The sequence below is a fragment of the Etheostoma cragini genome, chromosome 1 (assembly GCF_013103735.1).
Source record: "Etheostoma cragini isolate CJK2018 chromosome 1, CSU_Ecrag_1.0, whole genome shotgun sequence".
NCBI classification, from domain to species: domain Eukaryota; kingdom Metazoa; phylum Chordata; class Actinopteri; order Perciformes; family Percidae; genus Etheostoma; species Etheostoma cragini.
The window spans coordinates 11,882,065-11,943,837 of record NC_048407.1 but is presented as its reverse complement, the minus strand read 5'-3'; the positions used below and the strand labels follow the sequence as shown (position 1 = coordinate 11,943,837).

General features: G+C 39.9%; 3 protein-coding genes and 1 long non-coding RNA gene across 8 annotated transcripts; 1 reads left to right on the top strand and 3 right to left on the bottom strand.

Moving 5' to 3' along the window:
• Nucleotides 1-1,730: 1,730 nt before the first annotated feature.
• Nucleotides 1,731-13,177, bottom strand: LOC117944463 (SHC-transforming protein 3-like). Of its 2 annotated transcripts, none has more exons than XM_034871402.1 (14): nt 12,887-13,177; nt 12,572-12,650; nt 11,946-12,490; nt 9,469-9,539; nt 8,434-8,494; nt 8,232-8,351; nt 8,072-8,122; nt 5,508-5,559; nt 5,250-5,376; nt 3,376-3,568; nt 2,963-3,035; nt 2,315-2,408; nt 2,054-2,201; nt 1,731-1,956 (listed from the first exon to the last, which is right to left on the bottom strand). In XM_034871402.1, the coding sequence occupies exons 2-14, from the start codon at nt 12,621-12,623 to the stop codon at nt 1,828-1,830; spliced, it is 1,716 nt and encodes a 571-aa protein (XP_034727293.1). In that variant the 5' UTR covers nt 12,624-12,650; nt 12,887-13,177; the 3' UTR covers nt 1,731-1,827. The 2 variants fall into 2 exon arrangements, with proteins under 2 accessions (XP_034727293.1, XP_034727208.1); XM_034871317.1 differs by having other exon boundaries at nt 8,072-8,125; nt 12,887-13,176.
• LOC117944667 lies at nt 4,731-10,202 on the top strand. Its single transcript, XR_004656635.1, has 3 exons — nt 4,731-4,741; nt 6,909-6,915; nt 10,105-10,202. It is a non-coding gene; the product is annotated as an uncharacterized LOC117944667 (long non-coding RNA).
• Nucleotides 13,178-14,256: 1,079 nt separating the features above from the next.
• Nucleotides 14,257-33,009, bottom strand: secisbp2l (SECIS binding protein 2-like). 3 transcript variants are annotated; one of them, XM_034871027.1, is made up of 18 exons: nt 32,739-33,009; nt 29,174-29,382; nt 27,872-28,199; nt 27,607-27,745; nt 24,998-25,221; nt 24,530-24,554; nt 24,174-24,289; nt 22,875-22,982; nt 21,640-21,750; nt 21,078-21,245; nt 20,731-20,872; nt 20,319-20,494; nt 20,044-20,182; nt 19,780-19,942; nt 18,892-19,112; nt 18,238-18,392; nt 17,867-18,086; nt 14,257-17,741 (listed from the first exon to the last, which is right to left on the bottom strand). In XM_034871027.1, exons 1-18 carry the CDS (start codon nt 32,757-32,759, stop codon nt 17,110-17,112), a joined length of 3,297 nt encoding a protein of 1,098 aa, XP_034726918.1. In that variant the 5' UTR covers nt 32,760-33,009; the 3' UTR covers nt 14,257-17,109. The 3 variants fall into 3 exon arrangements, with proteins under 3 accessions (XP_034726918.1, XP_034727093.1, XP_034727006.1); XM_034871202.1 differs by having other exon boundaries at nt 20,050-20,182; XM_034871115.1 differs by having other exon boundaries at nt 24,174-24,286.
• A 293-nt stretch (nt 33,010-33,302) lies between these two features.
• Nucleotides 33,303-40,727, bottom strand: cops2 (COP9 signalosome subunit 2). 2 transcript variants are annotated; one of them, XM_034871620.1, is made up of 13 exons: nt 40,464-40,727; nt 39,831-39,944; nt 39,663-39,740; nt 39,443-39,568; nt 39,252-39,341; nt 39,085-39,162; nt 38,600-38,774; nt 38,292-38,470; nt 37,988-38,040; nt 36,036-36,133; nt 35,838-35,920; nt 34,963-35,021; nt 33,303-33,729 (listed from the first exon to the last, which is right to left on the bottom strand). In XM_034871620.1, the coding sequence occupies exons 1-13, from the start codon at nt 40,515-40,517 to the stop codon at nt 33,585-33,587; spliced, it is 1,332 nt and encodes a 443-aa protein (XP_034727511.1). In that variant the 5' UTR covers nt 40,518-40,727; the 3' UTR covers nt 33,303-33,584. The 2 variants fall into 2 exon arrangements, with proteins under 2 accessions (XP_034727511.1, XP_034727429.1); XM_034871538.1 differs by having other exon boundaries at nt 40,458-40,718.
• Between the last annotated feature and the right edge of the window lie 21,046 nt (nt 40,728-61,773).

The following is a 61,773-nucleotide window of genomic DNA, read 5'->3' as shown; positions in this document are numbered from 1 at the left end:
CTTGGTGCCGACCGAAAGTCCTTCTCCATATCTTCTCCGAACTTCTCCCACACCCGCTGCTTTGCCTCTGTCACGGCACACAAAACAGACTTAAAAAAATATATAGTTATGAATATTATACACACATAAAGTAAGTGCAATGTCAGTGTAATATTCAATTAACCTTTTGAAATCAAGTGGGTCTGTGGCCTATAGTAAGTAAAGCTTATTTTTGGTTAAGATTTTGTTATTCCATTATTTACATATTGGCTAATAGGATGAGCGAGTACAGCATTATCTGTATCTGTATCTATATCTGTTTACCACATGAATTATCTGTTTCTTTTTTTAACTTTTTTATGATCAGTGTGATTTTTTTTGTTTTTGGTTCTTTCTTATTTTTTTTATTTACACACCAGGTATATGTGTGTGTATGTGTGTGTGTTTGTGTGAGTAAGAGAGAGACACAGAGAGAGAGGGGGCGGGGGGCCGCTGACGGTAAAAAAATAAATAATCTCCGATGGCAGAGACGCAACGGGAGTTGCATTTAAACCAAGCAGCTTGTCTGAAACCCCCGTTCACCAGAAACCTACTGGTTACTATGTAAGTACTATAAACTGAAGTTAAAAACAAAGCTGAAACTGAAGAAACCCTAAACGTTAACGGAACAGATCCGCAGACCCGATTGACTGCCTGCCTGACGGAGCGGGAGCGAGAGAGAGAGAGAGAGAGAGAGAGAGAGTGAGAGTGAGAGAGAGAGAGAGAGAGAGAGAGTGAGAGAGAGAGAGAGAGCGGCCAGTTGAGGAGTTGTATTCAATCCGAGCACGGATATTGACTCATATTACTAGTATAATACTTGTACTCGGCAAAAGTGCTTTATCCGTACCGGATACTCGTTTCAGCTGGGTACTCGGATCACCCCTATTGGCTAATGTGGTTAGTCGTATCTGCATTACTACTCCAACTCCAACATTTATATACTGAACGAGGTACCATTGGCCTATTTAAGCATTTAAGCAGGGGTAGTTACCCTTTTTCTAAAGGGTAGTTACTCTTTTTCAGAACTACCCTTCTGATAAAAGGTAACTCCTCTTCTGAAAAAGAGTATCTAGACCCTTATGAAAAAGGGTAACTAACTACCCTTCTGAAAAAGGCTAACTACCAAAAGAGTAACTACCCTTCTGAAAAAGGGTAACTACCTTTTGAAAAAGGGTAACTCATCATTTGTTACTCTTTCAAAAACAAAAAACTACTCTTTTTTGTGTACCTTTTTGTAATGTGTTACCGTATTTGATTACACTTTATGTTGAGAAAAAACATTACTGTTTGCATATTTGCTAAACTACATTGCAAATCCGTTTCTGTAGCATTTCAATTATTTATTCAGAATGTAACAAATAAGTGGGTTTCAAAACTCAAGAATGGAAATTAGGACACGAGGCAACAACAAATCAAAACAAATGAACACAAGACAAATTAGATACCATGTCAAAAATGATTATGAAAGTCAGTGACATCAGTGATTGTGCTTTGACTTAAAACGCTAGCAAATTCAGTCTGGGTCTGGGAGAGAGAGAGCGCGAGAGAGCGAGAGAGTGAGAGAAAGAGAGAGGGTGTGTGAGAATTTACTCAAATGGTAAGAAAATCAAACAATTCATATATATATACAGTATAACATGAACTTTAATGACCAAACCATATAATATTCTAGGAAATGGTGTGTCACATCTTGACATATTGATTTAAAAGTGTTTTTGCTTTAGCACATTGTGCTTCAGCTCCAAAAGCATTGAGGAGAACCACAGATGAAGGCTGATATCTGGATGTGACGATCTATAAATGTGTGCTTTAGTGTCTTTGTAGGATTGGCTGTTTCAGACACAGCTCACTGCTTCCAGAGACGATGGGTATCTGGTTCTCCATGTGGAAACGCACCAGGTGACCCACACTAATAAACACCTGATCACGGGTCCGCACCTGGTTACACATAGACACAAGGATAAACATTAAGGCCAGCTGCCATTTACCTCTTCTCATGCTTTGTGTATTTAAAATCCCAAAACACAACCCTAACCTGCCCATGTGGATCCACCAGCAGTAAGTGCCGCACGGTGGCTCCCTCCATCCCGCTGAGTACATACTGACGAGAGGCAGAGCTGCTCTCTCTGACCAGGAAATCCCCACTACAGGTGAGAAGTGACTCTGCCTGCTCTCTTCCTAACCTGGGATGAAGGTCACAAAGTTAGTGACAAAGAAAGAGGGAGATGTACCTTAGCAGACAGATACATTAAAGTAATTCACTGGTAGTTAAGAAACAAGGATGTTGATTATCCACCTGCCATGGAACCAGCCTTCCTCCTGGATCAGGTGGATCCGTGTGTCAGAGAGGGGGGTGCACTGTTCAGCAAAGACCGCCGATACCATCGAGTCTGATGGAGATATAAATATAGAACAAACATAACAACAAGGATGGGTTGCTCCAACTGGGATAAACCAGGGTTATTGTAGTAATAGTAGTTTATTTAGTCATCATTAAAAAAATTATATACATATCACAGTGCAAAGTAAATAGTGACTGAAAGGATTAGGCTGAAGCAAAAAAGAAAGTTGCACATTTTTAAATTTATATTGGCATTGTTTTATTAATTATGGTTCACTTTACAACTCTCTCAAACCAAATCTTTAAACTTAAGGTTAAATAAATAGGTTTTATTGTAGACTTTTCTTAAAGTCTCATTTTACTCTAAAATTACTACTCTAAAACTCACATTTAAAGATTTGTGGTTAACTTTAAACTGACAGTTGAGGCGCCTCAACAGAAAAGCTGGAGCTAACCAAAGTTTACCTAAACTATAATCAAACCTATTAGTTTAAACTACACTTTCTCATGCACATAGTCACAGATAAGCACATGTTAATGCATCTGTCTACAGTTATGTAGAACCTTTTTAACTTGGACTGGCAATGTATTGATGAGTTTTACCTGCAGGTGGAGCTGGAGTTTCTTCTTTGGTGGAAGAGTTCTCACACATTGAAACAGGCTGAGATGAACAAACCTGCAACAGCACTAGATGAGTCATACGTGTGTGTGTGTGTGTGTGTGTGTGTGTGTGTGTGTGTGTGTGTGTGTGTGTGTGTGTGTGTGTGTGTGTGCGCGTGTGTAAGACATGACCAGAAGGCTGCTGACTTAATGCCCAGACTAGCACAATAATTCTGGGAAGTTATTACCAACAACTGAGGTGTCCTCCCAATTAAAGCTCAATATCTTCAGTGACCAACAGATCAAGAAAACATTTAACTTCAACTTCAGCAGTCCACTACTGACATAATGATATAATTTCACACATATTAAACCATTGTAACATTTACAAATGCACAAAATCAGTGGGCCCTTACCACTTGTATGTCAGCATCCTGGTTGTCTACTCCTGCAATCCGCAGGTCCTCTATTCCACCAGCGGGAGGCGTCTTTCCCGGGATCACATTGTAGTAGTCCCATTGCTTCCTGGCTTTGCCTTCCCGCTCTAACCTTTGGTCTGTTATTGACTCCTCTGGGCTCCATTTGTGACAGAGTCTCACTGCTGCTGACCTGCGCGCAGAAAGTTACATAATGTTCATCTCACTGCCTCCGCTGTGGAGAAGCTGTGACATGACTGTTACTGCTGCACTAATGCACATGCATATATGCAGTCAAAATGAGTACACTCACACTCACTCACACAAAAGAATATTTAAAAAGATAGAGACAAATACTCAAATCAAAAGCATACTTTCTTTGAGTTATATTTACTCAAATAAAACTGAGTCCTTATGTGCATTTGGATTTAACACCCAAAAACTGTGCACAAAAAGAAATGGCAGCAACTATGGCCTCACTTCTGCCTCCTTAAACAATTCAAAAGGGGAACCTCAAGGCTGATTCCTTGGGCCTCTTCTATTTATCATTTATACAAACAACCTCTGCAATAATATAAAAAAATGCAAACTATCATTACTATTCTGATGACACTCTTCTCTATTTTTCTGGGTCCACATTAGGTCAGGCAATCACAAATTTACAGTCCACTTTTAACATCTTGCAACATATTCGGGCTACTTTAAAATCGGTTCTAAACTCTAAAAAGAACTAAAGTCATGACTTTGACTCTGGGAAAATCAACTAAAAACAATGTCTCAACCATTTATACACTTTCTGGTACAGAAATTGAAGAAGTGTCACATTACAAATACTTGGGTATTACCACGGACCAACCACTGTCTTTTTCATTGCATGTCCAAGATTTGGTTAAAAAACTGAAAGTGAAGCAACAGTCTTTTCTGACTTGGACTATGGTGATATTTTATACATGCATTCAACCTCCCAGTGTCTTCATGCTTTGGACGCCGTGTTTCATGGAGGCTTGAGATTCATCAAAAACTAAAACCTCCCACTCATCACTGTTTGCTGTACTCTCGGGTCGGGTAGTTCTCCCTCTTCATTCGACGTTGGATGCACTGGCATCTTTTCATTTATGAGGCAGTATTATGACTTGTTCCTCCTTATCTGAACACTTACATCCTCCCAAGGTCTGCAGGGACATGTCACCGCTCACAGGTCTGTTTTATTGACAGTCCCTAATGCCTGCACTAACTTTGGCAAAAAGGCTTTAAATTTTGCAGCCCCGCCTGCATGAAATCTGGTTTAAAATGAACTACAGTTAAAGGAGTTGGTCTCATTTTATTCTTTTTAGGCTTTTTAAAGGACCGTGCCGAAAGGCAGTCTGTATGTCACTGTTTTGATTGATTGATCAATTGATTTAGGACAGAGGTTTTTTTATGATGATGTCGTTGTTTGAATATGAGTAAAAGTATGTTTATGTATTTACCAGTAAGTGTCTCTGAATATTTTAAACCGTGTTGCTGCCACTTGCCAGGACACTCTTGCAAAAGTGAGTTTTGATCTCAAGGCATTTTTTTATCCTGGTTAAATAAAGGTTTGAATGAATGAAATATTTCACTAAATAGTGAAAAATATTTATCACAAATTCCCAAAGCAACATTTTCACATTGCACATTTTGTTCAACAAAAGGGCAAAAGCCAAAGCTGCTACTACAAGTAACCGCCCCAGATCAAACTCAACCTCAAAAAGAACTATTCTATTATAAAACCCAGTGGAAGGAATTATAGGTTAGGCCAATGTAAAGAGTCTAAATTTCACTTTTGATCAGATGGGGGAAATATACAGTACATTAAACACCAATAAGACAGCTATAGTAGACAGAAGGACAACCTGGGGTTGTTGGAGAGGAGTGATGGTGTGTGTGTGAGAAGTTGGCGGAAACGAGTCTCAAAAGCATGACCGATGCTGTTGATAACCTCACCGGCACAACCCCGGGGACACTCCAGGATGTGACACGCTGACAGAGAGAGGGAAAGAGAGACAGGTGTCTTTCATAATAATGACAGTAAGAGGTTGTGCATTTACACAATGAAGGCAGAAAGTCCAATGGAAGCCACGCTTATTGTAATGTGAAATTAAACTGTCCACCTCTCTGATTGACGAGGTCCTTGGCAACATAAGCAATGTAATCTGCCATGTCCTGTTAAAAAATAAAGAGAAAAATAGCACGTGTTACTGTAAGCTAAAACAGTATATGGTCACAAAATGTCAATTACAAGATGCTAAATGCTAATTAAAACTCGTCCTACTCTGTCTAAATAGCTTACAGTTTAACAGTAGCACAAGTAGATAAGACAATAATGAAATCAGAAAGCCAACATAATAATGTCAGTTACACAGCAGTATCTTCTGTCTAAAGTTTGACATATCAGACCAAGTAAGTCTGTGGCAGCAAAATCTCTGATTGTATTGAATTAAGCAATTATGCATTTTGTTGCCCATGAATTCAACCTTTCATTTGTAAAAGAAGGAATGTGATAATTCTTCTTTCAAAAGTTACATAATCTTGCTCTAAAGTAATTCTAAGTTTTTCTCTGTATATGCACCATGTTACTGAAAAACCTCTTGTTGTTATTGTTGTTGTGTAGTTTACTTAATAACCTGTACATCTGGTGGGTTTAGGATCTGTAATCAGCCTTGCGATTTCTAATCTTTCCCTTATTTGATCACTGAAAAATCACGTTTCCAGTAAATGAACATCCACGTGGATTCTCTGTTTAATTAATTCACTTCCTATCAGTGGTTCTCTGATACTAATACTAGAGCAGAGTCAGCTGAATATGTTTCACCATAAAGCCTCTGTGGCAGATTGATTTAATCCCCCCCGCTATCTTCAGTGTGTCTGAGCCAACAGAGCCAAGATTATTTTAGCTAATTAATTAACAGTGAGCTATAATCCATGTCCTTAGCTTTGCTGTTGTTGTGTTTCCCAGAGAGAAACTGCCTCCCTGTTCTCTATAATCTTTGGCCAGTGTGATGTCGCAGTATCAAAATGGCAATGAAATATAAGAGTGTGTACCCAGCATTTGTTAACACTGTTTTAGCCAAAAAAGTGAGTTCACGGATCCAAACCATTAATGACAGATTTTGTTAGTCAAGCAGTTTATTGAGCAGGGTTTGACCTAGACAGCAGCTACAGTAACAACGGACATGTCCTGCTTGTGCGGCATTGATTTTTTTTATTTTTCACTCAGGATAAATAACCCATAATCTGTCACATGGAAATAATGTGGGCATAGAGGGGGAAAAAGAAAAAATAGATACGAGTAATTAGTTTGACACAGATTTTTCGAGGTGTAAAGATGATGAAAGCACAAACCAGCTTTGTTAGGATTACGTTTCACTGGAATTGTACCTTGTGTGATTTTATGTTTTGGTTCATTGATTGATGGATTTATTAAGTCACAAGAAGTAATTTTATAATCTGCTTATAGTAATATCCTGAGAAGCCAATCAGAGATTAGAATTTACCCATTTGAGTCCTAACAGTTGTCCAGTGATATTCTTCCAAACATGTAATTATCTTTTTCTTTTATTGTTTTATTTGTGTAAAATCCTTTCTAATCTATAATACACAAGAAAATGTCTGAAAACACAAGAAACCCAAAGTGAAATTGACGTCATTAAAAAAATCTTAATAATAGGGGAATTTAGTGCCACATTGAAACGTGCAGACAATGAAGATGTTTGAAAATTGATTGCTTAATAAAATCAACATAAGGCTAAATGTTGTTTATTTGCATCCCGCAAAGTTTTTGTACTGCAGTCATCTATAATCTACTCTTAAAACACCTTTTGTGTCTCTCTTGTCTTTAGGTTCAAGATTAAGTCTTAAGTTTGAGAGTAGTGAGAGTGAAGTATTTTATATGATTTGTTTTTAATTTATCTCATTTATATTTCATTTAAATTTCACTTTTGGTGGCTTGATAAATACTGACCCAGACCTCCCGCCACCAATTAAAAGTAAAGAGGGATCTAGGGTTGGGGTAAGGAAATAATTCAATCCTCCAAAAATGGCAGCAAACCCAGCTGTAATCAAATGACTCACTGTGTATGTGTGTGTTTGTCTCCATATCTGGCCATGAACATGTTGCTACATGTGAAACATTTATAGATTGTGAATGTGGCCAGCAAAATAGTGGGTGTGAGGATCAGCAGCCTTACGGACATTTTTAACAGATTTTTAAAAAGACATGTCTATTTGCAAGGAGAATGTACGGCGAATGTTCTGAGAATACTTGGTTTAGCTTCTGGCTAACGTTTTAGCACCCCTTGGCTCTCAAACAGAGATCCAAAAACTCTTTCATTCCTCGTTCTATTCAGGCGCTCAACTCAGCTAAGAGAAGGTAATAGACCCTTGCTTATATTACTGACCCTTGTATTTATTTATCTTTATTAACATTATCTATTGTTTGAGTTTTGTAGTTCATCTTCTTCCTTTCATTATGACTCCAACACAACTCTGCAAAAATTCAACTCTGAAGCTGATGTCTTTATTGATGTTTTTATTTTGTAAATTGCTGTGTGGTTTGTGTTGTATATTCTGATTTGATGTCTTTCTGCTGCATACAAATTGCCCTTCTGGGACAAAAAAATAAAATAAACTGAACTGAACTGAACTGAACTGAACTGAACTGAGAATATGAACATACTGGATCTCCTCCTGAGGCAAATGAAATGGCCTGCATGGGGTGGTGGGCAATCTTCTAAGGATGGGGAAAAATGAGAGAGAGAAAAACAGAAGCTATTCAATGCATCAATAATTCAGACGTGTTACAGTTATAATTTGGTTAAGCGTGCTGAAGCTGTCACCTGTAAGGAGGAGGCAGCGATTAGAGTCAAGCTGTCTGTTGAGACAGTGAGGATGCTCCTGCTCCCAGAAAACTGTAGGTTGATTTGACCCAGAAGAGCAGACAGTCCTTTGCATACGGGCTGATGATGACAAAAATCTGTTATTCTAGTTGTGTCTGTGTTGATTGGTGTGTGTGTGTGTGTGTGTGTGTGTGTGTCTTACCATTTTAGTTTTTACTGCTCTCTTGGCTGATACCCTCTCACATAGTCTGCTGATTGCCTCACTGTGCATGCACACACACACACACACACACACACACACACACACACACACACACAAAACACAGAGATACCTTTGTTAATACGTGATCCAGTGTGCCCTGCTAAAATGTGACTTGTAAGTGAGAACCTGAAGAAATAAACTACATTACAAGAAGCTCATCCACAGTATGTCAGTGAAGTAAAGTGTGATGCAACATGCAACAAGCAAAAATATTGTCGGCAACATGTACTTGACATATCAAGTGAGTATCAGTGAGCCCTGGCCTGTTTAGGTAAAGCTATACTTACAAAAATATATAAATGAAAAGGAGATGGATTAGACTAATAAAACACTGACTGATCGATGATATGAATGGCTACAAAAAATACTCCTGGTATGTGTGCTGATATAAAGGCTGTATTTCTTCAAAACTCTGCAGTTGCTTGTTTTCAGAGAGCTGACGCTTGGGTCAGAGAGGGCAAACCATTCAAAAATCCACAAACAAACACACACACACACACACACACACACGTGCAGGTAAGTAACATCCCACTATCTAGGAAACAAGACTTTTTTTCCAGGAAGTGCTTTTCTTCTTCTTGAAAACAAATGTAATGTAATTGATTGAGGTCTCGCTCCCTCTCTCTCCTCTTAATAAGACTATGAGAGATCATTAGGAGGAAGTTCATCTAATTAGATGTTCTGCCCCATCATTCAGCAGTGTTGTTGTGAACAAAAGCAGCTGTGTCCTTCGGCCTTAAGGCATCCAGCACAAGGATGTCAATATCAAATGAGGAGAAAGCCCCGGTTTATGAAACATTGTACATTTAATTTGATTTCCCCCTTTGACACGTTTTTCAAATAAACCACATGTGTTGTTTAGCAACTATATGTTATAAAACAGTTTCCCTTCCATACAGTAGAGAGAAAGAGAGAGAGAGAAAGAGAGAGAGAGTGTGTGTGTGTGTACACTGTGGTAGTGGGAAGACCTCCTACCGTGTGACTTTCATTCTCGAATCAAAGTCGAGGGCTCTCATGGACTGGGTCACCTCCACACTACCCATGTACTAGTGAAACACAATAAAACACCAGTTACTCATGGATTCCAATGTAAAATAATATATTAAGAAACAACCATAATCAAAAAGTCTTAAGTGATCTTAGACAGAGTGCTTATGTGGGCAATGTTTCCGGCCTGTTTCTCTTTAACGTAAAGAGTAACTTTGGTTGTTGTTTAACCTGGACCCTATTTCCCTATGTTTTTTTGTGTTTAAGTGAATGATGGGAACAAGAATGTTTGAAATGGGTCCAGAATAAACAAGGTTGCTGCAGCCGCCAGTCAGCAAAACAAGCTGAATTTAATGGGCAATTGCCCACCTTCAATTTATGTCAGAAAAGTGCTAGTTTTGCCATTGAGATGCAAAGATTATTGTTCCAAGTGTCTAAAACTTTATAAAAAAAGATCTCCGTAGAGATAGATATTTCTGTTAAAGAGTAAGATCCTCTTTTAAAAAATAAAAACATCCCCGAGATCACTATTGCTAAACCCACCAGACTCCATGTAAACATATAGTAATTTTATCATTGGAAAACACACCCTTCAAAATTGACAAACAAAGCCATTTTGGTTAGTCTTTCCATTGTTCCAACAATCACCACTCTGGTTTGGCTGAAATAAACCCTTAATGGACCCATTTAAATGTGGAAATATTCTGACTCCATACTCTATACACACTAGAAGTATTGATTATTTAAATATTATTTTCATTTTGTGCTCCAACTAAAACTCAAGCAATTCAGTTGTGCGTCTGGTTTGAAACCGCCGCTATGCAGATGACAGCGAACTATACATCTGTAGTTCCTATCGACCTCAAAAATCTAAAATGATTGACACCTGCTCAAGAAACATTGTACATACTGGAGCAGATTCAAAGAAAGACAAAGTTTTAAGTGGACTTGGCGACAGGTTCAATCTATGGCAGAAAGTTTAGTCAACATTTACTGTATACTGCATTTTCCTGAGAAAAAGAAAAAAATCAAACCATATTATTTTTGACACTGCATCAAGTAAAGAAGACAACATCAGCATGCTAATATGCTGGCAGGAACAATGCTACCATGCCAATGTTTAGCAGATTTAATGTTCACGATCTTAGTTTAACATGCTAACATATGCCTTTTAGAACAAAATACAACTGAGGCTGAAAGTCATTTGTTTTTGGTCATTTTGGTCATTGGTCATTAATCAAAGTATTTAGCCAATTGATGATGGCGAATAAAAAATGTAATTTAAAATTTACGCTGCCACACAAAACTGTTTTTACTTGTTCTAAAAAATATATATATATTAGGTCCATATGTGTTATGTTGTGAACATGAAAATACCAAATATGATGGTAATCGACACAATAGTTGACAAAATCTTTCAAACTGAATCTTATAATGGCAGAAGATAAAAAGTCGTTAGGATTTATTATCTGGTACTCATGAAGAATGTCTGTACAAAATTGATGTGCCAATCCATCCAGTAAATGTTGAGATATTTCACAGTACACGAAAACGATGACTTGCTAATGGTTCTAGAGGAGAAATTATCAAAGTCAATTATCAAGTGGAGCATTAAATCTACACATGCTTATGGACCAAAACTGTGGACTATCCTGTACATAGTTATCCAACATGAAACTTCTGCACTTAAGAAATAGTTTTGGACATCTGGACATGAAGTTGCCTGGATACACTTTGGCCAGTCCCACTTCTATTGGCCCTGCCCTTCAACAGAGCAGGCCAGAGACTATAGGCTGGAGGCAGGATGAGTAAGTCCACTGATGAAGACCAGCTTTGAATCAATATACATGTATGTGTGTGTAGGCGCGTGTCTGTGTGTGTGTGTGTGTGTTTATAAAGGACAATAAAACAGTCCGTTTTTATTTCCATCAGTGGTCAGCTCACAGGCCCTGCTCTTAATCACCCATGCGGACACACCTCCGGTTCTAGGACAGCATGGGCTCTGCTGATACCGGATACATTCTCTCACACTCTCTCACACACACACACACACACACACACACACACACACACACACAGAGAAAAGTAGAGCAGATCTAGAGCAAAGCAGAGAGCCAGGATGAGTCACTACTGCCTACACAGGAAGCTTAATCTGAGAGGGAGGGGATGAATGAAAGTGAGTGTGATGGTGTGGAAAGAGCACAGGAAGACAGTGTGTGTTTGTGCGTGCGTACGTGTGTCCCTTGGTAGGAATCATTAGGAAAGACTTTCTTGCAGTGTAAAGTGAAGAAGCTTTCACACTCACACACAATCAATATCTTAGTATTGAAACATTCCCAATTTTAGACGGATCGTCAAAGTGAAAAACATGAAGATTAGTCGGGCAGAGAACATCCAACACTTTTAGTCGCAGTCGGCTACACAACCAGATTACTGAGTGTTATTAGTTGACATGTGACAGGTACCTTGATGTGATGGTGAACCACTCTGTCTGATGTCCCCTCCACTGTACTGTCATCGATCGCGGAGGAGGTCTTCAAACAACAGAGACTGTCTCTGTGTTGTGAGCAAGGAGAGCTGGGGGTCCAGGGCAGGCTGGCCATCCAATGAAGGGTTATGGGTCTTTTTGTGCAGCACAGAGCCAAGTTATTAGTGGATAGGGGTACATTGAGGGAAGGTTGGCTACAAAATCTCTGGTTAGGCCCTGAGCCCCACTCTACTCTGGACAAGGGTCGATCAGTTTGTCCGTCAATGGCTCTGTCCACTGAGTTAGTCTGTCCCCTAATGCCCTGCAGGGAAATAGGACTTTCCAATCCGATGTTGGTCACACGTGGGATGAAGTCCCTCAGGGTGGACGGCCCGTGATGTGTAGGCGTCCCGGGATCCAGCTGGGCAAATTCAGAGTCTAAGCAAAGGTCCTCTCCAGGGGGCAGCATTCTCTGGGGCAGATCCTCCAGAGATGTCAGTGAATCGTTGCGCAGACGACTGTATTTGGTGCGCTTCAGCATGCCTGTAAAAGACAAAACAGAAAGTGATCACAGTGATTTTCATTTTACTGATTATGACCGTAACGACAAAAGTTATGAGCTACCTGGTAAGAGTCGTTTCTGTGATTTGAAGCAAGGTAAGTCTTTCTCTCTCATAATCAGGGAACTGGACAAGGGAGAGCTCTAGGACAAAGTAGAAAAGAGAGCAGGAATTAGACTAAACATTCACCGTTATTACACAGAGGATTGACTTGATAAAGTAGATTTGACTACAGAAAGCAGAACACAGGAGAGGCTTGAAATACATTCAGTTGATAATTTTTGTTGAATTGCTATCAGTTGATGTTTGGGAAAGGATTTAGCATCTGGCGTACTATGTCCTCAAATCATTACGGTCCGTTACAGTAGATTCAACTCACCAGCGCGGGACTAGGGATGTCCTGTGTAGTCTAGGGTCCAGTCTGCTTTGCTCTAGTCATGCTGTGTTCACCCCCATCATAACTCTCACACAACCCCTTCACTTTCTCAGGCAGTTACCAGGCTCCCGGCTTGGTATCCACATCAACTTTCCTCCCCTCGGTCTTTTCTTTCTGAAGCGCAGCAGAACTGTGCAGCTTTTTATGAATGAACTTTTCCCTTTTTTTATGAATGGGAGACTCTCGCTCAATTCCTCTATCTCTCTATGGCGGTGCATGCAGATAAATGTGTGAATGGAGCGTAGGAGCGATTGACAGACGGCCCCTAAGGCTCTCTCCCCCTCCCTTATCCATAAGCTACCATCCAATCACAGGACAGTAGGGTGACTCATTCTGTACTCTCTCTCTCTCTCTCTCTCTCACACACACACACACACACACACTACAGTACATGAGTGCTCTATTCCTCTCTTCTAACATCATATGAGTAATTAAAACATCGGCTTTCCCCCTATAAATCTTTTCACTTAATCTTAGAAACATCTTTTGTAAAAAAAAAAGAATTTATCAAATCGACTTCATTTACACAATAAAAGAGATTACATAGTGTACCTATTGCATGTTGTGTTCAATTGAACTGCGAAGAGGAAGATTGATTTAACTGAAATTTGCATTTCCGTTTGATTCCAATCTGAGCAATATGCCAGGCACCAACTAAAGAGTGTTTTACATCCTGTACTTAATCCTGAATAAAAGATTAATATCTAACAGCAAAAGGCAGGCAGAGTTTAGAAGTAATTGGGCCTGGAATTACAGATTAAATTAAAGAAATGTAAGAGTAAAGAACTATTTCTGACTTCAAACACATAGCTAAATTGCAAATAAACTAGACAACTGTGTATCTAAATAAGCTGGATGTGACAATAGAAAAAAAGGCTTCAAGTCTGAGTGTATAACAGCATACAGCAGAGTTTTGTCCCTTCCTAGTGGACGTTTAGTAAAACTGTAATCTAGGCCTGCAACTAACAACTACTTTACTATTATATTGAATATCTGAAGGGGTATTGATTATTAGTTCAAAAAATTAATAGAAAGCCTGTTATTCTCAGAGTCCAACATGACATGATTCAAGATCATTGTATTATCATATACAACAGAGAACAGCGTTGAATCCTCACATTTCAGACATGGAAACAGATTATTTGGCATTTTGGCTCGGAAAGTGACTGAAATGAATAATCATCTTATCATCACCAATCATTTATCAAGCTAGTTGCAGATTCCTATTCGGTTTCAGCTCTGCTGCAATCTCGTTGTGTACATGCAGATGAAACAATCAACGGTAGATAGAAGACAAGGCATCAGTCAAAGGATTTACTTAAACATTTTAATGATGTTAATCATCAGTCCATATAGGTTAAGAGTGATAACAGGATTATGACAAGAGACGGTCTTAAATATCCATATAAAGACGAGGAACACGCTGAAAAAAAGTACTTCATTGAACCGTTTTTTTTGTTCACATTAGTTACAAGACCTTAACCAGTACTGTATTTACATAGTGCAAAGAAACACACTTGTTGTCAATTAACACACTTCAAACACTTTGATGGAAGTCATAGCAACAAAAAGCCTACACACAGCGTACCTTTTAATCAATCTAGAAATGCTTTCATAATAGTATGATAAGTATGGTTTTTAGTACATGTCATCTCCCATCTCACGGCTTTACATTGCATACAGCCCGGCATACTGCATTTACACACACCGACTCATCATCGACTGGTCGCTACGATTCACTATTAAATACCATTATCAAATTGGATTCCAACTGTTAAAATGTTAAAACTATCAAATGGCTTTAATAACAGGATGATTGTATTTTTTTAATACAATTTAACATTTCTTTTGTACACTTGTATTTACAAGGGTTTATTATTAGTATGTGCATGACTTTGCGCCTACTTGTTTGACACCCAGTGATGAGGGCCCTTCTCAGCTGTGGTGAATTGACTTGTGGCTGGCGGTTGCAGCTAGGTGCTCCATTTCATTTGTAAACAACTATACTTGCTTTTTTGTCAACTACGGCAGTTTAGTGTAGAGCATACACTTGGGGGGGGGGGGGGGGGAACAATGACTTAGTGTAACTTTCCAGTGCCCTAATTCTTTCATAATGTCAAACTACCTAGACAGGCCTAAAGCTTTACAACTAACTTCTCTCAAACTGCTTATTTAACAAAACCCTTAAAAGTATATTTCTGGATGGAAAGACTTACAAAAAAAATCTCAATCCCCTCTTGTCATTTCTCAATTTGTACATCTTCGATTCCTCCCCCTGCGTCTTAGTCCCTTCCACCTTCGATACGAGCGGAGGAGGCCAGGAAGAGCCGAAAGGAGAGAGGCGTCAAGGCAACAGGCATTAAACAAAATGAGATTATACTGCTTCGGAGTCGTTATTATAAACCAGCGTCAATTAAATTTGATGTGTGGCACACTGCCACGCTTTGTATTTTTCAGCTGTGTGTCACACCTCTTTGTAAGTCAAATGTGCTGAAAAGACTTCTGCAGACGAGACACCGGTGCGTCCCCGCTCACAGCCCCTCTGGCAAGCCTCCTCTATCCTCAAGATGCATTTTAGGAATCAAGATCATTTAGGATGGCGTGCTAAGATTGACTTTGGGGTCACAGGCAGGGTGAGAGGAGAGATGAAGAGGCACAAAACAGAGAAATGAGAAGAACCCATTGTTGGCGTTAGGTCATTACCAAGCCTTGGAAGGCCCCCCATCAGAGAACAAACACTGCCAGAGAAAACAAAACAGGAGCACTTCTTTTTTTTAATGAAGTACAGACAGCATTTGGGGAACTCCATTCAGAGGAAAACATCGCAAATAGTTTCACACTAGGCAAGACCCATATGACAAACCATGATATACTGTAGTAGAGCAACATAGACAAGGTTATATACACAAAGCTTGTTTTGCTTCTTAGAAGTTAAAGTCGTCTGAATCATCTGAATACAGAATGGGACACTTATTATTTTAACATTAAAAAACACTCTCTGAAGGCCGATAGGTGGGAGTGGTTTGGTAGAAAGACAGAACACCCCTGACACTAATATTCTGCGAGGAAAGCTAAATAACTAAGATGTATTTAAGAAATACATGTCTCCTTCCCTCGTGGAGCAGGTGAAGAAAAAAAAACATTATTTACAAAGATAAAGCTCAAGAACACAGCAATAATGTATGCAAACAATATGAACACTCACACATACACACACACACACACAAACACACACACAAATACTTGCAGAGCTGTACACCTTCTGAGCTCTGTATAAAGTAAGATGGGAGCTGAAAGATTCCAACTTTCCTCCTCTGGTGAGCTCCAGAAAGCAGTTCAACATTTCTGTTTTCACTCATCACTCATTTAACACTCGTAGAAATGTCCCTGACTCTAAAAGAGTTCGGTTTTGGAGGAGGAAAGTCAAAAACTTCCCTCTGATTCAAGTGTAGCAGGTTATGGCCCCAAGAAGTGAGGGCATCCATTTAAATTACAAGATGAGTGTTGGGCCCTGTTCAGACCTGGCATTAACAAGCGCCTCGGGTGATCCGATCACAAGTGGACAGCTTGCTCTCAGAATGGTGTGTTCACATACCAGGCATTAGACTGCTTCTCCACATGAGTCTTTAGTGACCCCTTGTGATTAATGAATTGCCCGGCAAAGGTGGCATTGAGGCACCAAGCTTCAGAAAGCCAGAAAGAGCTCTTTGATCTATGCAGAGCAAAACAACCCCCACATCAGAGACAGTTAACGTGATAATCTAACCCTAACAGCCGAGACCCAAGATTTACCTTGACTTCTCAATGGTTCGTTCTTTGACATGAGAAATACTCTTACCTCAATGCGTCGTCAATGCATCTTGGATGCATTCACACCGGTACTTAAAGCTGTCCACCTGTGATTGGCAAGACGTCTGCTAATGTCAGGTCTGAACAGGGGTTGACTGGGTTAGTTGTTTGGTCTGCGACGCTGTGTGTTGGCAAGTTGGTCAGTTTCTCTGTAATGCTTGTGAGTGTTGGTCAGTTGGTGGGATACCTGAGATTATGTCTGGTGTCAGGGGTTAGAGACACAGAAGAAAAGCTGCTGGTTGCTGTGAAGAGGGACGTGAGAGCAACAGAGGAAATAAGTGTATGAAAGAACCGAGGGATGAGGAGGAGAGGTGACATCAACCAGTGACCTTCTTTGCCTCCTCTTGCTCATTACCCTCCGTCCTCGTCTCTGCGATGTCCGCGGAATCGAGGTCCTCATCCTCTTCACTCTGCCCTCTCTCCTCTTCATCGTCATCGTCTTCCTCCTCCTCTTCCTCCTCCTCCGTACTTTCCTGGCTCTTTCCCAGCTGCAGGTTTTCCAGGGTCTTTGACACCCAGGATTCGATGCGGCTGCTGAGCGTGGGGACCTCCACAGAAATGGGTTCAGGGGTGTAGTCCTCCTCTTCCTCCTCCTCCTCTTCTGCCTCTTCCAACATCCCAGGGACCAGGGTGGAAGTGGTGGAGGTGATGGAGGAGTTCAGCGGGCCCCTGCAGCTCCCATCCAATGAGCCCGTCTCTGTGCTCTGCTGGGAGGCCAGCTCCAGCCTGTCGTCAACCCGGACCTCGTCTCTCTCACTGTTACCCTGTGTCAGTGTCGGAGGCACTGCCCTGGGCTGGGGAGCAGTGGAGCCAGGTGGGGCGGCGCTGGTGGTGGCTGCCAGGGTCTCACCGTCTTTCTGGGTGGCTGTGGCAGGTGCAGGGCGACTCGGCTCGACCTCCACAGGCTCCAAGGCATCTGAAGTCTCCACCATACTCCTCCAGTTGGTCTCTGAGGGAATTAATAGATTTGGTATGCTTCATAACTGGGACCTTTACTTAAGTAATCAGAATACATCTTTCGACATCCATTACGGATAACCCTACAAAGCTACGACAGAAAAAGAAGGAGCTTACCGTATTCCTTTTCATTGACCTCTGAGATAGGCTCAGAGAAGATAGAGCAAAAGGAAATAGCAGAAGCAGCTGAGTGGTTGCGGGAATGCCCCATGTGGTGTGGGACTTTCTTGTCATTTTTCAGAGCCTCCTCGGCCTGCTCCTGCTCCAGAGCTGACACCATGTCCTTGTAGGCCTTCCTAGCCTCTTCTGTCAGAGACACCAAACGGTTGAAGAGACCCTAAAGGAGGTTTTACAAAGTCAGTAAGAGGCAAAAAATGATGAGATATTCAGAAATGTTCATGTGTTTCTACTGCTCTATACTGACAACTACTGACCCATTGCATTTATTTTATTTGTATGATCATTCACGTGATGACGGATAGATTTACCTCAGCTCCAGAATAGTTGAAAATGCCAACCACACTAACAGGCACTAGTTTGTTGACGCAGCGCCCAAGAGCTTTTCTGCCCAAGGCGAACACAAATGGGATCTCCTGATCCCTAGCCATAGCAATTACGTTGTATAGAGCTTCATCCAATCCACCTGCAACAGAAAACAATCAGTGACTCAAATGTATTTAAAATTTCAGAAAATAAATAAACAGCAACAGAAGATATCAGCTAATGACTTGAACAGTGCAAGAACCTGCCGTTTTGAGATCATCAAAGTTGGTTCTACCCTTTGGTGAGTGTTTATCATGACTTTCTTTATTGGAAATTTAAACCTGCAATATGTTTTTGCCTGCTTTGGGGCAGTGGACACATAATTATATTTTTAATCAACTAATTATTAACATTTAACTTTTAAGTTTATGTGGCAAAATCATTAGCACACAGTTGCTTATTTACACATCCAACAGTGACGGAGCAACATTATCATTCATCTGGACTGGTATTTCTAGATAACTCGCAAATTCAAGTCCAATATTCACTCTCTTATAACTCCTAAGAGGAAAAATCACAAGTGTACAAGCTATTCAGTCGGCCATTTTGTGCTAACTGGTAGTGTAAATTATTACACATTATATTAGTACATTATATACCTTTAGCCTGGATCTTTTCACAGTTGGGAGAGATGATGACACACTTAATCTTATGCAACTTCATGTGCTTGGTGACCTCTCTGAGACCCATGACCAGGCGGCGTTTGGATTTGGCCTTGGTGGGATCCTTCTGGTAGACTCGTTCCTGGAAGCGAACCAGTTCCTGTAACAGCATCGTGACGCCCTCATCTATCTCCTTACTTAACACTTGGTTACAGTACCTGCAGATAAAAACCATGAGAGGGCAGAAAAAAAATGTTCAAAGCATTGTTTTCATCTTTTGGGTGGCTACAACAATGACGAATGATATAAGTTTTAACTAGCAGAGATAATGCTACAAAATGTTGTAAGATGGGCCTTGTAGCCTTTTTAAGAAAGGCAGAGCACTCAGCAAGCATGCACACTCCCAGTAGCTTTGTGGTTTGATAAAATCGGAAGATCGACGTAGTGTGGCCTGAGGAACAAGCGTCCTGGCGTTTAGAGCTGAGGAGGAGGAGCTTAGCTACAGTGGCCTTTTGGAGGCTTTAAATGCTAAATCTGTTAGAGAAGAGTGGGCTTGGACAATAGGCCTAAAGCTGAAGACACAAAGCAGTGTTTGTGACCACTGGCACACATTTTTGCTGAGATGGAACAATGTGCTTGCCGTCTGTGCCCCACTCTACAATTCTTTGTTGTACAGTTCCAACCTTAAAAACACCCGTTAACTTTTAGAGTACGTTTCAGCGAAGGCTCTGGTTTTGGAGAGGGAGAAGTATTTGCTTTGCTAACCATTTCTTGTCACCACATGGTGCACTTTTAAGACATTTTAATGCCAGGGATGCCTACAAAAGGTCTGCTCTGTTCAAAATTATTTTTCTCACTCCATGTGGGGTGCAAGTGTGTACTTACTCTCTGAAACGTCGGCTGTGGATCTTAGTGATGGCATTTGAGGCCATAGGACTCCCGATGCCAGAGCTTGCAGGAGAACCCTGGGACACTGGGGTGATGCTGTATGGAGAGTTCTGACTGGCCGGGGAAAGTGATGCATCACTGGGCATACTCAGACCATTGTCTGTGGTACAAACAGCAGACCAGAAATAGTTAGAAAATATATCATGGGTAAAGAACATGGCTACACAACTGAATTGTTTTCACTTCTTACAAATAAATTACCCTCACTTTCTTGGGAGGCAGGCTCTCGTGCAAGATCATCAGTGAAATGTGGAGACTCATCCCCATGCTCCTCCTGCCCTGAAGACTCTTGTTCTACACTCGTCTTCCCTTTCTTCCCTTCACGTTCCTTCAAGATAATCTATCCAAAAAAAAAGAACAAAAATGTCAAAAAAGATTTGCAGTTTCAAATATCTTAATTTCTTTTTTCAATTTGTATGTAGACGGAATAACACCTTCCTCTCAAGTCTCCTAAATGATTAACTTAAATCATTAACCTTCTTAAGGGCTGTTGGCCGTTTCACTTTAGGGATCTCCCTCTCCTTCCCTCTCTTGATACGGGGTGCGGTGGAATCCAGGGAATTGTGTGGCGCCGAGTATGGCTGCTGATGACCCTTCAACATGGATGGCATGCTGGTCAAGCCTGAACCATGGAATGGAGTAGTTGTTCCAACTGAAGAGAAGGACAAAAAAAAAAGGATTTCCAGGCAGAAAGTCTAAGTACATGCAGGTTAAAAAAAATGTAGAAGTGTGTGTTTTGTGAGTTGGACAATCAAAAGAGTATTGAGTATAATCAACACTTTAAAAGTCTAAACTTAATATTGCCATTTACTGCAGGCCTGTTGTATTGTGAGATACTTGTTTATCTTTTTATCCCACTTGTTAATGTCTGATTGAGTTTATGAATACCTGTAAAAGACAGTGGCTTGGTATTTGTGAGTTGTCTGGCCTTCATAGCCTGCTGGTGTTTCTCCAAAGCTGCTAGCATGTCTCCCAGGTCCAGCTCGACAGAGGTTTTACTCTTCTTTCCTGCCGCTTTGGTGAATGCCTCCTGCCGCGCGAGGAAAGATAATGTAGAACAAGGTCACACCACCAATGAACCAGTCAAATACAACACAGGATCAGAAGGGTAATCATAGCCCAGGCAGTGGTGAGGACCAGAACTAATGAAATAAGGCATAGAAACGCATAGAAAAGCCATGTCAGTCAGTCTGAACCCATTCGACATGACTAGCTCACATAGTGGAAGTTCATACCTGTAATTTCTTCTGTTCCATGCTGATCTCAGAGTACTCTTGTGCAGTGGCCAAGGCAGCAGCCAAAGCCTTCTTCCTCTGGCTCTTGGCCCTCTTTGGAACAGAGGTGGTAATGGGGATGGGTGTCTGCACAATGTTGATAGGGGAGTTTTCTGGCAGGTTATCCAGCTGTGATGCGTGAAGAGACACAAGTTAGTATTAAGTAAGGGTGTAAAGATAAACCAATACTAGAGTCAGACATTCTACACAAATTCTGCAAAAATCAATACGTTTGTCAAAAATCAATCATTCCAAAGTGCTCTCTCTATCCCACTGCACTTCTGTGCATCTAGCAAAGAGCCTTCGTAAACAGTTGTCTTAAGAAAGTGATGTCCAGGGCGCCTGGGTAGCTCACGCCGCAGCAGTCGTTGGTTCAATTGTGACTTCCGACCTTTTCCTGCATGTCATTGCCCTTCTTTCTACCTTTTCAAGTCTAAGTTGTCTTGTCATTAAAGGCCTACAAATGCCCCAAAAATAACATAACAGAAAACTACATAAACGTACACACAGTGCTTTTCCTTACCAGGTTTTTGGGCAGTTTAGCATGCGCGTGTGTCTGGGCTGAAGCAGATTCTGGTTTGGTGCTGCGTTGGACAGCCCCTCCAGTAGTGAGATCAGGGAACTCATCTTCATCCTGACAAGAATGTAGAACATGTTTTAGCACAACAGACTCTGCCTAAAACAAATCTAAAATGAGCGTGATGTAGGCCTGCACGATTAATCCTTATAAAATCATGATCTCAATTCACCCTCTTCACGATTTAATTTGAAAAGCCAAATGCATCACAAAACGCTACAACTTTCTTCTGTGAGTTTTAAACAGACCCGTTTAAAATCGGTTTTAAAGCTCTGCATTTTTCTCCCTTTTCTTCATTGAGCCTGTGTTACAGGCTTGTGGGGATGCGCAATGTGCCATGAGTGCCAAAAAAAATATATATATATTTTCTGTATAAATTATTAAGTAAATGTCCTTAGTTTATCTTTGTCAATGTCTTTCATAGAGCAAATAACGTTACATCTTTCAGACCGTGAAATTTTCCGTAAACATGTATAGTTTCCGACTGGGAACCTGGAAATTTTGACATTCCATGTAAAATTGAACATTTGGTCATATTGGTTAATCCACATATTGACATGGGTCAATATGTGGATTAACACTGGGATGTCTACACAACTGTGTGTTGTCCCTTTACTCGAACCAAAGTTCCAAACACCTGTTGATATGTCTTCTTTAGTCGGTTTAGGTTTATCTCTTGGAACATGTCAAACACATTCTCCCCTTACTGCTGCTTCTTGTGTTGACTGTTTACACATCTATGCTCATCATCATATGTACATTGTTTTTATCTGTGATATTGTTGAATACATATTTCTAAAATTGTATGATGTTTTTGTTAAATCATTATTACACAATACTTTTTCTGACCTTTTCAAAATCCCCCGACAAATAACCCATATTACAAAAAAAGACTAAACTAGTAAACCCACCACACAAAAAGTAATTAAGACGAAACTTAATTTGAAAACAAAAAGTCAAAACTAAATAAAAGCTAATGAAAAATACAAAATTATAATAACCTTGGTTCAGTTCTGCCAATTTGTTTTGTTTTGTCATGGTCAAAAAAACTAATCGTGGCAGAGAATCGTGATATCAATTCTAAGCAAAAACATTGTGATTCGTATCCTACCCCCCCCCCCCCCCCCCAATCGTGCAGGCCTAGTGTGATGATGACAGTGCTGCAAGAAACCCTCTCTCACCTCAAAGTAGAGGGGCTCTGGGCTGAGATCAGTACCCGTGGCCACTGCTGGCTGCAGCCTCTGTTCCTGGTTCGGCGGCACACGCCCTGGATAGCCACCGTGGAAATCCTAAAAGGCAGAGACGGAGAGAGAACACAGTAGTCAAAGAGGGTACCACTGGTATTCTATAAGTTCACTATCTTATTTGTACTTGAGTTCATGCTGTCAAGTGATGAAAACATGGTAGGAAATGAAGAAAGATACTTATTGATATTGCTATGCTCATGAACGTTTCCCAATAGGTTGACTCATGTTTCAACCCCTGTAGGTAGGGCTGGGCAATATATTGATTTTTTATCGCTATTGCGACATGAGTATAGACATTGTCTTGCATGTTGGATATATCGTAATAAGTGTGGTCATTTCCTGGTTTTACAGTAAAGTGATGTCATTTTCTGAACTTACCAGCTGTTCTATTATTTAGCTTTACCCACTAAGTCATTAAAGCATTTCCTAAGAATATTTATCAAAAATGTCATTGTGTCAATAACATTTTGTTAAAGCACCAATAGTCAACCATGCAATATTATTGCAATATCAACGATATTCTATGGTTATACCGAGATATTTGGTCAAGAATATCTTGATATTTGATTTTCTCTATATTGCCCAGCTCTACCTGTAGGTGTTTTGATTAAATTGTTTTTTGACCGTGTGTGACAGACAGATGTAAATTATGTAAGAGGTGTGTGTTTGGAACTGGCGAAGTGTTGACAGCCCTCTGCTAAAGGACTTCCATCTCCAAATGTCACCAATGTTAAACCAACAACAGTATGCTAATGATTCATTGTAATAATATATATTTCTAAAAACTGACAGGGTGTTATCAGATAGCAATTAAATGAAATAGCATCCCTCATTACGGCCAATTAGGGAGGCTAATATTGTTTTTTTTTTTTTATGATGCCAAAAATCAGGGTAAGAAAATGTCAACACCAACTCATGTGCTTTCCTCCTCACCTGGCTATGCATTCCGTGGATACAACTGTATTCAGTTGGTGCTAAAATTCTCCATATTTTTTGTTACCACAACAACATGCATAGATGCAGGCTCTGTTCCCAAGAGAATGAAGAATTACTGTACACTGATCCATCCTAATCTGCTGCTCAGTAAGCTTTACTGCAACTTACAAAATGCAGCCTGTATGCCAAATGAATTTAATTTCACCTATTCTCATTACTTAATACCATAGTTGTTCCCCTGACATACGGCAACCTTTTCACTCAGTGTCTGCTTTAATAGGATCTACTGTACCGTACCTGTGAGAAGTTTCTCTGTTCAGGATTCTTCCTCTGGTCTCCTCTGTGGAACTGGCTGTTCCTGTCTCCCCATGACTTCTGGGTAGCCTGAGAGGCTACATTTACCCAGGTACCTGCTGGTAAATAACATATAAATCAATAACTATAGATATTTATGGATCCCCAAAAATGGGAAATTATGGTGTTACAGCAGCAAAATCACTCCCACAGCACAGAATATAAATGAAATACTAGGATGTATTATTTACAGTTTATATAAAATAATATACAAGATGCATAATAAATATGGCTATAAAAGCACTGTGTGAACATGTGAGGTGAAGGAAGGGTTCAAAAAGATGTTGCATTAAACTTACCTGTCATTACACCAGCCTCTACTCCCTATACATCATAGAAAATATGGAGAGGGTAAAGGAAAAAAAGACAAGTTAAAGTGTAAGTTAACTATGCCAACACCACTGTGAGAGCAAAGGAAATTTAAAAACTACATTACACCTCTCTCATTGGTATTTGCTCCATACAGTGCTGTTACAGGAATAGAGTCTTGTTTGTTGCGATACGTCCTAGTTGTTCACTGTGGTATGTCTATGACCTCTACCATTGCTACAACTGTACTAAAAACTGCCACAACCATAATATTTATTAGATTTAAAAGTGTATTATACTTATGCAATGAACATATTTCCAGCCAGAAATTCAGTTAATTTCAACTACAATCTGACAATTTGCAATCATCATGTCCTACCTGCAATTAAACAAATCAAAATAGACATTTATGTATTGTTCACTGTAAGTCTGGAGTTGATGGTAAGTAGCCAACTTACTGTGGGTGCTGCTGTATTCTCTGCTGTTCGTTGTGCTACCCCTACCGCCTGATTGTGTTTGGGGCTACAGTAGCCACTGTCGCTGTCTATATCTGCCTCACTGGCACCCTGCTCGTTGAAGCCTTCAGCTGGATGGGACGCCCGCCTTCTCTTTGTCCGGTTCTTCCACAGCAGGGGACTAGCCCGCTCAGCAGCACACCGACCTGACACCTCACCTGGGAAATCTGAGGACAAAGCAGGAAAAACTCAAGACACGACATTAACTTGTTAACATGTTACAAAGTGGAATAAAACTACTACAATCATTAACATATACATGTTCATAAAAAAACTAAATAAATATAGTAGCTCAAGCTTTTACATAGAACCAGTTAATGGCAATGAACATCTTAAATCTTAGGGCCAATTCAACATTGTTCATTAAATATCAAGACATAAATAGTGCAAACGTTAAAATACAGGGATAAAATATACGACATGAAATACTAATAAAATGAATAAAGAAAATAATTTTGAGTTATGAGTGTGTAACACATACAGTATATACACACACACAAGTTTAAGCACCCCAGATAAACCTTTTGTATCAATGTGCATAAAGAAGCCAGAAAAGATGGAAAAATCACCAAAAGGCATCAAATGACAGATTAGACATTCATATTATATGTCCCAAAAAGTTAGATTTTATTTCCATCATTTACACAAAAGAAAAGAAAACAAAAAAATGGCGTCTGCAAAAGTTTGGGCACCCCGCAGAGTTTCTAGCATGCACCGCCCCCTTTGGAAAGCTGAGATCTGACAGTGTCATGGATCGTTCTCAATCATCGTCTAGAAAGACCAGGTGATGTCAATCTTAAGGTTTTAAATGCCCAGACTCATCTGACCTGGCCCCAACAATCAGCACCATGGCTTCTTCTAAGCAGTTGTCTAGAAAACTGAAACTGAAGATAGTTGACGCTCACAAAGCGGAGAAGGCTTTAAGAAGATAGCAAAGGGTTTTCAGATGCCAATATTCTCTGTTCGGAATGTAATTAAGAAATGGCTGTCATCAGGAACAGTGGAAGTTAAAGTACGATCTGGAAGACCTAGAACAATATCAGACAGAACAGCTCGCAGGATAGTGAGAAAAGCAAGTCCAAACCACGTTTGACTGCACGATTCATCCAGAAAGACCTGGCCGACACTGGAGTTGAGCTACACCATTCCACTATAAAGAGATACTGGTAAAAATATGGTCTTCATGGAAGAGCTATCAGAATTTAGTGTTTGAAGTTTGCAAATGAACATATAGACAAGCCTGATGCAGGTTCTGTGGACCGATGAGGTTAAAATAAAACTTTTTGGCCGGAATTACCAAAGGTATGTTTGGAGAAGAAAGGGCACAGAATTTAATTAAAAGAACCTCTGTCCAACTGTTAAGCATGGGGGGGGGGATCAATCATGCATTGGGGTTGTATTGCAGCCAGTGGCACAGGGACCATTTTACGAGTAGGAGGAAAAATGGATTCAACAAAATTTGATGCCATCTGTGAAAAAGCTGAAGTTAAAGAGAGGATGGCTTCCACAACTGGATAATGATCCTAAACACACCTCAAAATCTACGGTGGATTACATCAAGAGGCGTAAACTGAAGGTTTTGCCATGGCCTATACAATCTCCTGACCTCAACATAATTACGTGACAAACAGCACAGAAATCTCAAAGAACTGGAAGACTTTTGTAACGAATATTGTGCGAAGATACCTCAAACAAGAATCAAAAGACTCTTGGCTGGCTACAAGAAGCGTTTCCAAGCTGTGATACTTGCCAAAAAGGGGCAGTACAACGTGTTAACTCTACAAGGTCCTCAAACTTTTGGGCGTTTGACGCCGTTTTTTGTTATTTTTAAAGTGTAAATGATGGAAATAAAATCTAACTTTTTGTGACATATTATAGGAATGACTAATCTGTCATTTGATGCCTTTTGGAGATTTTTCCATCTTTTCTTGGCTTCTTTATGCACATTAATATAAAATTGTACCTGGAGTGCCCAAACGTTTGAGCCCCACTGTGTGTGTGTGTGTGTGTGTGTGTGTGTGTGTGTGTGTGTGTGTGTGTGTGTGTGTGTGTGTGTGTGTGTGTGTGTGTTTGTGTGGAAACCACTTTCACAGGCTCATTAGGTTTCTCAGCAACAGAAATGTCAATGATGACATAGCTGCATACATGTTAACCTCTCCAACGGGAAACACTGCATTCCAGTTTTTTTTTTAAGTTAAGCACAAGCATTATCAACAACCTGTACGGCCAGACACCGCTCTTACCGGCACTGTGTACTGATTCCTCTCGGAAAGGAAAGAGTCTTGCTCACAGGCAAAGACAACAAAGTCTGGAATGTTTTAAGCGTCTGCTTCCTTTCAGACACATGACAGAAGAACATCACGGACGTTGGTCATGCACATCGCTTTATCAATTAAAGTTCAGAATGTTCCCCTGCTAACAGGCTTCTTACCTTCAGTTGGCTTTTAGTTCTTGTTTGATTTTTTTTGTTACAGTTGTAAAATTTGATAATTAAAAACCATTTGTATAAACCCTGCACGGTATGACTTCAATTTTCGCAGCAGTATGCTTACCAGTCTGCTGTGCTGCATCCACCAGCATGACTGTCTTGGTCCTGCCGTCAGGCCCCAACGTGCAAACCTCTTTCTGCACAGCTACACTTCTGGTTGGAGGCCGGCGACCCCTTGGAGGCTGGCACACACCTAACTGTTGCTGTAGGAGAAAGAGACAGAGGCATGGCACGCTCACTAAGATTGAGGATGAGGAGGGACACTGTATTTTAGTGATACAAATAACATCAATGGTGTCAATGTGACAGTATGACAATAAGCTGCTAACCTTTGGGAGAACATTAGGTCGGACCATGCCTCTCCCCCTTTGATTGGCTATTCCATATGCTGGCCCGAGAGGCAGTGATCTTTCACTCACATCTGCTGAGACAGGGTTGACCACTCCAGCTTGCACAGGACCTGCATAGGTGCCAGGGAAGGGCTGGTAGAAGCCCATCACAGGTGGGCAAGGAGCAGGCATAATCTGGTAGTAAGCGTAGTCATTGGAGACAGGTGGCTGGGGCGTAGACAAGATGGGGTAGGCCAGGTATGAACCACCAGGGCTGGGGTTAGGCTGCTGCCAGCGCAGCTCCCCTCCATTATACATAGGATGTTGCCTGTGAAGGAGTAGAGAGGTAATATAATAAATTACTTCTGATGTTCTACTCTTCCGACTAAGAAAAGCCACCAAACTCAAAGGATTTGTCTCTGCCAATGGAGTCTTTCAGCAATTCCGGATATTAATTTTTCGATTCACTTACTCATTCTAGAGAAACATAATGGCAACATCCTGATTTAATCCTAGCCTTGTGTGAAGTTTTTGGAACTTTGTTTCACTTATTTTAAACATTTGTCAGTGTGTATTTTTTCTAAACATCCGGCAATATTGGTGGAGCTGATTAAAATGTGTTCCAAAAATTAGAAGCCCCTTTAGTAAGGGAGGGGCTCAAATAAGGGTGTTTCAGTGATGTTGTGCATGATATGAGGGTTGGTTTGTTAGGGGGGGTGTACATGGTATACAGAAATGTTGATAAGGATCCAGATGACATTTTCACAGCCAGCCGACTATAGCGGGCATTTCCTTGAATTCAAATTGGGGGGAAGGAAGCAGAAGAACGGATGTGTGCGAGGATACTGCAGATCACAAAGGACAAAGAAGAAACCGTTTGTTCCATGTAAACTAACTCTGGGGATGTTTCCATTCTTAATAAGTGGTATTTAACTACTCAGCAAGCTAATGGCTCTCACTCACTACACTGTTTAAAGGATCTGATGGGGATCTCTTTTGAGAAACAACAGAGACACAGTGTTTCTTATTATTGTTATAGTAAACAGTGCAGTGAATGAGTCCATCTGAAAATAGAAAGGGTCCAGAAAAGAGCACTTTGTTCTTGTATGGTTCAAAATGGGGACACCAGACTTCTAATAATACCACAAGGAATAGCAATATTTGCCAAAGTGGACAGCATTGACAACATCCATAATTGTCATGAACAAGAACCACTGGTGCCATTAGCTCAGACTTAAAGGGGGTTGAAACGACTGGCTTCAGAGTTTCACCCATTCTCAAACCTCCCCCAAGAGACAATACCTGTTGGGTTGGTTCTCCTGGACGAAAGGGTAGCAGGTGATGAGGTAGCTGGGTATTGGAGTGGTTTCCACCCCGCCACCGCCCCCTCCTATACCTCCCCCCCCTCCTCCTCCGCCTGCTTCTCCAGAAAGACTCATGCTGACTAGGGATCCTTCAAGACCTTTCTTCTGTGGGATGAACGGTTCCACTTCAGCTGAAAGCTTCACATCCTTCACAAAAGACAAACAAACAGCCATTACTGTCACACTGTGCACAACAGCAGCCAAATTAATGACTACATGGTTCATTTGAGTGAGAAGTAGGTCTCTGTGAAAGAGCAGAGATCTATGTTTCAAATTGATCAAATAAAGTTGTCACCACATTCTCGGCTTGTATTTTATCATGCACGCTATTCTCCTTCTCTCTATCTACATCGTACAAAGGATCATATCCTTTCATTATTGTTATTGCCATCTCACACCTCTCAAATGGATAATTTCTAGGGTGGGAGCAACAATCCATATCAGCATAGTAATAAAAATCTACCTACGTTCTTCCATATTGAATTGACTTTACAGTTAGGGCAGGTTTGTGTAGTTATAAAACTAACTTTCTGTCATATTTACTGAAACTGACCCTATGTTTGAGTAGAAGTACATGAAGTAGGTAATATTTAAAAAAAAATGTATAATAATAATAAAAAGGCTCTTCTGACATCACCTACAACCTGTAGTGTGATTTGCAAAAAATCTTACTGCCAACATGTAAATAAAGGGTTAGAACTATTTGACCGTCAATTTCTCACGTAACTAAGACAGCTGCAGCTAGATAAAAAGAGTTGAACAATGTAAACAATGACCAACTTTGGGAATATGTTGAGGTGAGTCTCCGTACCTGAAAGCCTGAAAGGAATGATATGATAGATGGCCAGAAAGATATGACTTTTGCATTACAAGCAACATAGAAGCCTTTTTCCTGTGTACAACTTACCACAAGAGAAAAACATACAACCAGAAGCAGCAAATAAATGCTTTTTTTTTTTTTTAAATCAACATATATGCCCAATAATGTCTTCTCCAAGTCATTGTTCACTAACCCAGATTTATGGCCCGGACAGTCAGCCAACAGCCAAGCTGTCGGGCTGTATGAACTGGTACAGCATGCCACAGAAAGGCCAAAGATGAGAGGTCTTGGGCATTCAAAGGAAGACTTGGGACTGAAACATTAAAGTACTTCCAAGCTCAATCAGCCACTTCAGACAATTGTTTCACAGAAAAACTAAACACAGCCTCAAAAACATGTCATTGCTTAATGTACAGTACGGTATACTATATGTAAAAACCAACAGAATAATGCATTCCACCTTATATACACTTTTAAACCTAGTGGTCCTTATGTAAAAATTCATAATTGTAAATTATTATCCATTATGTTATTTGTTAATAACTTATTCATGACAAATAAATAACCATGAACCAATACCAAAGTAATATGTTTGTTAGTGCCAGTATAAATGCATCAACTTTTCCTAAATTTTCATACATGCTTTTCAGACAAAGTAAACTATCAAGAATTCTTCCCCAAATTGGGAAACAGGCAACCATTTTGTTCAACAAGTTAAAGAGTTATTGCTATGATGTCATACAACTTTAAATCAAGAAGTCAATGAAATTACCAATTTGTAGCAAAACTCCAAAACATGTTTCCTAATTAAAGCACATGACAAGAAGGGCAGGGTGCTCCTCATTTGATATCATGGTGGCATTGGTCTAACCTGAGAGGGCCACTCCGTCTAAGACGTCCCATTTAAATAATCAGCTATTTTGCAAAGTATAGGGAAGGTGACAGGGTTCAGAGTACAAAGGCAACCCCTCACTTCGGGATGCATGAATAGAGTGATCAGTGTGGCGAGTGGAAGTCACACAGACAGCTATTGTCTCCCACTGCAACTGTTGTGGGTGGCTCTCTGACCTTCCTTTGATAATCTATAGATCCCGTACAATGTAAATATTCCATCATGGAGCCTGTTCTACCAGTTCACTAAAGAAAACCAAACTACAGCTGTAAGGAAATATTTTTACAAACCATCAGGGAAGCAGCATCTATGACCAAACTGATGCAAGGGTTTAGGAATACAGTAGTTGGTCTGACCCTGTACATTGGTAAGGTATAGTTGATAGGGTGTTGTTAAAGGATTACGTGTGAAAGGTTAAAACAGGAACAGTGCTACAGGATAAGCTAATTATAAAGCAAGCCATAGCATAACAGACCTTGTGTGCACTGGTGGTGGATCTTGATTTCTAAACAGTGATGAAAAACCAAATCAAAAAAGAACAGTTGTGAAGAAAAAAAAAACAGAGCTTGTCAGATGATCCATCATTTGAAACAACCATGTGTGTCTTCGTAGTAGCTGTGTGTTAGTGAGAGGGTGAGTGAGAATAGCTGCGATTGTGGAAAGGCAATGAGGTCAGACCCAGATGTGCATTCGTAGGGGATGGAAAAATCTTGGAGTGATAACACTGGGGGCTCCTGATCACACAAGCCTTTATGTTTCTGTAAGCATTTATTGTCACCCCAATTGCTTTCAATCACTGACATCCCGTATCTGTTTTGCAACCCGGATGGGCCGTGTTAAAAGTATAAGCATGAATGCTTTTAATGAGGTTTGACGTTAATGAAGACATAACTGACATATATCAAGACACTAGGTTACACATTTAGAGATTCAGTAAATCTGACACAGCGTTTTGTGTTGTCAGTCAGAAAACACCATCGTTTGATGTGCCAGCTAACGGAATAATCTGAGGCATTGGCAATACACCTTGGGACAAAACCACACCGCAATTAACTAAACTTTCTGCATTGCTAACTGCGACAGAGGAATGCCATGCATGCAGAAGAACCAGATTTTCCTCTACTGAAGATCTACGAAACCTCTTATGACAACAACACAGCTCTCATGCACACATTCCTGTCCGACTGAAACCTTCGTAGGTCCTATTTACGTCAACGTTACCTCTCCAAACTGTGACCAATCGTTCCAGAATACTGCTAACGTTAGCTGTAACGTTATCTATCGCTCTGCTTGAAATTACAAGCACCGTCAAATGACAGCTGAGGTATTTAGCTAGCTTTAAGCTAGCTAGCCAGCTAGCCAAGCTAACACTTAACACAAGACTGTCTTTCTGGTCTTATCGCATAGAAATATTGTAAAGAAAATAAATATAAATCATTTTGTAAAACGACCGAAAATTTGTCAACTGTGACAAAAGACAGGAAATGCACTATAAGTTATTTTCCAATGCGCTGCAGTTAGCTTGCTAGCCAAATTGATTGACTAACTGTTTGGATTGCTGCTTCCCATGACACGCTAACATCTCATAATGTGCTGTTGGTATGAAATAGCAAATTTAAGTCAACACTAAACAAGGCTGTTAATTAACATAATTACAATAACGGAACAGAGGCTTTTCTCATTAACGTTAATAAGAGTACGATGTTGGGCCTCGGCTGCATAAACTAACGTCTCGTCGTCCACAGGCTAAAGCTTCAACCAGACCCCAAACAAAAAAACAGATATAGATACCTTATTGTCACTAGCGTCCATGTCAGGAACCGTCACCACGACACACAGTCCTTGACCAAAATGTGGACGTCAGGATATGGATCTTTTTAATTTCTTCATTATAAATGGTATTAATAATAATAATCACTGAGGGCTTAGCGACTCAAACCCAGGTCCTACTGACCGCCGACTGTTGCTGCGTCAGCTGGCTGCGCACTCCAGACTAGTTCGGAGCTTGTGCGCTGAGCTCCCTGCGAGTGAGCTAACTGCTGTCAGTATGGAATGGGAGTCACCTGGAACGGAAAGCGTCGAGGCTCAAAAAGCTTTTAATGGCTAGGAAATGCAGTATGTTATGAGAACACAGAAATATCTTCAAAGAGTGATTCAAATCCAAGTGAAAGATTTATTTTTGTCTCATTTATGACAGTTAAAAACATTTTATTAGACTCTTACTCGCCAGTCAGCTAAAACTTTGTAGCTAGTCAAAGGCAGCTGAATCCTTTTAGTGCTGAGAGAAATGTTTATTACCAACAGGCAACAGTGTACATTAAAATACTGTGTACACGTTTTCATACACATTTGGACTTTTTTTTTTAAACAACTGAAGCATTTGTGTGTTGCTCATGGAAGTATCTGCCTATCAGGAACATGAAAAACAAAAATACGTGTCAGTGTTTTCCTCTCATCACCACAAAACACACTTTGAACACGTTCTTTGAGTTCCTGGCGTCTTCCTGAATATGGTGGCTTTCTCAAAACCTGTGCTGTGCATCTTGTCTTGGAGGATTTACTTGAAGAAGCACAGTAGCATACTTTATGGATGTATTCAAACATGCCATTTTTCTTGTCTCTTGATTTTACATGCCATCATGTGAGCTTGCTAACAATGGCTTGGTTGAGAGAGTTCAGCTGATTTGTCCATTTGTCTAAAGCTGTGTAGCGAGCCCCTCCTCTCTTCTGGTAGTCCAGTTCTAGTAGCTGGTTGACTTGGTCAATTCGGCCGTGGATTGTGCTGAGAAAAATAAATAAAAAGAAGGCATCAGGAAAAACCACTCATGTTGCATTTAAAACTTTATTCCCTAAACATTTTAGTTGAGCTCTTATAGTTGAGCCTTGAAATGCCAATTCAACAGTTTCCTTCTTCTAATAGATGCAATTGTATATTTGAGCTGATTGTGGGATAACGCAGTAAAGACAATGAATGACAGCAATAAGATATGTGACTTGATTGATTAGGGATGCACAGTACTGAAAATCCCCAAAACAATCTTGAAGAGTCCACTGTTTCGTAAACATGAAAGATTGTATTTAAAGCAGAGTTCCGGTTGATTTCAACCTGTAGCTCTGTTGTTGTTTTTTAAATGTTTAGTGCTGTCAGTAGCAAGACAAATGAAAACAAACGGTGTTGTCTACACTGTGTTATCCTTCTGCTAGAGTTAGTTAAACAGGGTTAAGTTTTAAGCTTCTTTTTAGCCACTAAACATGCTCACAATGCCATTACCAGTGTCTAGCCATGTGCAGTTATTCCTTCCAAGTGAACACAGCCAATCTGACTGGAGTAGATGTGACAAAAAGGCGTAAAAGTTGTGATAATTCATCTACTGCACATACCTCTGTTTATTTCCTGTTTTCTGGTGAAGTCATCTGTTTCAACTTTTAAGCTTTTCTGTCAAATCTACTGCAGTCAAATTCACTGTGTTTACTTGGAAGGAATAACTGCACATGGCTAGGCACTAGTAATCACATTTTGAGCCTGTGTAGAGGCTAAAAACAAGTTTAAAACTTGCCTTGTGCAAGCCAGTTTAAGCCGGTTGGGTGCAAAATCTAGCAGGAGGATAACTCGGTGTAGACAGTACCGATTGTTTTCATTTGTCTCGCTACTAAAAGCATTGATTAAGAAAAATAACCTCTTTAACATGTCAGAGAATGATGCAACAATGTTACACAATGTTGTTTAGTTAATAGTTTAAAAATTGTACTTAACAGTGTTATATATATATATATATATATATATATATATATATATATATATATGAGATCAGCGGGGATGTGAGGCAATAAATAGCATTTCACTATTATACAATTATGTTAATTTAGTAAAACATGTAACTGAAACTGTCAATTCATCCCGCCTGGCTCTCTTAAGGGCCAAAAGATGGAAACTATGAGGAACTACAACCATTAACCGGAAGGGAGCTATTTTTTTTCTTTGACTTCTTAGAAGGCACTTGAGGAAGTAACTTACTTATCCAAGATGCACTGAACCAGCAAACTCTCCACATCACACACATCGATGTTCAGCTCCTGAAACAGAAGAGAAACAGCCAAAAATCATCCTCACATCTCTAAAGTGTGTTAACTAGATTAAACATCAGAAGGATGAACAGAATTTAACACACTAAAAATCCTATTGTAAATATTTTGTTAGATGTGTAGCAAACGACCTGTGGTGAAAATCTAGCATATAAGTATGTTCACTAACAAATAAAAAAAATACAGCGACTATGTTGAAAATGGCATTAACAAAAACAATTCATGTAAAGCACTAGTGATGTCTGTCATGGATACTTAGCCGAGAAATGAGGAAATATCATTGCATCAACATATTGATGCTGCATTTTTAGCTTCTCTATATTTGTTAGTTATTTTAAGTACAATACAACCTCCACTACACTTTGTGAACATGTACAGCTGAACAACTATAGTGATAAAGAACAGAACTAGTGTGGGAAAAGTGAAAAAGTATTTAGAAGAAAAATATATATACATGTATATACAGTATCTCAAGTGTTACTTTTTGTGTTAATTTAATTATAATGTATGATTTATGTTATTGCTGAAACTGTATTTAATTTACAGGTATTATATGCAACTAAGGCATGCCAATAAAGCTCTGTCCATACCACCAAATTGCTAGCAAAGCCCGACTAAATCTTGCAACATTAGTTTTTGCTTTGACAGTTATAAAATGTGATTATTTTTGTGCTCTCTCACAATTTTACCTTTTTCTTTTTTAATATGAGTGATTAGCTTTCTAATAATATTCCAAGAGACTGTGATCAATGAGGAAAGATCACATATAGTCACTGTACGGGATAGGTTTTGATCATGTTGACTTACCTTGGAAATGAAAGGGATGTGTATTCTCGTGTACGGTTTGATGAGTTTGATAAGTACTTGAGTTCTAATGTTCCGCAGGAGCTCTGCAACACAACATCAATGATCAGCTACACAAACAAGCTTAAAAGTCAACAGCTTAGAAACGTTTTTTCAACACATGTATCACGCATGTGGACTGAAGTCACGTTCACCACTCACCCTCTATGTGCTCTCTAATGAAGGGGTCGTCCATTATGTTACTGTGATTTGTTTTCAAGATTTTCTCAAATTCAGTGATGTCGTTGTTCTGGTAGGCGCTGGAAGGAAAAACAGTCCGTGTTGTTATATTACACATTGTGTCGCCATGACCCGCATGAGAAGTCTCATACTGATAGCTGCCAAACACATTGCAAAATTTCTGACTTTTTGTAAACACTATTCTTATCACAGTTTCGGGTGTGTCTTCTTAGTTTCTTGTTTATGCAGTAACAATTTTAAATATATGCATGGAACTTGAGTAATTTGAGACAGTGCCAGCTATTTATTTAAACATGAGAACAAAAAGGGAGCAAACAAGGAAGTAGAAGACAACTAAAGGCTTTGGGAAGACAATGGTCATGTTCCATACTTTCTGCAAATACTGTTACATGTACACCATGGTCACAGGGCTCGGTTTTGGCAGCTGGTATGAATTAGAATAAGATGATTAATGTTGGTAATGTGTCATTTTGTACAAAGAGGAAATGATGCAATATAACCACTAAAAATGTAAACATACTGCACACACCAAACTGTAATCACTAGTATGCACCTGTGAAATACTGACTGAAGGAAATAACGTAAGCATCCATTCAAAACATTAAAGAAAAACGTTTTCAATACTAGCACTCTGGGTACATTTTTATAGTTTTGGCTGCCAACAATAACATTTTGCTCACCAACATTTTGTGATATAAAGATACATGACACAAAGCACAGTCAAGTAAAGTGTGCTGAGGGCCTGCTAGCACACACCTTGGGTGCACCAGATTCTGGAGTCGTAATTAGAATATCTGACGTGTTAGGCGACAATCGAGGCCAATCACATCTCTCTTATCTTCTCCTTTTAAAAGTTGTTCTCTTCTCACAATGACATACGGATGTTTAGTGATGAAGTAGGTGGCTTTGCACCTTCACGAATTAAAAGCGTGACAAGAGGGGTTAGTCTACCAAACAAAACCTTACAACTGAGTTGTAGGTAGGGGAAATTTGGGACAGTCACAAAATCCAAGCAGTGGTCGACGATACTACCCTAATTGTCCCGAAAATTAGAGCAAATTCTCAAGAGCAGACTATTGAGTAGTTATAGTCTGATAACTACTACATGAACATTAAAAACTGTTCACGTTGAATGAGTGCTCCTGCAGCAAGCTACCGTCAGCTGCTACATAGGCATCCAGGCACGAATTTGGAAAAAGACGCATTGCTATTTTTCATTCATTATTAAAATGGAGGCTCAGGCTGGTGTCCCAGGACCCGATTAAAACCTAGCTAAAAGGCAAAAAATTCTCTACGGGTACTGGGAGGACTGGGTAGGGAATTACCCCCGGATTACTCCAGTTTTACATGATGCAAACAAAGCGTTTTGCAATAAAAGGAGTTTGGTATTTCACACGGGAGGAGTCAGACGTCAGGCTGCATGCTAGCAGCAAATTACATATAAGTTATTGATAGTTGTATATAACTAACAACACAACTGTACAGACCAACACTTTGGTGTCATCCTTCTTTAAGCGGGAGGATAACTCCAAGTATAACAAAATAGCTGCTGCTGATCAGATTTTTATGTGGTATTTTTCGGGTTTACATGACAGTTTTTTTGACAGAATTCCTGAATAAAAATAAGAAATCATTGTGGTGTGGAGTTTTTAATTTCATGTTACACCACCCCCGCCCCTTTCCAAAATGTTACCCTTTCTCATCTGGTCACCCAACTGTCAGTACTAAAGTAGTCTCACTATTCTTGTCGCTTGTCCATTTGTGCCGCTTTGTTAAACTGTGGCTTTCACGATGGTATAGATCTCAGGATAAAATTAGTGACTAAAGTGTTAGATAACAATAACAGCCAACACTATAATAGCAAGACTTTGGTTGTAAACAAAGGACCAACAAATATATTAATATATGCTTACCTTACTAAGTTTGTCATTGCTAGGATCTCTGGGTCATTTTTGTAGGGTTTGGCCTGTGGGAAAAATACAAATAGTTACGCATAGCACTAAAAGTTAAATAAAGTAAATGTCAACTGAATAATCACAAAACCCCCCAAGTACTTTCAGCAAATCTTTCTAAACAAAGACAATCTGGCTGTGCTTTATGTAAATTGCACAAACCTATGTGGCCACAACTAGTATAGCCACTTGTGCCTCTCATGTTTTAAATTCTTGCATAATTATTAAAAGCAAACATTCCAAACAGTAACAATTACTTTCATACCTCTTGTGAGTCAAAAGGGTTTATTCCTGACTTCATCAGCATGTTGGCTAGGACCAGGTACTTCAGGCATGTCGTCCGTCTTGGACTGCCAGACTCATCATAGTTTTTAAAGGCCTCAAAGAAGTCTGTGTGAGCTTTCTCAAACTCACCCTCTCTCAAATGCATCTTTCCACCACACTCTGGTCAGGAGCAGACAAGCACAGGCCATTCAGTGAACAGCTATGACAGTACACAGCTTTGGCAGTCACTTTTAAGACAAAGCTAAACAACTGAGCTATGGATGGAAGGAGATATGTGCACCATCGTACCTCTAATAACTCCCATTATGAGCGGGTGAGGAATGGCAGATTTAATGTGAAGGGACTGCTCATACAGGGCTTTCAATTTCTTGTTGTTTTTTTGTGCCGTGTACATCTGGATCTCCAGAGCATAGATCTCCAAAAGCTGTGTGCCTTTCTTCAGGTCATCCTCTCCATCATCTGTCTGTAGTTGATTTAAATATAGAACCACCTATTAGATCATTTTTGTCGTTAAATCTACATGTATACATGTACTACATACATACATATACACACAGACATGCTGAGAAAAAAACTTGGTCCCAATATACTGAGATAACAATACTCTTAACTGTTTAACAAGGTTTGAATGACAAGGCAAACAACAAGTTGAGGGACCACAAAATATTGTATGAGATCTCTAAGGTAAACCTCTTTTTTGTATCAAACCAAAGTTATTATTAACTTGATTAATGCATACATAGACAAACATGATTAAGAATTGATCTAATTACTTGACAGGACTGGTGAAGTTGCCTAAGGATCTTTTGCAGTTTCCCATACTCTTCTCTCTCCAAGTACAGCTTCCCCAACTGCAGGGGGGGAACAAAAAATGAGGTTTAGTTTCACTAGGAAATTATGGTACAAGACTAACTGGAGTCATAGAAGAACTGGTGTTTACCTTTGTGTTAGTTTTAAACCACAGTCTGTCGTTTTTGGCATCTTTCAAAGCCTCCAATGTGGTTTCGTAGAACTCTTGCAGCAAATCCATCTAGCAACACATAAAACACATTTCAGAAAACTGCAGGGTTTAAGGACACACCATTTGTAACTGCCAGCTGGATTTTCCCATCTCCTATTGTCGATCCCTACCTGTTTGGAGGTAGAGATATAGTCCAGAATGGAGTTGATGGACTTCTCTGAGTAGTTCCTGGTGACAGCACTTCTGATGTATGTAAGGAGCTGTTTATACCTGTTCATCATCTCAGGAAAATTTGTCTACAGGGTTGAGACACAAAGAAAAAGACTCCCTTAAAAAGTCGTGTCTGATGGAAAATTGTAAACAAATTATGGTGTGTTTTGATGAGCCTACCAGCTTGAAGTTGATTTTTATCATCTGTTTTAGCGCTTTGAATCCCCATTCTCCTTTCTCACCTTCTAGTTCCAATACCTTAACACACAAACCAACAGATGTCATCAAATGTTATGCTTTTAATTAACTGAGATTAGGACATAATATTGTTATGGAGTACCACCCCACCTTCTGGAAACTGCTGAGTGCTGCTTTGGGATCATCCTCCTTCAAGGCTTTGGAGTTGTAGTACTGGTTCTCCAGGTCCACATTTGGCTCCGAGTTACTGTCCTCTGAGTATTCCTGAATGTAAGCACATAATCATGTCAAAGTTCAAATCACAAGATCCAAGCCAAACATAGAAGTTATACGTTTGCTAACAAAACATATCAGAAACTCTTAGCTACCTAACACAAAGACAGGGGTAGCAAATTGCCCCTGAATAAATATCTGCAGGTATGAGCCTTAAGCTAACGTTCAGTTAGCCAATGCTATAGCTTGCTAACTAGCCGATTGGCTTGCTTTTCATGCCTGTAATTGAAATCCAAAGACAGCTGAACGCATGCACCCTAAATTAGCTAACTCATTTAGCATGGTTCAAGTTTATTAATATTAGCCAACTGCATGGTAGCTGAAGCTAACTGTAGTTAGCCAGCTAGGAAGCTAACGTTAGTCATATGCTGTCATTATTGGTATTAGCCGACAAGCTAACTAAACAGCTAACATTAGCTAGCCCGTACTGTCGGCCCTTCACTGTTAGCGCTCAACGGATAAACGGTTATAATGTATGAGCGAAAAGTAAATAATTTCAGTTACAGATACCAGGTCGTAATCTTCTTCATCGTCGCACATGAAATCGTCCTCCATGTCTGACATCCTGATGGTCTTCCTTGCTTGTATTCAGGGACAGTCAGTAGCCCGGCCTGTGCTGTGTTTTGCAGCGAAGGTGAGGTGGTGGTGGTGGTGTGTGTGTCAGGATGCCAAGAAGCAAAAGCCCGATTTCCGTCCATAGATGGTGCTATTGGATCGTCTCTGATACTTCACACTGTGAAAATGTTTCACCAGCCGCGGTCATCTGGGTATTTTAGAATGACATTGGTGTAGTTACATGATTTTTAAACAGCGTACTACTGTTACATTAAACTGAGTTTTAGTCTTACATCCAGTGGTAATGAGTAACTAAATACATTTACTCAAGTAGCCTAGGCCTACTGTATCTAAGGGAGGCTACTTACAACTTAACTTGGGTATTTCTATTTGATGCTGCTTACATTTATCTGACATCTTTAGGGAATTTTTCATTTCAACAGTCAGATTATAAATTTGAATTAATTTTTTCAATAAAATATGATGCATTATAGATAACACTGTGTTGTGCACATGCATCTACGCTCAATACCAATATTTTATGTAATGATATAACATTAAATTATGATTCTTATTCTGCTACTAATATTTACATTTTGTTGATTACATTGTTTTTGATAGATTTCAAATGCAAAGAGATTCTTGTAATGTATTGTAATTAACATTGTGGCATGGCAAATTTTTATTTAAAGGAATACGGTTATGCTATAGAAACAGAGTTATTTGTGTTAGTTGTATCATGGTTGAAACCATAGACATACAATCTATAAAATTTAACTCACATGTAGTTATGTATTGTGTACATAAAATTTAAAACATGAATGAATGTAAAGCCGTAGAAAATAAAGGTAAATATGTGACTTGACAAACTATGTATTCATCACTGACATTCAAGTCTTTAGCCACATGAATTCTGGGGAGATCACAAGCAAATTAGACACGCACACACACACAAACACACACACACATACAACCAACCACTGCTCCAACACACACACGTAGTGAATCCGAGTGCAACAGGTTCATTTGAACCATTTGGTGGTGTGATAGATTTTACTGGCAAGGCTACAAAACTAAGATATACATTTATTTTTCTCACAATTTGGAGTACATGTTAATACACATTCATCAAATATCCAGTGGTGAAGGACATACTCAGATGATCTGTTATATAAAAATACAAAACTGTTATCAGCTAAATGTTGTTCAAGTATTCATTATGGTGTATTAATTGAGTGGAGCTGATTTAAATTACTGTATTTACTGTTGTGCATTTTAATCAATAACTAAGCATATATTCTAAGATTGTGTTTTGCATGAAAAATCTATGTCTACAAAGTAACTATGCTTGTCAAATAAATAAAGTGAAATGTAAAGATAAAAAAAGGATAAATTGTAATATATACTTACATACAGTACTTGAGACAATGTATTTTGTTCATTCCCATCAACTTTAGCTGTGTGTGTGTCTGATTTCAGTTTGCCCTGTGAATAAGGTCATGTCAAAAAGATTCCGTGACTGTTCTCTCAACAGTCTAGGCTGCCACAGAAAGACCACTGGCAGCATCACAACAAGAAATGACGTCCCTATTCCTATAATTTACGCAATCAGTTTATGTGTCATCAAGTTATGTGTCATAAGTTTATTTAAAAAAAAAAAAAAAAAAAAGTGAGGAAAACTGAAGTCCATCATCTTACGCAGTCAGTTTGGCCATAATATTTACAATTGACATGAATCACCAACACCAATACTAGACGACGAAATGTATTCACAGACTTTTAAAGCATTAAGAATGTCCAGATTAATATTGCTTGTATAAGTGTTTGTGTACAAATGTTTCACAGACAGTGCACTTTCCTTAGCTACATTATGTACCATGTATGCAATGAGAGCATTATTGCATATTTTACTTGAAGCCATAGTGTGGCTGTCTACTGGTTTTTACAAAGAAACCAATATATTGTAATGGCTCTGCATCAGCACTGGGATGGTGACCTGTGTGTGTAGTGCACACTCTAGTGACAGGATACAGTGTGTGCATTCCCATTTGGTGCATGCGTGAGATGCAGTGGTGGTGCATGTGTAGTGTCTGTCAGCAGTCTGTCATTAATTGCGCTGTGTTTACATCAACATAAAGACTTAACGAATGAGAAGTGCTCTCTGCTGGAAACGAGAGAAAGGCTGTGGTCTGAGACAAAAGACAAATGGGTGCTAATACAACCTGATTTGTCATCACAACGCCCCCACAACCTCCTCAAATCATATGGCATATGGCTTCTTCACATACCTGAAATGCACCGTTATTGCCACAGATTGACTAATCTGTCAACACACTGAAAATCTCTAAAGAAGGCATTCCCCAGCTGCAGTCGATTGATACTGCAGTACTTGAAGGGCAAAGGAGGACCCTCCCTGCCCAAGTTTAACACAACTCTATCTCAGGCACCAACTTAGCGCGCTTAAGACTTTTATCTTAGGGGGATGGTGTGATAAACACAAGCAATCATGTTTAACCTTGCCATGTAAACCTACTAACATTATTTAGACATCAAAAAGTGTGGTGTTAAGCCTTATAAACACCTCCATGCAGCCCTTCTTTTTCAGATAAACTTTGACGATTCATTTGATAAAATTAGTACATGTATTATTCCATTGGCGTCAATATATATACACTGGGATTTATAAGCTTTTCATTTTTGGTTGCCAAAAGCTGTTTCATACCGAAAATAATAACCTTAATAGTTAATATGATCTAATTTCTGACAGTTCCTCAAACATGAGACAAGTCTTTAATATATCTTTAGTTTGGCAACTGGCAGCAAAAGCCTGTGTACCTCTCTAAGCAGCCTGCTTGAATACTCTACACAAAGTCTCTCACCACTAAAGTGCTAACACAAGGGTGCTTACCCTTGTTGTACTGCTGCCAACTCCCTTGTAGGTCATTACTCATACATGCACACATATATATATGCGTGCATGTATGAGTAATGACAGTATATATATATATGATCTAATATACACATCTGCCTAATCATGTTTGCCCCTGCATGCGCACACTGGTAAATGCCCTGAGAATCAGCAGTTGCCAACCTTGTAACACCTACCCTCAGGTCAGCATGCTCTCACTTCTCAACTTGTGCAAGATGCGTGACTAGCCTGTTTGTTTTTCTCTCTCTTTTCTGTTGTTGTTGCTGTTTTCATTTTTACAAGGTATGTAGAAGCGTGTCTCAATTTTATGCAACAACTTCCATCAAGTGGGCCTGTTATTACAGATGAAATCCAACTTCCAAGAGCTGAAACAGCCAGTGCAGCCAAGTCCACTTGCAGCCCCTCAGCATAACACGCTAGCATACTGTGGTATGTGCTTTGAGTGGGGTTTGTGGGTTGGAGTTCATGGTGTTGGGGTAGAGGTTGTGTATAATATAAATGCATGGAGGTTAAAAAAAATTGATTGATACCACTCATTTCATGTTCAGAAAATATACCTGGACAGTACTGACGCCAACGTTAGCAGGTTAGTCTAGCTTGGCATAAAGACAACTAGGCTAGCTCTATCCAAAGGTAACAAAATCCCTCTACAAGACTCAAGGATGTTACTGCAAAGCGTTCTATGTTAAACTACTCCTTAAAAGAGTGTGAAGTCAGACAAATCTGTGGTTTCCAGTAAAATCCCTTACAACTTTTGAATTGCAAAGCCATTCTGCCTACAGTGTTAATGATATTACTCATCTGAGTACAAGGGAAGTTTGTAAGAATTTATTGTTGTTTTAATGACTGCAAACATGTCACGAAGTCCAGCCAGCCAAAGCTCTCCCTGCAGCACAGAGCACCAGAATATCCCACCCATACTTGTTGATGTGACTCCCCCCCCCCCCCCCCCCCCCCCCCCCCCCCCCCCCCCCCTGACAATGGGATGGCAGGCTAAAAGCTCTAAGCTGAACTGTTTTCATTATTCTCTTCTGCAGCTGAAAATAAAAACAGATGTGGCACAAAAGCGAGTCCAGCTTTCAGGTCAGGTCCAGGATGCAGAGTGCATGATGGGACTCTGTGAAATACCCCTTGTCTTTTCTGCCCTCTCCTTTCCCCTCTTCTTCTGCTGTTTCATGTTCTCTCCCCTTTTTTTGGTGCACCATCCCTGTGAGTTCAGTTTAGGAAATCAAACCAGTAGATGGGGTATATTTAGATGCCCTAACATATTTCAAATGCCAAGGCTGAGGCTATGGGATTGGTGGTTTCCAACTTCACGTTTATGCAAAGCAAAATAACCCATTCAGGTCCAGTCTGACTGAAAATTTGTGACCCTTTAAATGCTTTCATTAACATGAGACAACATCAAATCCTTTGGCGGGCAGGATGCTGGTTCACACAGTCTGAGACTGTAGCAATGAACTTACCTTGTTGTAACAGTTTGGACTTGTCAGAGTAAGCAGAGTGATGTATGTCCTTAGCTGACAGCCAAGCTCTAAGGAGCCTGAGCTGTAAAGTGCTTGTCAGAAAGTGGAGTAATAAAACATCTGCTTGCACATAACTGTGCTCCTGATGAAAGGCCTGCAAGTGTCTTAAGCTTCCAAATACTGTAAATACAGATCAAATACTGTGCATTTTTTTGGACGCTTTCAGAATGCCTACGACCAGTGGATTATTGTCTTACTTTTCATGCATATTATACCTTGTAGTTTGATTTCCAATGTATTGTTTGGCATTTCTTTTCTAATTTCTGGTTTCTTTTCAGCTGGCATGGCTTTATTTATCTGCCCTAATTGTGATTCTTTCCCTGGAAGAGAAGATGACAACAAGTTTAAAAAAGATGTAGTTGTAATTGATATGCTCTCTGTGTGGTTTCCTGGGAGCATAGGCAATGATGATGGTTTCTGTTTTGTCAATTTGAGTTCAGTTCTGATTGGGCTTGGCTCTCCGTGAAGCACCATGTATTGTATTTCAGTTAATCGTTTCACATTGTGGGATAAATACTGTAAATAAGACTGAACCACACTTATACTAGCAGTGATATTATAACCAATGTCTCCCAGTGTGCTACTGAATATCAATACATTTTGATAAAGATCAGAGAGTAATTGCTTCTATGTGATCTACCACTTAATAATAGTTTAGCTACTTCAGAAAACCCCAGACATAAAATGTAGCCAGGATTCAACCTGTGTTAGTTTTGCAACAGATGATGCAACCTTTTGTTTTTTTAGACAAGATTGTACACAAACCAGCATGTTGCAAACATTCATTGGGCTGTTGCCTAAGCTAAAAGAAAAAGAAAGATCTTCAAAGGGCAAAGCAAATGAAAGCCCCAAAATTGTGTTGACAAGTGCCAAAACTCACAGTTGCATGCAGTCAACTTGCAATAACACAGTTATAGGGATTGAATGTCAGTGATGGAAGAAGTATTCAGATCCTAAAAAGCACTAATACTAAAAATACTCTGTTTCAAGTAAAAGTCCTGCATTTAAAACATTACTTTAGTAAAAGTATGTAAGCATCATCAAGAAAATGTACAGAAAACATTAAAAGTAGTAAATGCCAAAGAATCCTTACATTTAATCAACTAATCATTTAAGCTGTACTTGTAGGCTAATATATTGTTGTAGCTTAAACATTGTAGTTTATAAACTGCATGTGTTTTGTTATTTTAATGTGTAAAACAACTAGTAACTAAAGCTGTCCGATTAAGGTGGTGGAGTAAAAAGTACAGTATTTCTCTCTGAAATGTAAGTAAAAGTAGAAAGTGCCATGAAAAAGAAAAGTGCAAGTACCTCAAATTCGTACTTAAAGGAGAATTACGGCTTAAGTTAATAAATTAATCTCGATCACTGTAAATATGAGAGTACAGTCGATAGAAAAAAAAAAAAGCCGAATCGGTGCGGTGAACACAGAGTATCTGCAGCTTTGTCTATGAGCGTCCACTGAGCTAAAACAGCAGTGGTTGGGGCACGTATTAGAGTGCCTTTGTGCCTCTTAACAGACACAAAATGCAACTAAAATGTCTGTGTAACATGAACAGGGCCGTATTGTGACAACAAGATGCATTTTCAACTCAGATATTGTTTAAATTCACCTATCCTGTCTCTATGCTGCTGGTAGCTAGCTCGCCCTGTTAGCTGCTAGCTGTTGGCTGCTAGCTGGCGTGTGTTCAGTCATGTTTCTGTGATAATCATCATGCGGTATTTTCATGTGTATTTGTAGCTCATCCATTTTGTCTGTGATTGATCTGATGTTGGTGAGTAGTAGGCTTGGCAGTGTCGATCTGTGTGGTAGTAGCAGTCCCGACTGATTTGCTTCTTGGAGTGATCTGCACACTGTTTACCGTTTCCTGCTACACCGGGACTTCAGCACCAGACTACAGTTAGCCTTCAATAACGCTATCACTGTGCAAGCCACAGACATCATTTGGCCCGTTTCCTTGTAGGTACATAGTCACTGATATGGTCATGACCACTACAGTGTTCCATTATCTATTTTTGAGGAGGAATAAACTCTGGAGGACGTAACCAGACCACCTGGCACTCACTGGATTGTTTTTGGGAACGGGACGCAACGAAGGCAGGGAGAAATCAGAAGCAAGGATGCTGGCCGGGCCTGCTAGCGCGGCTAAGGGAACTACCACACAAATCAATACTGCCAAACCCCTTACACACCAACTCCAGATCGATCACACACAAAAAGAATGAGCTACAAATACACAATTCTCCTTTAAGTACAGTAGTGCTTGAGTAAATTTACTTAGTTACATTGCACCACTGCGGAAAATATCACTGTATATATTGCAGAGGCTTTTGCAGCCTTTTGTGTCTGACCTTGTTATGTCTAAGGCTAAAGTCTATGAGCATTCCTCGGATCAAATAAAAGCCCTCACATTCATCCATTAGGATCTACTTTGTTTATTCCTCTACTAGTAAGTCGCCCATATTGTGAGCTAAGACTGGTGGTCTACTACCAGGGCGGCATGTGAGATTTTCCAGTCAGTCACGAATAGTAACTTTCCATTGCATGGGACCAGGGTCCTTGCAGAAAGATTACTTTGATGTACCTTATCTGTCTCTGAGTGCCTTCAATGTTAAATAGCAACAAAGTACAGTTCTAAGAAAGGCAGAGGACATTTAAGTGGGAGGAAAACGTCTTGATCATACTGTGGATTGATGGCCATTCATTGGCTCTAGCCTTGTTTACATTTGAGACTGCAAGTGTCCACATGTGTGTCTTCCTGACTTTTAGTTGGTGCATCATTACTTAGATGTAAGTTGTTTTTGGCCTAGTTGCACAACCTCCCCAGAGACGGATGTTCCACTGTGATCTTCTATTTCCCACACTTGATGAAATCGCTGCTCATACAAGATAAGGAGCTGCTGTGGAGGTGACACACACAGAGCTGACAACACTCTTGGAAATATTAACTCAGACATAGCTCCAATCGACACAGATCACCGTAAACAGAGACATTTCTCAAGAGGCATAATTAAACACACATCAAAACCACATTTGCAAGATTTAGGCAATCCAATGAGGAGGGGAATGAGAAGGACAAATAGCAGTTCAGCATTCAGTGTTTTTCTTTTTCTGTGGTCCCATATGAGTAAGGTCCTTCTGAACTGAGATAAGGCTAAATAATTGACAAAGGCCTATTGCACAAGTTGGAGTAAGAAGCAAGGACCAAAGCATGTTGTGGGGCTTAGTCTGGGGCTAGTGTTTAGGTTACTAGGGCCAGCACTGCATCAGATGACACTTTGCGTGCAGACGTTTTTATGAACTCAAACTCGGTTGCCACAACATTTCACATTTATGAGCACAAGATTCGTGCTAAGTATAATAAAATAAATATTATTACACAATATATTACTGATTTAGATGAGGCATATGGCTCAGGTTTAGCCATGTCCATAGTAAAGGCTGGCTGACTGCCAACGCTTTCATGTGATTAGGCTTGTAAAGGGAAAACAGGCAAACACTTTCCCCCTGAGTAAAGTCATGAGCTTAATGTGTAACATACAACACAATACAGTAAATCTATATCATTTACAGTGTTGTCCACATGTAAACTGTCTATGTCATGTTGAAGTCTGCTAACCACATATTTACACAGAAGCAACAGGCCATAGCATAGAGTGCGTATGTTCATACAATACCATGGAAATTAATACATGTGACCAAACTGAGAGGTTTCAGTCCGAGAAAGATAAATATATTTTGGTTTTTTGTGTGAATGCATTTTTTTTTGGTCTGTCACAGAAAGAAGGGTTGAGAACCTTAGCAGTGTAACTTACAATGGAAATCCAGAGTTTTTCAATCTGTAAAGAGTTAGGAGGCGGCGGAGAAGAGGGTTTACAAATGGGTCTGGGCACATTTCCACAAAGGCGGGAATTCCATCCCGCTACACCAATCTGGAGATGTTTACCTACAAAATGTGGAAGCATGATGGAGTGTCTATGTGTCAGTGTCAAAGAGTGTGTGTGTGTGTGTGTGTGTGTGTGTGTGTGTGTGTGTGTGTGTGCGTGTGCGTGTGCGTGTGCGTGCGTGAGTGTGTGCGTGCATGCGTGCGTGCGTGCTACGTGCGTGTGTGTGTGTGTGTGGTCAAAGGAGACCCTCAGCTCTCGTGACTGGTTGGGGATAGGAGCAGGGGGGGGGGTGTGGAAGATCCTATCAGGCCTTGATTTCTGTGGTCGTGATGACATCCAGATAATAGCAGAAACAAACACACACACACACCACGCACACACATGCACGCACGCACGCAGCATCTCTTGTGCTCCAAGCCCACCACTACTGGCCTCTCTCTCTCTCACACACATACACACACACACAGAAAAACAGACACACACACCAGAGCCTGAAAATTACAGCTTAGCATGCAAGCATTGAGCAGATGGGTTGCCTAATGACTGTTGTGTACAGTGCTGAGGGAGTGTGCTGCTTTCCCATTACACTTCCCCCTTACAACTCACTAGACCCCAAAGCACAGATCTGGCTTTCATTTACTTTATGTCTTCACTGGCATGACTAGGCACTAACTAGCATGACATATGCAAGTAGCAGGTGGTCAGACTATAAAAAAGGTGGTTCAAAACATATAGGAGGGAGGTAATCATCACTTGTCAAACGTGATGTGAAGTTTCTTATTTATGGTACTGAATCATTTATTGAAGTTCCATCGTCTACTTGTTTTTTAGTTTTGTACACCTGTTTGTTCTCTTATATGGCATAACGTGACAAAAGTCTATTAATGTCAAAGTGTCTACAAACAACAATCCTTTTAGAAGAGGAAGCTTTAAATGACATCAACATGTTAGCGTGAGAGTTGGAGGTAGACTGCTGAGGATCTGTCATGATTGCTGTCAAGGGATGATTACTTTAAGATGACCTCATTTGATGATCTAATATTTTTAAAGATATTGCCCTACTCTCCTATCATTAAAGGGGGATAATTTGCTTCCTAAAATCAACCAGGGCTCCTTTCCTCCTCCTTGGAGAATACTTGGACAATATCCTTGCATATCAAAGAATTTCCAGAGAATATGATCAACTGAAATTGGAAACATTCAGAAAAAATCCATTATTAAAGCTAACACAAAGAGACAAGACTAAACTGACCAGTACTGAACTGTATGATTTACTCTTTGAAAAGCATGCCACTATTATGCTGTCAAGTAGTCACTATTTGTGTACAAATTACTATGTGGTATATTATATTATGGGTAGCCATTCAGTTTAATGATGACATCATGATGGCTATTAGACAATTATGTCATGTCACATTTCTTTTGTGAAAATTCTTGTGCAAATAAAAATATTTAAAAAATAAATAATATACACACACACATATATATATTTATAAATATATATATATACAAGAGAAACTTGTAAAACTTGTTTTTGCATTAGATATTATTCTCATACAGTACATTGAGCAAAGGTTATCTGGTTACAAATATGTATATACAGTATATCAAAACTCTATAGAGCTTCCTCTGTCCCAAATATGATGCCCACAGAGCGAATGTAGATTTTCCTAGACACTGAAACAAAAATAAATTAATCTTATGTAGATGTAATCTTGTTTTAGTTATTATTTGAGGTTTTTCAACATTTTTGGGGGGATTTTATAGTTTAGTCATTAATTTGCATCAGACTACTAATTTTGTGATGTTTGTTTTTCCTTGTTTCATTGGTTGCTTATTTAAATTTGTATCTTTATTCTGCGTTGGCCTCAAGAATGCTAGCAACCACTTAGGGGGATCCAAATAAAGAAAAAGACTAACGAGAGTTGAGTTTATTTACTTCAATGTGAGTCATTCCGTCAGTACTACTCTAGTTTTCTTTTTACTCACCATTATGCCTTTGTTTTCCAGCGGGAGCCTTGAAGAAACAAGTACAGTAAAAAAACAAGCTGTTAAACACGCACATATAACATTTGTAGAGCTGTAATATTAGTTTAACCTGGTAATTCCTAAATGCAGTGCAGTCCATTAGTTTTGCTCCGTCACATTGCTAATTTCCACTACCGTGCTGTAACATCCAAATAATGTTAAAAGCTCTACAGCAAAGGGATCCGCTGAATGACAAGGTCACTACGCACACGTAGATAGAGTAAACACTTTTATATAGCCAAATCAACCACAACGCACATAAAAAGAAGCACCCATTAGGTCACCTCACAGACCTCCATTTACACACACCTCTCTTTATTACCAGGCCCCTTTAACAGACATTAGTCAGCAGCTTGCTCAGAGCTGTACAAGAGAGCGGTTGATGTTGTTTTCACATGCGTGACCCCTCTGTATGGATGTTCAGTGGGTGCGTGAGGAAGAGACAATAGTGGGGGAAAGCCTATCTGCATGCCTGTCTATACCTAATCTACTGTTGCATGCAAAAGGTGGTGTGTCAGACAACCATGAAGGTAACTTCAGATGGACAAACGGCCACTCTGAATTCCGTCACTTTGTGAGGATGCCTTTGTTTCTGTGAAACCAAATCCACATCCACATGAATGACATGGTGAGCTGGCTGTAATTGAGATGTCTACGCAGGAAGGCGTGTTGAACTTCTGTTACTCTCAATTTCTCCCCTTCTCGCACGATATCTCATCCCCAGTACCTCCCTTCCCCGTTCTCCTGCTCTCCCCCTCTATATTCATCCTCATCACTCTGTCTCTCTGTGAGGCACAGCACTGCGATATCCAATACAGTCTGCACTTTTGACCGACGGCCCTGGATAATGGTTTTCAGATTTTTCAAGGTGGCCTGCATCTGTGCCAGAGCTGAAAATGGAAAGCAAACACGAGTCCACCACCTTCTGTTCCTACTTAGTTCCAATGTATTTGGGATTCAATTCTTCCATGCTTTGTCATGTGACACTCCCATCCCTTGATGGCCACATAGACAGAGTGTGAATTTGTTTTATTACTGCCTGTCTTTATGTAATATGGAGGAATCCACCATAAATTTAAGAGAGGGGGGAATACTCCAAGAAATGTGCTAATATGCATCCTTGAAAAACCTCAAAATGTGTGAGCCAGGTCTGTGTGATGATGAAGCTGTTACAGGTTTAGATCAGTAAACACAGTGGTATCCATAATCTCACATGCATTATTCTGGGTGCTTTAACAAGCGCTCCTCGCATCCCACATGGCCTTGGTGTGGGGTTCATCCAGACCACAGAGCTATGTTTATGCTACCAGACGTTTTTTTCTAGTCTTACATGGTTGTGGTTTCTGCCCAAGACTTGTCTAGCAAGCCATGATTCCAGCATAGTGTTACTACTGGACAACTGAAAATTGAAAATAAATATTAAAGTGGAGATATCTTTCATTGCTTTGAAATTTTCTTTGTAAACAGCCAATGACTCAATCAGATCAATTAAACATTATCCCTGTGAGGTCCTGCAGGGCATGCAATCACTGGACCTCAGGGTCTATTTTCTAGGAATTGCCAAGTCAGATGTGAATATCTGGGCAAAGCCTATGATCTCAGACTTGTTGAGGACTCCACCAGGGTCATCAAAAACACACACAAAAAAAAACATCTTGCAGCATGACGGTAGAGTTGAACAGCTTTACTTTATCACTGATTTTTGTTCCATCCAGCTCAGCACAAAGATGAATAGTCACTGCTTATTTAGTTGTTTATTCTTTGAGCGTTCAAATTGCTATTGTTATAATGGTGACAATTGTACATCTGTAAGCATTCGCATCACTGTTCAAAATTCTGTGATGTTGCGGCCTCTGACGATCTTTAGGTCAGTCTTTGATAATAAGTAAGCTGAGTATACTGTTGGTTCAAACAGTTTTACTTTATTCGGCACAAATCTAAGCACTGTTTATTAGGTTAAACAAGGACACTTGCCTGACATCCGATGTTTCTCCTCTTCCACTTTGTGTGTTGTTGTTCTCAAACTCCGTTCACTTTGGGAAACAACAACCAGAACTTCTGAACTAGCAAGCTAAATGCTGAAAATGGCAAGTTTTGAAGAAGATTTGGATTGTGCAATAACACAGGCCTGCTTGGTTCTTTCAGTAAATAAAAATGTAAAAATGTACTGTACAAAGAATAGTTTTACAGAATTTATAATCTAACAGGGACGTTAGCATGGCTCATTGTATGCAGTGAGTTAGTGGGGGTAATGTTAAATACAGAAAAATTGCGTGAAACAGCCATGTCTTTTTTTTTTTGTCCCCTCTGGTCATGATAGATGGAGCACATGGTGAAAACCCTGCAGTCAAGGGGGGTCTCTGCAGCTTACACTGGGCAAGATAAAGACAGATGGAAAAATCGCTGCAACCTACGTGCAAACGTTTCACCAAAACAAGTCCCTTCCCGAGACTATTTTGTAGAAACACCTCCACTGGATCCGGAGCTTAGCACTTTTCTCCTATCCCAGAATGAATGTGTGGAGTGGCCAGACCTTACTTCAAAGCACTGTGGAGGTAGGTCTGGGAATTGGAGACCAAAAGCTCAGCAACCACCTATCTGCATATGAGGTATTGCATAGTGACCGTTTGTGTTTATTATTATTTTTAGCCTCTATTATACAGCTTAGTGTAAAGACAGAAAAGATAAAAAAAGGAAAGAGAGAAAGACGGGTAATGGCACGCAACAAAGATCGACCAGTCAGACGTGAACCAGGCACATTAAAGTTTATGATCAAGCGGTGACCTCTAAATCACCCAGTAAGAGAGTGCGCCCCATGTAGGCTGAGTCCATTGGAGCGGCCTGGGGTTCGGGTCCGACCTGTGGTCCTTTTCTGCGTGTCATCCCCTATCTCTCTCCCACCAACGTTGATAATCAGCACCTTCACCCTTTGGCCACCAGGGTGCACCTACTCTATATCATGATTATCTATGTAAATAAACATACTGAACATCATTGAGCTGAAAAAAAAGACACTTTTAATCACCAGGGAGGGAAACACCAGTGCCAAAAAGCTTCAAATCTCCCAAAGTTGGCATGACCATCAACTAGTCATGTGATTGATCTGACAGCTCTAACACAAAGATTTTACCGTTGTTTTCCTTGTTATCCTCTGTCTTTAGAGTGAGACTACACATCCTGCCAAAGAACAGTACATCCTACTGTCCATTTTAATAAAGAGGCCCTTACAAAGCACTTTGCCCACTGTTGGTGCAAACCACAACTGCAAGACCACCCACAGGGCATATTGCAGCCCATACTTCCTGTTTACAGAACATGCAAAGCACCAAAGTGAGACAGACAACTTTCTTCAACCTCTGCTGGTTTTACAACACTACAATCTTCCCTGCTATATGGCCCCTGAACAACATTGGTCTTTGGGGTATAGGTAAGTGGTGTGACCACATGGAAGTCACACAGCACAGACTATATTGATGAGCTCTGAAACGGATTCATGCACACATTCCATTATACAGGCCCTGGACGCAAACTGGAGAGTATTTAATCTCCAGAATGTGAACTGGTGTGTCCAATTGCTGCTGAGTAAGGCCAACAGTGGGCTGGAGAAAGAGACTGTAGCTCTCTAGCTTGCACAAATTATGTAATATTGTAATTTAAAATATATATTATTGTGAAAGAGGTGAAATAAAGAAAAAGAAAATTACATGTTCAACCATTTTTTTTTTTTATATGTAAGTGGTTTCCTTTTCTTTATACATCAATGTCGGTTTTTCCGGGGTCTTAATATTCCAGCATGTGAGGCCCCCCTCACACACACACACACACACACACACAAACACACCTTCCTACACTTCACCCACCTCCAGCTGTAGAGGTGTGAGGTGTGTGTCCTAGTGTGACGGGACCAGGGCAGGCGTTCTTGCAGAACTCGGGGGTGATGAGGCCAGTAAATCTGCACTGAGGGGTGGTCCCTGAGCCTGCCCCAGCCTTGGCAGGACCCCTGGGCCCAAATTGAAAACAGACGTGTTTGGAGTTCATTATTTGAGTTACTACTGTTCAATTGTGATTTACAAGAGTGTGTGAGATATGGAAATCTCTCACGCAACTGAAGATATGGGCTGAGTGAAAGCACATTGTGAAACAGGCCCCTCCGCCCTGTGGGAAGGACTAATCCGTAAACTCATGCTATTCCTCCATTTCAGCAGGGCTGTTTATTCAGTGTTTTCATCCCTTCGGCATGTCATCATACTATAAAGGCAGGAATCTCTGTGAGTGAGTCCATCCGGCTGTCTGTCTTTCAATGTGGTGAACCGCACGTGCAAAGTCAAATGCAGCACGCTGCCAGGTTTTTGAACGTGGTTTAGTGAGACGTTCAGGGTGAAAAAGACGTTAATAAATTTAGTTATTTGGCCTGTTCTGAAGAGGCACTTTTGAATGGGTGCTGTATCTATTCTTCTCAAATACAGGGACAATATCTTTTGCTAACGGAAAAAGCTTGCCATAAAGAAGGGCAATTCAGGCTTTTCTACAATTTCTTCTCTGATAATACATCAGCAAGTAAGAAAGTAAAGAGTCAAAGAGAGGCATTAGCAGCACTATGTAATGAACCCTTTGAATTACTTAGAGTCTGTTCTAGCTGGAGTTTTCAGCTAGAACCGAATATGATGATGTATATATTTTTGAATAATAATGCACCATATTTTTATTGTGATATTTTTTGAGTAAAATCTGAATCTGCAACGTAATCAGTAAAATGTTAATGGAATAGTACAATGTTTTTCTATGAAGTCAGTAGTATACTGTTGGGTTGCAATATTAATATGACTAATTCCCTACAACAGATGTCATAGGTAAACAGAAACATATGTAGCTCGAGCAATTGTTTTGCTCAAGCGGATGACAGCAGCACACCTTTGGTTATGAACCATGCCAGTTCAGGACATAACTGATCTCAAAAGTAATTTCCTCTGGTCTGTGGCCTGGCTTCTCGCATGCATGTTGCCTCACATGGGTCTCTGTTGGACATGCACGCACGCACATGTCCACCTGCACACGTACACACACACACACACACACACACACACACCAGGCTCTTTCCTCTAGACAAGACCTACTCTCCACACGAACAACCCCAGTTAATCCATCTCTGTCTACAAAACTACTCCTCCCCTTTTGGTAGGAGTAGTGTTTTTCCAAGGCACGGAGGATTTTAATGAAACACTAAAAAACTCTGATCTGTGACCTTTCAAAATAATGGTCAGCCAGGGGCGTTAAGATGAATGTGTAGAGATAAAAATATGTATAGAAGTAGGAAAACCCAGGCTGCCGTTAAAAAGATCATCACCTAGTAAGCTCAAGGCCAATCGCAAGGCAGACAGAGAAACTTCCTTGTGAGTGAGCTGCTATCAGGAATTCATAGATATAAAGTGTCTGTTCTTACTCCAATATCAGCTCCTGTTCTCCAGCTCTGCTCTCCTTCTCCTACCTCCACCATTCAAAAATGACATCCATCTTTACAATGAGACAGAGATGAATGCACGACAGAGATTGAGAGGGACTGTTATCTGAAAGCATTAGAATAAAAACTAAAACCACATGGACATTGAGTCTTGACATGTGCACGTGTTGGGCACACATGCAGATTTACTTACATATGACATTTGCATAGATGAACCACTTGGACAAACATGACTGATGACTAATTTGTGGATGCAAATACACATGTAAATAGCACTGAGATTATAAAAAGCAATAGATATTAACTTGATTTTTCTTCATGTTTTGAGAAATCCTTGCGCCTGTGTTTGTGTGTGTGTGTGTGTGTGTACAGTTTTGAATCCATGGACTTGTCAGCCTTTTGCAATAAGGGTTATTAAAATAAAACACAAAATACTGGCACTCGTTCACTTCTGTCATAACAAATGACACAGACATTCCTCTCAGAAGCTAATGAACAGTTGAGTGACTCAGTGTTACGGTTATGGCTCCACTAAAGCCAGTAGCTATGAGAAGATTAAAGAGGACTTTAGAAAGATCCAAAACGAGCTCTGCCCCAGAAGGAATCTTATTTGGCCTTTCACTTGAGGGAGATTGATTCCGATCATGAGTCATTTTGTCTGCTTATTATTTCACAAATTGGATTTGCGGGATACAAAAGTGAAGGACAGCTGATTAGTGTATGCGTGTGTGTGTGTGTGTGTGTGTCTTATGACTGACTGGAGGTGTTTCTGCTCACAGCCTCCCTCGCTGGCCTCTCCTGCTGTCTGTTTGTCTATAACAACACCAAACCACACCACAGCTCAAGTGGTCCATACAAGTGATTCACAGAGCATTCACTTGCTTTTTGCTGTTTATTTTGGTCTTCAGTTTTTGTTGCCCAGTTTTCATTTTAAATCGACTTTCAGGGACCACATTTAATTTTTTTGGTTCTAAAACCAGGGTCAATCATATACTGTACAAGAGTGAAAAGGAAAAGTTGTGAAGCAGTGAGCTCTAAGTTAGTATTGTGTGTACAGTATGTATTTATCTCCACTCTGGAAGTTGTTTCTAAACCCAAAAATTGTGAAGGTAAACTGGCACAGAAGTAATCATACACGAGAAAAGCGCTAAACTGTTCCTCACGAAATATCATTCTTTGCCATAATTATATAAGTGCCTGCAGAGTTTTTGCCTTTTTGTTTTTTACTCATGACAGTAAGCATGATAGGTTTGTGTACAGTAAAGGCAATGAGTCTGTGTTACCTTATTTGACAGAAATCTATAAACATTTGCCATTTCTAACAATTTGATAAACAAGTCTATAGAGTTAATGAAACCTTAATCAACAAAACTGCTTAAAAAATAAAATTAAAATAAAAAAAATACCCTAGCATGGCATTGATTCTGTCTCTGTCGTGATGAAAAATGTTACAGTGAGCAGTTTCTGTCATCATAGTTCAGCAAATGTTTGTTAAATTCCAATAACCTCACATGCTAAAGGCTACAGTGCAGAGCATTTGTTAGCTCCACAGTTAGCTCACACTCACCAGGGAAACCAGGCTTCCGGGGAAGAGTGGTGCTCAACTGTACCGACCGGGCCGGCGGCAGATGACCTCTGTATAATTGTGTACTCATTCAGGTCATGTTTGATCACGCAAGGTTTTGAAATTAGGGACTCTTGTTATTTGTTAACTGAATCTGGAATCGTCATTTGCGGGTTAGCACTCCACCAATCAGAATGGCCATTTGAGTCTTATTGCAGGAAGTGCAGGACGGCCCCTCCAACAGACCCTCCAACGGACCCTCTGACGGACCCTCCGACGGACGACGGCACAGAACTCACCAAACAGACTCGAGTCACCGACCATGCCAGACTGTCTGACGGTCGATTATCTGGTTGGTGTGTTAGGGCCCTTAGTGTGTGTACATATATGTATATATATATGCATAGCTAATCTGGAATAATTGCATTGAAAAAGTGAATTTGAATCACATGCTTTGAAATTGTATTGTTTTTATTTGAACAATTGCACTGGAAAACTGAATCTAAATACAATAGTCTAAAATTGACTTTATTCATTTGGAACTAAAATTCCCCAAAATATGATCATCAAGGAAAATTCAATTCTCTCTATATCTTCACGTTCAGTTCTCACAATTCAAATTCAGTTCACAAAATTCAATTTCAAGTTACTGTGACAGACATCCAGGTACTTGAAGGATGAAGAAAGAGCAATCTAGCGCAGATCAATGGATAGACAACAAATTCAAGGATCCTTCTTTGGTAGGACTGGTCGTTCCACGTCAGGTCCTTCAGAGGCTAGGCCAGGCTCCTCGGTTGCATTTGGAGAACACCTAAATGGAACAGGCTAGCAAGTGCACGCTGCATTTCATAACACTGGATGAAATGATTGTGGAACTGTGAACTGTGCTGTTAATTCTTTTTGTTGAGATGGAGAAGGTGAATCAGCGTCCATCTGCTTGCAGGAGGAGAATCTACTGTCTGCAATTTTGCCCGCAACATGTGATGGTAGGTACATTACAGACACTAATGGGCTAGGATGTAAGTTATAGTCGTTATCTCTTATTTATCCCTTGTCAATCAATTAAAAACTAACGAGAGTTCATGTTTGTAATTGTCAAAAGACTTACTGGTAAGGAGAATTGCATTAATTAATCTTAATTACATTGAGCTTAAAGCCGCTTAACAGTTTACATAAGCTTGTAATTTACTGCATATGTGTAACATTAGCTCATTGTTCAGTAGCTTCTAGCTTTCAAACAACTGCTGTGCAAAATATAATCAGCAACTACATCAAGATAAACGTTACCAGCTAATGAGCTACCACATGCTATGCAGTACATTGCATGTGTGAAAGGTTAAAAAGAACTTTAGACACACAAGCTTCAACCAACATATGAAAAGTCATAATAACACCACTGATAAACACTCACTAACACACTAAAGGTAGGTGTTAGTGTGTTAAATGGTCAACAGTTGTCAGTTAAGACCATGATGAAGAAACTACACCACTACAAAGTTACACAAAGTATATTCACACAAAGTAAGCATCTGACTATAATTATTCAGTTTCCTGTGTCCAGGTCATAATTTGATGGAAAAAAAACATTTTATTTTATATACTGTGCACACCTAAAAACTTAAAGACGCAGACAGAGCCGTCTAATGCATTCAATGCATTTATTTTTTAATGCCAATCTCTAAAATAGCAAAAATCTATTCAACATCTCTCTTGGCCTGTGTCTCCCTGCTTTCTAAATCTCTGCTAACGTTATGCATACACACTAATGATAATTGGGGTGGCAGTAGTTCAGTCCGTAGGGAGTTGGGTTGGAAAACGAAGGGTCGCTGATTCAGGTCCCCGTACGGACCAAAGTACGGAGTGGGAATTGGCCGCTGAGAGATACCAGTTCATCTCCTGGGTAGTGCCGGGTGCCCTTGAGCAAGGCACCGTACCCTCCCCCAAATGCTCAGGGTGCTGGTCCAGCATTGGCAGCCCACTTGTAATTTACCCATTGGGGATCATTAAACAGTATAAATTATTTTAAAAAGTTAACGGCATATAAAAAGAGATGAAAATGCCACATTAAACTTTAAAAACACAAATGGCACAAAACACTGCAACCCAACTAACAGCCTAATGTTAAATGAAAGGTTCTGTTAGCGTAACGTTAGCATGTGATGTATCTACTTTCTAATTAATAACAATTTGTACCAGCATTAAAGCGTTTAGCTTTACATTAATGTAACACATTAACGGTGATAACAAATGTACAGCAAACACTAAAGATGCTCACAATAAAATGATTTTTTGCGCCGTCAGTGATGCCGCTCCAGTTCTGCTTTGCTCCGCTTACGTCCACCATTGTTTGGTTTTTTAACAAGCCGACAAAGCCTCGCATAGGATTGTGGGTGATTTGGGAGCACAAAAGATACACATTGATCTGCATTTGATTGCTCTTCCTTCATCCTTCACGTACCCGGATGTCTTTCACAGTAACTTGAATTTGAATTTTGTGAACTGAATTAGAATTGTTCTCATTCAAGAGTTGAATTTTCATTCATGATCATATTTAAATAAATAAATAAAATAAATATTTTTTCAATGTAATGATTCAAATGAAACAATACAATTTCAAATTATGCAATTCAAATTTAGTTTTTCAATGCAATTATTCAAGTTTAGCAATTCAAATTCAAATTCAAATGATTCAAATCCAGTTTCTGTTGGAATACATTTCAGCCCAGACCTTAGACTACATAGAATTTCCTCTGGCGTTTCCCTACTTGGTCCAAACTTAAAAGAAAGTTTGCAGGTGACATTATACCTCACCTAAAGAGGTTAAAGTATTAGAAATCAGGAGTATTTCTTAATTTAAGAAGAGCAAACGTCACTAAAGGCTTCTCTCAGTGGAAAAGATATTTTCGCACATCTCCAACTAGTTTCGACCAGCTTTGAAAGACAGATGTTTCATCCAATCACCTGTCAGGAATTTCTTGAAAGTGCCTGCCCTTTTCCAAAAGTTTACAATGACTTCTCGACAGTTCTGTGTAACACACCATCTGACATGTCAAGCTGGAGAACATGCACCCCAAGCCCTCCTTTTCCCATCCCCCCTCCAAAGCCAGATTCTTGCCAAGTTCATTATTTGCCCCATTTAGCTCAGTAAAGCCCCACATGGCTCTTTTTTTTAAGTTAATACACTTGGTGTGCTTACACATATTATTATCCCTCCATCCTGCTGTATGAAATACCTCCATCCTACTTTTTATGATTAGACTTAAATGTTAAGTACTGCACCTAGATGAGCCATGGCCTTTAATTAGTACGCTATTTGTTAGTGTGTTTTTAAAGGCATGTAGTGCAGTTTTTTTTAAACATGTTATCATTATCGTAAAACAGCCTGCAGTCCAGCTGTATAACTGGGGAAACATGCACAGACAGGCACAGGGAGAAACCTCTAACTTAACCAAGAGGCAATGGCTAGAGAAAAACGGTAAAAAACAGGACAGAGTAATTCAGAGAATCAGAGTAATAATGAGACACTCATCTGGAAGTATTTTGTGTCAAAGAGTAAAGCAACTGTGGGTCTGAAAACAACATGAGAGCAATCTCCTTGAGTACAGAGTGTTATCTGACCTATTCCTTTCAGATAATTATAAAGCTCACTTTAGAGAACACGTGGCTGCTGGGAATAATTATGATCACAATTTATTTGGATAGTCCAGTCCTGATACTAAACATATAATCAGGCAATGATATTTTCTCACTAGAATAAGAATATTTATTAATCTGAATTGTGGTTCAAAAACCCAATGAAAGACCGAGGTAGAGAGGGAGTGACCCTGCCCGGAGGAAGCCCGGGGCCCCCGTCTGGAGCCAGGCCCAGACGG

What these genes read in the sequence shown, in the direction of transcription:
- LOC117944463 (XM_034871317.1), bottom strand. Translation starts at nt 12,623, where the DNA reads ATGAGAGAGAAAGACTTACCTTGCTTCAAATCACAGAAACGACTCTTA. An exon ending in ACAGAAACGACTCTTACCAG is followed by an intron (nt 12,491 to 12,571) that starts GTAGCTCATAAC and finishes TGTCTTTTACAG; the next exon opens with GCATGCTGAAGCGCACCAAA. An exon ending in TGGTTCACCATCACATCAAG is followed by an intron (nt 9,540 to 11,945) that starts GTACCTGTCACA and finishes GTGTTTCACTAG; the next exon opens with TACATGGGTAGTGTGGAGGT.
- secisbp2l (XM_034871027.1), bottom strand. Translation starts at nt 32,759, where the DNA reads ATGGACGCTAGTGACAATAAG. An exon ending in CAGGAGAACCAACCCAACAG is followed by an intron (nt 28,200 to 29,173) that starts GTATTGTCTCTT and finishes ACTCCTTCACAG; the next exon opens with GCAACATCCTATGTATAATG. An exon ending in TGCCTCCCAAGAAAGTGAGG is followed by an intron (nt 19,943 to 20,043) that starts GTAATTTATTTG and finishes TTTGTACCACAG; the next exon opens with ACAATGGTCTGAGTATGCCC.
- cops2 (XM_034871538.1), bottom strand. Translation starts at nt 40,517, where the DNA reads ATGTCAGACATGGAGGACGATTTCATGTGCGACGATGAAGAAGATTAC. An exon ending in AAGATTACGACCTGGTATCT is followed by an intron (nt 39,945 to 40,457) that starts GTAACTGAAATT and finishes GCTTACATTCAG; the next exon opens with GAATACTCAGAGGACAGTAA. An exon ending in CATTAGAGAGCACATAGAGG is followed by an intron (nt 35,921 to 36,035) that starts GTGAGTGGTGAA and finishes GTTGTGTTGCAG; the next exon opens with AGCTCCTGCGGAACATTAGA.